We start from the raw sequence: 72,089 nt of genomic DNA, 5'->3' as shown, positions 1-72,089 counted from the left end.
CATGTAAGGCCCAATGATGGGTGCAAATCCTTGTTGATACCACCTGGAAATGAATTGGACATGCACAATGGATTGCACAAGCTTGCACATCCAGTTTTAATGTGAAATGCAAAAATGAACCTAAATAGAAAGCTCTTCGAAACTCCCATATGGAAAGTCCAAAAAAATTAATGTTAGTAATGGTTGGAAAGCCTTTGAAATAAGGAACAAAAGTCATGTTGGGCAAAAAATAATTTGGAGTTTGGAACTTAATGAAAACTAGTTGTGAAAGTTTGGGTACAAAACATGTTTAAGTCACCTTTGAAATTTTTTACCAAAAGCAAGCCTCTTCAAGCCCTTCTGTTTCAATGATGCAAGCTTCAAATGGAAAAACCTCCAACATAAAAGTTGTAGATATTTTCAAGATTATCAATTTAGACTTAAATTTTGCATCATATGGATTTTTCATGATAAAAGTTATAGGCACTTGAAGTTGGACATTTTTCAAATTCAATGACTTAGGTCCAAACTGACCTATAATGTTTTGTATTATCACATGTATTTATTTTAGGATTATGGAATTTTGTCCAACATAACATTTGAATTAGAAATTTTAAGATTTCAAATGCATTTAATCTCACCTCAAAATCACAAAAAATTAGGAAGTTAGGTCCTTAGGAAGTTGACCCAAAATTAGGGTTTCAATCAAAATGACCTATAATGTTTTGAAATGAATGATGACCTTAAAAGTTTCAAATGGATTTTTTATGAACCTGAGAGTTGTTCATATCGTTCTTAAGAACATATTTTCTCTTGTGTTCATCTTCATTTAACAAACACATCATAAGTTATATCTCAATGATCTTCAGTTTAGTCAGATGACTTGACTGGTCAACTTTTCAAGGCCAAACTTCCAATCTTGACGAATGAATGATTGAGAATCCTCAAATAGGCTCATATATGCATAAAATAATGAATGAAAGAACTCCCATTGATTAAATTTGATCATAGGTTGTGGTTGCTTCATGAGCAAGGCACAGTCAAACCACAGTTGAATTAGGGTTTCCTTGGGAAACAGTCCTCAAGCCCTTTGGGTTATATTGATCAAATTGGAAAATTGAGATACTTGGGAGACATATATGATGATTAGGAACTTTGTGGACCATTTTCATGCTTGTTCTCATCTTCATCTAGCCATTTCATTGAGCTTAGGAGCCTCAAAGGAGCATGGGAGCACATGATCACTTAAGCTTAAAAAAAAAAGAGTTAGTGACATTTTTTTGTGCTTTTGGTTAGTAATCAAAATAAGAAAAGTAATAATATATAATACAAGCATGCTTGGTGGTCTCAAAACACACACACAAGTCCCAACCCTAGGGTTAAGGAGCCAAACATGCTATGATCCTTGAGGCAATGCACTGAGCAATGATATGATGCCATGAGGGATCTTAGGGTCAAAATTAGGGTCTTACACTTGTTCCATTGTTCCTCAGCCTTCTTATCAGTTGTAACTTCTCCTTCCTTAGTAATAACTGGATGTTCCCAGCTTGTTAGAACAACCTTCCAAGCCTTATTATCCAAATATTCCAGGAAGGCTACCATTCGAGGTTTCCAGTAGTCAAAGTTACATCCATCCAGAATTGGTGGTCTGTGAACAAATCCTCCGTCTCTATCTAAAGTACCAGAAAGTAACGTCCCTAGATCTCACCCAGAACCAGAGCAGGATGCCTGCTCTGATCCCAATTGAAATTCTGGTATCAAATATGAGATGTCGAAGGTAATGTCAGGACACTAATATCTGAATAATATAAACAGGATAAAAGATAAAGAACAGTAATACAAGTGTGTAGCGGGGTATTCGTTACCATTAGATATATTGACTAAATCCAAGGTAAATCATACAAGTCGAGTCGCCACCGCACTTCTATTTATCCAAAGGAATGGTTAGAAAGCGAACAAAAACCTAATAGTTTTAACAAAAAAACTAGTAAAAGAAAATAGAGATCTGGGTAAGGGGGTTGGTTATGTAACGGGAAGGTGTTAGGCACCCAAAACATCCTAGGTACTCCTAGGGAGCCCTTTTCACACTTGTTGCAAGGTTGTTGTTTTGTGAAAATTTTGTTTGTGCAAACATGATTGAAGAGATGAAAGGAGAATGTACAAGTTTATTTACATTTTGTGTTTGGATGGATAAACCCACTACCTACGTACCATCTTAAAAAAGATTAGGATCAAAACCTCGTAGTTCGGGGTAAAAATCTCAAAATGAGTTGGTGAATTGATTGGTCCAAGAGCCTTAAGGTCTTTTGTTATCAAAGGGAGAAAACTCAACCAAACCACAAATCCACCATGTGAGGATAGCATTAACATGCTACTGAGGGGTTAACCCTATAATAAACATGGAAGACTCATTGTCCATCACTAAGGATATAGGTGAGTATTACATCTACCACAAAGATAACTCAAACCTAATAGCTAAAGGTTATGGAAAATATGATTAAGAAAGTGGCCATTGGAACCATAAAAATACATTTGAATGGATTATATTTACCAATTAGAAGTATATATAAAAATGGTCAAAGTTGACTTAAAGATTCAATTCAAAATAAGTGTTATGAAAAGAAGGTTTGAAAATCAAAAGCATAAGGCTTAGGTTTCTAATGTTTGAAAACAATGGTTGAATGTTTGCACAAAGAGTTTTGGCTTGGGTTAGAGTGGAGAGAAGAAGAAGAAGGACTAAGTCCTAAGTAAAACAAAAAGGAAAGGGGGGGAGGAAACAAAACCACAATGGAGTCCCTCTCTTGAGATCATATTGATGATCCAAGTAGCTCCCATCCTTTGGAATAAGCAATCACAAAGCATAAGCAATCAAACAAGTCTCTTAGGAGATCCCCAATGTATCTGGTGTCTTTCACTTTGGATGAACATGGAAATGGTCCTTCAATTTGAGCTCTCATAGAATTCCCTAGCACAAAAGCAAACACATCAAAAAGCTCCATGAGGTAAATCAAGAATAGACAAGAGTGATTTTAGAGATTTGGTCCTTCTAATCCATCTTCATCATTAAGATCCTTTTACTCCAAATTTGCAGAAGGAAAGTCCTAGGATCTAAGTCCATTTCTCCATTCTTTGCATAGGGAAGGTCCTAGAGACTAAGTCCATTTATTTGCATTTTGGTCCACAACAATCAAAACAAAAACACAAGCACAATAGTATATACACAATTATATGCTCAAGTGAGCAAAAGGCAAATGGCATTAACATAAACATGTGTTCAAGTGAGAAAAGAGAAAAGCAAATGGATAATATGTGCAAAAATAGTAAATTTCATAAAAGTAAAGAGCAAAAAGTAAATGTTAATTGTCAATAGTTAGTGTTAGTAGTTAGTGTGCCATACGGCTTATTTAGTGCTATGCTAAGCAATCGTAATTGGACTTATGTAGAAGTCACAACTATCTGAGGCCGGTCAATAATAATGTAGGCAACAAACACAAGTTAGGAGTCTTGATTAGTGAATCAAGTCCCAACAACTTGCCATGCCAAAAAGAAGAAGAAAATTGATCTTGTATTGGTTTAAGTCTTTTGCATGATTTAGGAAACAACCTATCCTTAATGCAAAGTCATTCACTTGATCAATTGATCAAGATGAATTAGAATTGGATCAAGGAAGATTAAGTCTCCTTAATCAATGCTAACTTATCAACCTTCAACTCATTGATCAAAACGAAAAAAGAAGAAGAAGAAGATGATGAATAAGAGAAATAAAAGAAGGCAAAAATACAAATGCATTAAATGAAATAGAATGTACCAATCATCATATGTTGACCAATGACATTGAAAGTCAAAGTCAAACAATCAAAAACAGAAGTGAGATGAAGATTGGAAGTCAAGAAATGAACAAAATATTTTTTGGCATTTTTAATATTAAAATAAACTTGAATTAAAAATAATGGAAAGGTCAAACTTCAAAATCACTTCAAATCAACCTTGAAAGGTCCAAGTAATTTATCCTAAGTTCAACAAGGTCAAACCAAGTTTGACAAAAAATTTCAGCATTTTTAAAAGTCAAAAACAATTTTTTATCAATTAAAAATGAATAAAAATAACCTAATTGAACTAAAATCTCAAATAAATCTCAAATCAATTTAAAAATTGATGAGAATATTTTTCATAGATCCATCATCATTCAAATAGGTTAAGAAAATATATTTGTATTTTTTGAATATCAAAAACTATTTAAAATGAATTAAAAAGAACCAGAAAAGAGAAAATTCACAAAAAATATCAAATGACAAAATAAAAAATTTTAAAAATCAGAAATAGAAACTAGAAATTATTTGGAGACTAATGCAATTGGTCCCATAATTTTTGGATTATAATAAAGAAGTTATGAATTTTTGAAACAAAATGGAATTAAGAAAATAAAATGGATTATATCAGAAAATAGGAAAAAAGCACGAGCGTTGGATTCATTTCATTAAATGACTTGGCAGATCCAAGGGCTCTCAGTGCGCGTGTACCATATGCCTTAGTCAACTGAGACACACGAGGCAATATAAAAAGTCATAACAATGGAAGGTCCAGATTAGATCTGGAAAAGAGATCACACGGCCAGGGATTGATCTGGAGTTGGGGCGGCCACCGGAGCCACCGTCTTCTCCGGTGAGACCTCCAGTTCCGGTGAGAATTGCAGACATGGCAAACTCAACCAAATGGAGCGATCTATACATCAATCGAAAGAGGAAGTCATGTACATCACTTCTATACCATGCACTTCCACTCTAGATCCATATAAATGGAGAAATCAGAGCTGGAAGTATGATGGTGTTCATCATGAACTTCATGTTTTTTCAAAATTAAAAGCACAAATCAAATGCCTCTATTGAGAGGACTTCAGCCAGACCAAGGAACTCAGGAAATAAGCAAAGATTAAAGAGTTTCGAAGAGAAAAAATTATGTTATCCACCTTTGAAATGCAGGTCTTGAGAGCACGATTCTTCACAACCAAAGTTTGCAATGAGATCTAGTGATGAAGAGGAAGCAAGGCTGAGGAATTATAGGTCTGAAAATCAACTAAGGTAGTTGAAATTCAGATCTGAATTTTTTAGAGAAAAGTGGAAATTCCTTTAGTGATGGCTAGGGAGAGATTCGTGCAGCATAACAGGTTGAATCAGGGTCCAGAATAGTGGAGCTGAGCACACTTATTTATAGCAAATGGCAAGACAAGCAAGGTGAATTCTCATGTGCATGGAATTTGAACCCTTCATGCATGGGCCTGTACAGGCGCGTGCAAAGCCCAAAAAGTGATGCAAATGAATGCTGAACACCAGCCAAGTTGAACTGGACGTGTAATTTGAATGGCAATTGCTTGTGTATCAAGATTTCATGTGAATTCCATAATTATGCCTAAATGTTCAACTCTTCGAAAATACCATTTTCCAAATCCAAATATGATCATGTGAGTAATGGTTGGAAAGGTCTTGATGTAAGGAACAATTGTTATGTTGGGAAAAAATCCATTTGGAGTGCGAAAATTTATGAAATTTGAGTTTGAAGTGCAAGGTGTATGACATGTCAAAGCAAGGTTTCCAAATTTGGCCAATTTTCAAGCCCCTATGTTTTAATGATGAATGCATAAAATGGAAAAACCTCCAATATCAAAGTTGTAGATATTTTCAAGAAAATAAAAATGGACTTAAATTTTGCATCATTTGGATTTTTGATGAAGACGTTATGGGCACTTGAAGTTGGACTTTTTTGCCGTTTAATGCATTTGACCCAAAAGGACCTATAATGTCTTGCATTATCACATGTATTTCCTTTGAGATTTTGAAATTTTGTTCAACATAACATTTTAAGTGGACATCTTAAGCTTTCCAATTAATTTGATCCCACCTCAAAAACATAACAAATGAATGAGTTATGTCCTTGGGAGGTTGACCTAAAATTAGGGTTTCAGTCAAAATGACCTATAATGTATTGGAATGGGAGATGACCTTCCAAGCTTCAAATAAATTTTTGATGAACATGGAAGTTGTTCACATTGTCCTTAAGAACAGTTTTTCTTTTGGAACCATCTCCATTTTACCAAAACATAAAAAGTTAGGTCTTCCCTAGATTGTATTTGATCATGGGTTGAGGTTGCTTGAGGAGCAAGGCATTGTGGTGCATAGATGAATTAGGGTTTCCTTGGGACACAAACCTCAAACCCTTTGACTTGCTTTGATCAAAATTGATGAATTGAGATACTAGGGCGGCATACTTGATGAATGAGAGCTTTGGGAACCATTACCATGCTTGCTATCATCTTCTCTTGGCCATGTCTCTACACAGATGATCTCCTTGAAGCTTTGGACCTTGTGATTGCTCAAGCTACAAGCAAAAGATGTTAGTGACATATTTTGGTGCTTTTGGTTAGTAAACAAAATAAGAAAAGCAATGATATATAATTCAAGCATGCTTGGTGATCTCAAACCACTCTCAAGAAGTCCCACCCAAAGGTCAAGGGAACCAAGATGCTTATGATCCTTGAGGCAATGAAAATGCAATGTTATGATGCCATGAGGGATCTTAGGGACAAAATTGGGGTCTTACAGATGCCCCTATTTAAGGTCATTCTAGTCGGATAAGTGACGGTAAAAATCTTCGTCTCGACGAGGTAGAATGGGCTTAAATAATAACAAAGAGATGAATTTTGGTCCCTAAGAGGCCTCATGATGCAGATGTATGCATGCAAATGGTAAAACTCTGTGGGGATATGTGTCCACAAAGGTAATGATCAGGAGGAAACTGACAACCCCTATGAATAAATCATTCTATGGGACAGAGACTTTATCGGGGAGTAAAAGGATGAAAACGCGTGAGCAGGTCACGCCTTGAGACTTGCTGAGAGACACGGAGAGAATCCATGAAATAAATCTATGGAAGAACTCGAGCTGACTCGAAGATGCATGTATTGGGGAATATGCCAATACAGCCAAAAATTATCTGCAATGGATACTTCGGATGCAAATCCGGACTCAGGTGGGGATGTCCCCTAAGGACTCAATTGAGGAAGATCCCAACAGAAACTCCTGGGGAAGCAACGGGGCGAGATATTACCGGTTATTGGGTAATAAGCTCAAGGAGACGTGTGATCTAAACACCGGTATAAGGGTGAGAGATATCAATAAACAAATCATCTAAGGAAAACCTAAAAGGTATATTTCAACTAAGGAAAATCTGACTCCACAGGGGACATAAGTCATAATAGGGAGCAGAAGGGGAGGAACACCAGGGATGCCGGTTACTGGGCATATAATAGGTGACCAACCAAAGCGTGAATTGGGGAATATTCTCAAAACACTCATCACCCGAAAAGAGGGCAAAAAGCAAACTCGATTATGGGATGGACATTCGATTCCAAAACAGGGATACGAATCTTACTCAAATGGGGAAGAACAAAAGGCTTCGACCAAAGAGTGCATGAGATACATTATCTATTACCGTCAGAACATAGATAATATACTCGCATGGAAGATTATCCACAACCGGTTACTTGGTTAATAAAGGATAAATCGACCGACAAAGAGAAAGGCATAGGGATACCGAAACTAGGTATATAATGATGACCATTCAAGGTGAGCAACCAACATTACCGACAACCGGTAAATGAAAGAGGACTTGTTGGGGATGAAATTGCCTAATCAGAGCAAATATCCAAAAGAATGAGGGAATATCACCACCGAATGTTGGATAATGATAACCGTCAAGGAGGGGATTACATCTACCGGATACTGGGTAGAAAACCACGGAAGAGTAACCGTCATCAACTAGGATGAACAAAAAAGTTAACTCTGCAAAGGGGAGAACAATAGGGTTTACAACTATCGGTATAAGGGTAGAAAACCACAGACTCCGCCGGGGATAAGATGAATGATTATTGATTACAGAGTGTAAGACCCTAATTTTGTCCCTAAGATCCCTCATGACATCATAACATTGCATTTGGCATTGCCTCAAGAATCATTAGCATCTTGGTTCCCTTTGCCTTTGGGTGGGACCTCTTGTGAGGTGGTTTGAGATCACCAAGCAAGCTTGAATTGTATATCATTTGCTTTTCTCATTTTTGTTTACTAACCAAAAGCACAAAAATATATCACTAACATCTTTTGTTTGTAGCTTGAGCAATCACAAGGTCAAAAGCTTCAAGGAGATCATTGGTACAAAGACATGGTCAAGAGGAGATGGAAGCAAGCATGGTAATGGTTCCCAAATCTCTCATTCATCAAATATGCCCCCCTAGTACCTCAATGCATCATTTTGATCAAAGCAAGTCAAAGGGTTTAAGGTCTTGTTCTTCAAGGAAACCCTAATTCATCTGTGCACCACAATGCCTTGCTCCTGAAGCAACCTCAGCCCATGATCAAATACAGTCAAGGGAAGTCCTCTAACTCTTCATTTCATGCATATTTGAACTTATTTGAGTGTCCTCAATCATCAATTCATCAAGATATGGGTTGTGGACTTGAGAAGTTGATCAGTCAATTCATCTGACTATTTTGAAATGCACTAAGACCTAACGTTTTATGTGTTGGTCAAATGGAGATGGTTCCAAAAGAAAAAATGTTCTTAAGGACAATATGAACAACTTTGATGTTCATCAAAAATTTATTTGAAGCTTGGAAGGCCATATCCCATTCCAATACATTATAGGTCATTTTGACTAAAACCCTAATTTTAGGTCAACTTCCCAAGGACATAACTCATTCATTTTTTATGTTTTTAAGGTGGGATCAAATGAATTGGAAAGCTTACGTCTACTTAAAATGTTATGTTGAACAAAATTTCAAAATCTCAAAGGAAATACATGTGATAATGCAAGACATTATAGATCCTTTTTGACCAAATGCATTAAAAGGCAAAAAAGTCCAACTTCAAGTGCCCATAACGCTTTCATCAAAAATTCAAATGATGCAAAATGTAAGTCCATTTTGATTGTATTGGAAAGATCTACAACTTTTATGTTGGAGATTTTTCCATTTGAGGCTTGCATCATGAAAAGATAGGGGCTTGAAAATTTGCCAATTTTAGAAACCTTGCCTTGACATGTCATGCACCTTGCACTTTAAACTCAAATTTCATAAATTTCCACACTTTAAATGGATTTTTGCCCAACATAACAATTGTTCCTTACATCAAGACCTTTCCAACCATTACTCACATGATCATGTTTGGATTTTTTCATTAGGACTTTCGAAGAGATGAATGTTTAGGTACAAATGAGGAATTCACTTGAAATCTTGGTACATAAGCAATTGCCTTGCAAGTCACACGTCCAATTTCATTTGGCTGATGCATAGAATTCATTTGGTAAAGCAAGCACAACATCAAGTCCAATTCTCCATAAATCAAGCTTACTCTTCAACTGGTATTTTCTTCGAATCTCTCATTTCTGTGATCTATTTGCTTGACCAAAATGTTTTCTGAAGTCCTCACTTGAGAGGCAAGCTAGTGGTAGCTTCAATTTTGCTTTTCCTTGATCTGCATTTTGCATACATGAATCTTCCACCTCAGATTTCTCCATTTATAGGAATCTTGAGTGTGATTCAAGGTTCAAGGATCGTGCATTTTCATTAAGGTTTGAAAACCTGCAAAATTGACCGGAATCTGGAGGCTCACTGGAGAAGAAGGTGGCTCCGGTGGCCGCCTGTTGCCAGTTTGAATTCTGGACATTGGATGTGTTTCCCTGATCGAATCCTGACCATTCCTTGTTATGACTTTTTATTCTTTCCCATGTGATTGCATTGACCGTGGATTACCATGAGCGAGCATCTGGATCCTTGGATCTGCCAACTCAATTAATGAGCTCAGATCCAAGGGCTCTCGTTTTTTCCCATTTCTAATTTCTGTTTTTATTTTCTTAAATTCCATTTTATTTCAAAAATCAATATCTCTTTCATTTCTAATCCAAAAATTATGGGACCAATTGCATTATTTCCCAAATAATTTCTAGTTTCTATTTCTGATTTTTAATATTTTTTATTTTGTCATTTGATATTTTTTGTGAATTTTCTCTTTTCTTGTTATTTTTAATTCATTTTAAATAGTTTTGATATTCAAAAAAATACAAATATATTTTCCTAACCTATTTGAATGATGATGGATCTATGAAAAATATTCTCATCAATTTTCAAATTGATTTGAGATTTATTTGAGATTTTAGTTCAATTAGGTTATTTTTATTCATTTTTAATTGATTAAAAATAGTTTCTGACTTTTAAAAATGCTGAAATTTCTTGTCAAACTTTGTTTGACCTTGTTGAACTTGGGATAAATTACTTGGACCTTTCAAGGTTGATTTGAAGTAATTTTGAAGTTTGACCTTTCCATTATTTTAATTTAAGTTTAATTTTAAATATTAAAAAATGCCAAAAATAGTTTATTCATTTCTTGACTCCCAATCTTCGACTCACTTCTGTTTTTGATTGTTTGACCTTGATTTTCAATGTTATTGGTTAACATATGAAGATTGGTACATTGTATTTCATTTAATGCACTTTAATTTTGCCATTTCTATTTCTCTTATCCATCTTCTCCTTCTTCTTCTTCTTTTTTCCTTTTGATCAATGAGTTGAAGGTTGATAAGTTGGCTTTGATTAGGGAGACTTAACCTTCCTTGGTTCAAATCCAATTCATCTTGATCAATTGATCAAGTGAATGGCTTTGCATTAAGGATATGTTGTTTCCTAAATTATGCAAAAAGGCTTAAACCAATACAAGATCAATTCTCATTTTCTTTTTGGCATGGCAAGTTGTTGGAACTTGGTTCTCTAATCAAGACTTCTAACTTGTGTTGTTGCCTACATTATTATTGACCGACCTCAGATAGTTGTGACTTCTAAGTCCAATTACGATTGCTTAACATAGCGCTAAATTTGCCTTATGGCACACTGTAAGACCCCAATTTTGACCCTAAGATCCCTCATGACATCATAACATTGCATTTGCATTGCCTCAAGGATCTTTAGCATCTTGGTACCCTTTGCCTTTGGGTGGGACTCCTTGTGATTGGTTTGAGATCACCAAGCATGCTTGAATTATACATCATTGTTTCTCTTACTTTTGTTTACTAACCAAAAGCACAAAAATGTGTCACTAACATCTTTTGTTTGAAGCTTGAGTATCATCCAAGACACTTTGTGGGTTCTATTTAGATGATCAGTCAACACATGGGAATGGCTTGAGATACTTCCAACAGGTTCAAATGGGGTCTGTAGCGGTGTATTCGTCGCTATATGATCTATCGATTAAATCATAAGCAAGGTATACAATGAAATTTCGAGTCGCCACCGCACTTTTATTTATCCAAAGGACTGGCTAAAAAGCGAACAAAAGCCTAAGAAGTTTTACACGTAGAAAACTAATAAAAAGATCAGAGAGTCTGGGTAAGGGGTAAATTACGCAATGGGAAGGTGTTAGGCACCCACTACGTCCTAGGTACTCCTAGGGAGCCCTTTTCACACTTGTTGTATAAAATTGTTATTTGTTATGACATAAACATTGTGCAAACATGATTGGGATGATGAGAAAAGAATATACAAGTTTTATTGGGTTTGAACGGATGAACCCGCTGCCTACGTACCTTCCATCAAAGGTAAGGATCAAAACGCCGTAGTTCGGCTAAAAGATTTCCAAAAGTTGGTGGATTCAATTTTAAACAATAGCACTGAGGCTTTTCATTATCAATGGGAGAACACTCGACCAAAACCAACATCCACCATGCGAGGATAGCTTCGACGTACTAGAGGGGTTAGCCCTGTTTTCAGTACGGAAGTCTTACTGTCGACTCACTAAAGATAAGGTGAGGTTTACATCAACCACAATGATAATTGAAACCTATGGCTAATGCATGAAAAGATTAACAATGGACAAAGCCAAAACAAGTGAATGAGTGAAGTTAATTCATTGTGATTATGAAAATGGGGTCAAAGTATGATTAAGATTGATTTGAAAGAAGTATTATGAAAATGGAGTTTGAAAAAAAAAGTCAAGGACTTGGGGTCCAGGTTTTTAATTTGAAAAACATGAAGATGTTTGCACAATATCTATGTCAAGTTTGAAATCAAAGTGTGAAAAGGTTTAGGACATAATGAGGATGAATGGATGAAGATGGATTGTAAAACTTCTTAGAAGGTTCACTTCTTGAAATCATATAGGGGATGATTCAAGTGTGTCCTTTGGAATAGCAATGGATAATAATAAACAAACAAGAAAGTCAACAAAAGCGGATATCGGATGCCAATCACTGGGCTTATACCAATCTCCTAAAATAAAACTGGATATCAGACGCCACTCAATGGTCTTACACTAATCTCCTCAAACAAAGAAATAAAAGGTGGATACCGGATACCAATAGATGGATTTACACCAGTCTCCTGAAACAGAAATGGATATAGGAGGCCACTCAATGGACTTATACTAATCTCCTAAAACAAAATGAAACTTGGATATCGGATGCCAATCTGTCTGGACTTATACCAATATCCAACATATGATCATAGGAAAGCAAATGCCAACTTGCAGGGACTTACAGTTGCATCCTCACATAAACAAAGAAAAAGCAAAACATGGATGTCAGATGCCAATCTATCTGGGCTTACTCTAACCTCCACAGTATGGTCCTAGGAATACAAATGCCAACTTACAGGGACTTACAGTTGTATCCTCACATACAAACAAAACAACAGAAGATATGAGTGACCAATAAGGTCTTACACTCTATCCTTCCATATCATAGGAACAAAGGCCAAAGAAATGGACTTACAATTGTCCTCAATGGGCAAACAGCAATGACAATATCACAAAGACAAATGAGATGATTGTGCATTAATGAGCAGTTAATGATGATGATAAATGCATGAAGCATACAAGCAAACATGTGCATATGAAGTAATCAATCAATCAATGAGAATCAAACAGCACACTCTATAACCAAACAAAGAGGGCTCATACAAGAGGGTTAGGCACTGAGGCCAACTGGAATAGGGTCAAAGATTGCTCTTAACCTTGCCATTGAGGGGGCTAAGGTGAAGCAGATGAAAGGAGATGAGGGGTGTGCCTCATTGCTCTTATCCCTGATCAGGGAGAGCATTGAATATCAGAAAGTGTGGGAGTTCAGAAAGTAGGAACTCTCTCCACATATTATTGACTCGATTGATCTTGGGCTTGGATCTCAATGCTACAACCATGTAATGGGAGCAAGGAGAAGACTCACAGAATAGTAGGGGATAGGTTGCTTATCCCTTTGATCTACCAATTGCCTTATTTGAAGGACTTTTCCTACTTGGGACAAATATAAACACACACAAGCATTGCCTCTTAAGGAGGACTTCAGACAGTTGCCTGGCCAAGTAACAGGCCAGGTCTTCCAGACTACATGAAGAAAGAGGGATTACCTCAAAGCAAATTGCTAAATAGCAAAGCAAAGCAAGTTCAAAGAACTTAAGCAACTAATGGTACCTGAAATAGTCAAACAAATCAGTACACAGTTCAACAGTTAAAGCAAAAGGAAACAGAAGTCAACAGTCAAACAGATAGACAAATGTGCAAAGCACAAGGCACAAGGCTTATGAGCCAAGCAACCTACAAAACAAAGAGGTTAGCACATGATAAACAATCAAGCTCAAACAAATTGGATTGTTCTCTTTGAAGCATTTGTAGCTCAACCTGAAACAATGAACTCAAACATAAGCCAGGAGACCACTAGGACAAGCCTAGGGTCAAAAATAAATGAGAAAGTCAAAACAGCAAATGAAAGTCAACCAAAATCAAGTTCAAACATTTAAGAATCAAGCACAATTGGTCTCAAGTTCATATCATGCATCATCATCATTTTATAGACAAAAGAAGTCAAAGCATGGCAAATGAAAGCTCATAGAAGTCAACAGCAAGACTTAGCTCAAAACCAATCATAATCAATTCCAAAAATCATCAAATAAATCATGATCAATCATAATCCATAACATGACATGCATATCAAATTTCAGCTCATTTGGATCATGGGAAGATGGTCAATTAAAATCAGGAAGTCAAAACAATTTCAATCATGCCCAAAGAAGTCAAACATACATGTATCAACTTCAAAATATCATACTAAATGAAAATAGATGAGAAATGAATGGGATCAACCCCAATGCAAAGCTTGAGATGTCTAGTATGCACATGTAAAATTTCATGATCATCCAATAAGGTATGAGAATTTCACAAAGGAAATGGCAACATGTATCACACAAGTCAACATTTTGGTCAAACAGGGGATAAAATCTCAAACAATTAGGAAATGGCATGATTAATTCCAAGAAAAATCACAAGTGAACTAGACATATGAGAGAAGGTTCATGCAAAATTTCACATCAATTAGAGGTCAGGAAGCATGTCAACAAAAATCATGAAATTGCATATCAATGGTGTGACACAAATTGTCACACCCTACTTCAAAAATTCATATCTTAACAACCACATATGATAAATTCAAGAACTCTACATCAAAACAAACATGAATGAGTGTAGATTAAGCACAAAAAATTTCAGAATCATTGGATACATCTTCATCATTTCACAAAAGAATTGGCAAAAGGTACAAAATGTGCATACATGTCAAGAAACCTAATACCATTTAAAATCCAACCAACCAAAAATTCAGCAAAAATCATGATAAAAAAGTAGACATTCATGTGAACATGATGAAAAAATTTCATGAATTTTGGAATTGAAACGAGTGAAATATGATTTTTTGGAAGTTGAGTAACAATTTGGAATAACATGAGCAAAGTAACATGGTTTAGTGAGTCAAACAAGTTGACCGATGGCACGCTGGTAAATAAGTTGTCATTAATCAAAACGGTGCGCTTAAGGGAGGCAGAACGAAATGTTCTGATTGGCCATCACCAATGAAACAGTAACAAAGCAAGCTGATACACGTGAAAACAAATTTTCTGGAAAAATGGCTAGGGTTTGCTACAGTAACACTACACACTCATCTTCTCCAACAATCGTGGAATACAATCATGCCCAGAAATCGACAGCAAGCATATCAATCGATTCAGCAAACCAAGCACAAGCATAATCCAAACATGGTTTTCATGAAATCATCATCATCAAAGCAAATCGACTGAAAACATATTTGAGCATACAAATGAAAATCCAGATTTCTCATGCATGACACAACCATTTCAAGCAATCCATAGTTCATTAGAATCAGCAAAGAGTAAACTATCATAAGCATAGCATGGATTAGAGAAAGAAGGTGGTCGAAACCTTACTTGATTTTGAAGAAAGGAGTGGAGCAGTGGTTATTTTGGCGATGCAGCTCGAAACAGATGAAGCTCTTGGTTTGAAATGATGGCTGGAGGGTGGCTTGAAGCTCAGCAACTCTTGGAAACACCAAAATCGAAGATCACCATTGTTGGATTCATGGAGAAACAGAACTTGAAATGCTATTCCAGTTGGTATTTTATGCTTAGAAACAACTCTCAATGGTGGTTAGATGATGGAACAATGAAGGATTGTTCGAGTTGTTTGGAGATTTTGAGCAGAAATTGCAAAAATGTCAAAATCGAAATTGGGAGAGAATGAGAGTTTTCTGATCTGGGGAGGCTGCAGCTAGGTTTAGAATCACAGAAAATGACTTATATATGGACTGTTTAGCATTAGTTAATGAAGTGTTAAGCTTGGTTAACTTAAATGAAGCCAATTTGCATTTTTGCTAATTTGAACCAATGTGCACATGGAGGTATATGGTCTGCACGAATTGGGCCTTGGACAAGTTGCAAATACTATCTTAAACAGATCCCAAATGGCCAAATGTGCTGAAAATTGCTAAATCAAAAAGTCAACTTTTTTCCACACTTGAATTTTAATGAAGTCAAGTCCAAAAATGGCATTTTGCATGGTAAGGTTTTGGTGAAAGATGAATGAATTTTTGGAAAGAGGGGAACGAATAAGACTTGTAGGAAAAAACCCCATCAAATTTGGCCTTGTGGTTCATGAGATATGGCTCTTTGAAGTTCATGAGTTTGTGAAAATGAATTGATCATATCTTGACAACCATACATGGGATTTGAGAGTTCTTGGACTTTTTGAAAATGGGAGAACAAGATCTTCAACTTTCATGTTGGGCAAAAATTCATTTGAAGCTTGTATCATGATGTAGGTTGAGGATCAAGAAGTTTCCATTTTTGGCAGTTGAAATTACAGGTCCACTTTCTATTTTGGGAAATTTCTGATTTTGCTCCAAATTCTTCCATGATGAGGTTTGGCATGATATATGAGGCTTATATAAGCATGAATGAACTCCTTCAAATCAATTCCATCCACCAAATCACTGATTAAATCCACAGTTGACCAAGTTTGACTTTCTGTTGACTTTTCTAGGGTTTTGCATGATTGAACCACTTCTGATGAATTCCAAACCCTAATTCCTTGAGACCTTGATTCCAAATGATGTCCCAAGATATATGAACTCTTGATTATTGATCATGGTGCCCAAATTCTGCAAGAATGGTCACCATCCACTGCAATGACTGACTTTGACTGGTTTTGACCTAATTGCTGATGATTGCTTCAACTGCAAGCAACAAGGTTAGATGACAATATTTTTGTACTTTTTGATTAGTAAACATATGAAAAGCAAAGATATACAAATGCAAAACATGCTTGGTGATCAAGAACCAACCACAAGGCAACCTACCCACTAAGAGGGAAGCTAGGGCATGCAATGATCCTTGAGGCCATGGTATGATGATATGGGCCATGAGGGATCTTAGGGCCCAAAATTGGGGTCTTACAGATGCCCCTATTTAAGGTCATTCTAGCTGGAGAAGTGAAGTTTAGAAATCTTCATCTCGACGCGGTAGAATGGGCTTAAATAACAGTAATGAGACAAATTTTGGTCCCTAAGAGACCTCATGATGCAAATGTATGCACGCAAAAGACACAAATTCTGTGGGGAATATGATTCACACAGAAGAAAAGACGATCCATCGGAGTAATACACTCACCAGGAACAGAGACTCTAACAAGACTCTAGTTGGGGATAGACAAAACTGACACAGCGTGAACGAGACACGACTCTAATTAGGGAAACAGAAAACAGACTGGAGACCTCACTGGGAATTGAAGGACTCACACTGGGGAAAAGAATTCCAAAGGAAAATAAATCCATTGGAAAGATACAAGCTGACTCCTGGGGAGAAGCAAAAAGAAACTTCACTGAGGAAGCACCAAAGAAAATGAGGTGTTACCGGGTATAAGGGTAACAAAAATCAGGAAGGAACACCAAGGATACCGGGTTGTAGGTATGTAACAGGTGACCGACCAAAGACGTGAATTGGTGTGTGTTCCAAAACACTCATCACCCTGAAGAAAGCGAAAGCAAACTTGTTTATAGGATGGATATTTGATTCTGTAAAGAATGCAAATCTTACTCAGTTGGGGAAACAAACAAAGTGTTCGACAAAAGAGTGCATGAGATATATTATCTATAGCCGTCAAAACGTAGATAATGTACTCGCATGGAAAGTTATCCTGAACCGGGTTGTAGGTTGTTTATAGGATAAAATCCGAAATCGTGAATTGGTTTGTGTTCCAAAACACTCATCACCCTGAAGAAAGCTAGAACAGCAGACTTGTTTATAGGATGGACATTCGATTCCACAAGGAATACGAATCTTACTAAAGGAAGATTATCCTGAACCGGGTTGTAGGTTGTTTATAGGATAAGATCCGAAGACGTGAATTGGTTTGTGTTCCAAGACACTCATCACCCTGAAGAAAGCTAGAACAGCAGACTTGTTTATAGGATGGATATTCGATTCTACAAAGAATACGAATCTTACTCTGAGGGGAAAGCAACAAAGGATTAACCCAAGAGTGCATGAGACATATTATTCATTACCGGCAGACCGTGAATAATATACTCGAAAGGAAAAGACACCAGAGATACCGGTTACTGGGTATATAATAGGTGACTAACCAAAGACGTGAATTGGTATATATGCCAAAACACTCATCATCCGAAAGGAGGGCTTGAAAAAAGCAAATCGACTTACAGGATGGACATTCGAATCCACAACGGGAAAACGAATCTTACTCAACTGGGGACACAAACCCAAAGAGTGCATGAGATATAATATCCATTACCGGCAGACCGTGGATAAGAAACTCGCATGAGATATATTATCTATTACCGTCAGAACGTAGATAATAAACTCGCATGGTAAGAAACACCAGAGATACCGGTTACTGGGTATATAATAGGTGATCTACCGAAACGTGAATTGGATTTCACTTCCAAAACACTCATCATCCAAAACACAAACTGGTTAAAGGATGGATATTCGATTCTACAAAGAATACGAATCTTGCTCAGCTGGGGAAAATCAACAAAGGATTCCAACCAAAGAGCGCATGAGACATATTATTCATTACCGGCAGACCGTGAATAATATACTCGAAAGGAAAATTATCCTGAACCGGTTACTGGGTTGTTTATAGGATAAGATCCGAAATCGTGAATTGGTTTGTGTTCCAAGACACTCATCACCCTGAAGAAAGCTAGAACAGCAGACTTGTTTATAGGATGGATATTCGATTCTACAAAGAGAAAACGAATCTTGCTCAGCTGGGGAAAATCAACAAAGGATTCCAACTAAAGAGCGCATGAGACATATTATTCATTACCGGCAGACCGTGAATAATATACTCGAAAGGAAAATTATCCTGAACCGGTTACTGGGTTGTTTATAGGATAAAATCCGAAAAGAAAGGCATCGGGATACCAGAATAGGTATATAATGATGACCAATCAAAAGGAGCAACAGACATTACCAACAAAAAGGGTAAATGAAAGAAGACCTGCTGAGGATTCATTGATGAAAATCAAAGATCCGGGGAACACAATCACTGACACAAGGTGAAAGGACCCGCTGGGGATAAAATTGCTAGCATACGGCAATTATCCACAAAAGATTTGCTGGGGATATAAGTGCTGATTTGAGCAACTTATCCAAGCAAAGGAAAATCGACATCAAGAACTAGATGAAGATATCCACGAGGGAAATTGTCATCGGTTGGGATGAACAACAAAGTTAACTCTGCAAGTGGAGAGAACGGGGTTTACAACTACCGGTACGAGGGTAGAAAACCAACAACTCTGGCTGGAGAATAAAAGGTGTATAACCACAAATTCTGCCAAGAAAGCCAGGAAAGATAGGACTTATAACTACCGGTTCGTAGGTAGAGGCCCAAAAAAAATATTCCGCTGGGGAATAACCCACTGGGAAACACAAGACTTTTGACAAATAGTCAATTCGGGAATAATCCGAAAAGACGGACTGAATAAAGACACGTCCTAATGAGGATGTAACTCAAATAGGAAAATCCATCCCAATATATGTGTTGGGAGGAAACGGAAGAAACCGTCATCCACGAGGATATATCTCAGTGGGGAACTGCAGAAGGAAAGACAACATTTTCTGCTTATGGGGCTGACTCTATATGGAGAGATTTTAAACACCCGACATCTGCTTGGGGAGATCCGTAAAGAGATCTATATCACCATAGCAGGAGACACGACAAACGAAGATATATGGCAAGAAATGCAACATGAATATCTGAATGTTTATGAATATGCATGAATATACGTGATTTATGTTTGATGAATGCTGACAAAACAGACAATTCAAACACAAACAGGTTCAGGAATCAAACGCCCGGTATTATACTTCCAGGGGAAAAACCAGCTGGAGAGCCAATCTGCGGAGATCCATATGCTGTAAAGCAAAGATCTACGAGTACTGCTAAAGAAGCAGAGGATCAAAGATATCAGGAAACAACCCAATCAGGGTACAGAAAGTCACAACAGGCAAAGCAGCCACCAAGACAAATCTGTAGGGGAACAAGAGAAGTCCCAAAGTATCTGCAGGGGATCCCAGTGTCAACTGAGAAACAAAAAGGTGCATAGCACGAACTGCTGTAGAAGCAACTCCACATAACTCCGCTGGGAAATAACCCACTGAGGGAGAATGATATCATCCAAATAGAATCTAACTGCATAAGCAACTCTATTGGGGAAAAACTGTCAGCCACTCTCTTGGGGAACAACCCACTGAGGGAGGACAGATCAAACAAGTAGATTCTGCAACGGACCAACCTACTTGGGGAGAATACACATAGCAATCTGATCACAACAAATAGATTCTGCAATACAAGCCACTCTACTGGGGATCACAAACAGTCAGGAAATCAATCCGTTCACTGGATGGTAGAGCCATCATCCGACCATACTGGGGATTGAAGGAGTATTCAACAGGCGAAACTGCCACAACAAATACTCTGCAGACTAAGCTGAGGAAAAGATGGTTGCAATACTGGGATGTCAACCCAAATCAACCACTGAGTAGGAAAATAAATCCTGCTCTGCTGAAGAGAACCACTCTGATGAAGAGATAGCAACAATTCCGCAGACGACTTCGCCGGGGAAAAGGTAAAGTACCGGGTATCAAACCGCTGACTTACCAGGTCTTCAAAAAGAAAGCTACCATGCTGAGGAAACAGATAACTCTACTGGCAACTGCACTGGGAAGAGTGACAACAACTCTGCTCGCGAATCCGATGGGGATATCAACAACAGCTCTACTCGTGACTGTGCTGAGGAGACAAAATAAGGTCTGGAGAAAGTGACGGGGCACCAAGATGACAAACCATCAACCGCCGAAACTTCTACAAGAAACACCCATGCTGGGGAGAACTGCTGCTGGAGAAAACGAAGTCTTCAACAACATTCTGCTTGCGACTATACTGGGGAACAACCCCAACAACAACTTTGTTTGAGGAACAACCCCAACAAAGATCTGAAGAAAGAAGATACGACCAAACCAGGAATATGAACCAATGTCTTACCTGCTGGAAATCATGCCACCCTTGGGAGAGCACTGAGATATTCTTGAGTATCCTTTCAATCTTGTGAATGTTCACTTTGTTTAGAATAATATATTTTTGAAAAATTTGATTTGTTTAAAACAATGACATTTTATCAATTAAAACATGCAAAACATTTGTTGAATTGAAACAAATAAGAATGCAAATAATTGGATAAAAAGCTCAAATTGATTTGATAGAATGGTAGTCTGCAAATGGCAAGACTCCATAGATCTGTACAAATTTGAAATCAGTGATATATATTGGAAGAGGGCTACATTGAACATAATGATCCTTTCTCTACCAATTTGAATCTCGATGTATCCGAAGCTTCGGTTGACGACGAATCGAGAATCTTCTGACGAAATGACAGCTGATGGAACAGAAAGTCTTGTCAGGATGCAGTTACTTGCCAAATCCCTAATTTTTGCCTACATTGCCCCAGAGTGAGGTACTCAATCTAGCGGGATGCAAATTTTTTTTTTTCAAGTCTCTAATTTTTGCCTGGATTACCCTTGCGGGTTCTCCACCGAGACGCTCATTTTTGCCTAAGCCGCCCTTTCGGGTTTTCAACTTAGCGAGCTATTCTGTTTTTTTTTTTTGCATATACTTTTTTTCTAGGCAAAGTATCTCTTAACTGCATCTGAATTCACAGGACGAGTGAAATCCTCCCCATCCATTGTTGTAAGCATCAAAGCTCCGCCTGAAAAGGCTCTCTTAACAACATATGGACCCTCGTAATTTGGAGTCCACTTGCCCCTGGAATCGGGCGCGAAAGACAAAACTTTCTTGAGCACGAGGTCTCCTTCTCGGAACACACGAGGCTTGACCTTCTTGTCGAATGCTTTCTTCATTCTCTGTTGATATAACTGACCATGGCACATGGCAGTCAATCTCTTCTCTTCAATCAAATTCAGTTGGTCGTAACGACTCTGAATCCATTCAGCATCAGTCAACTAGGGACTTGAGGGTATAATTTTTCTTTTTCTTTTGGAAAAATGTTGAAAAAATTTTCCTGATTTTTGATTTTTTTTCTTTTTCACCCTCTTTTTTCCTTTTTTTTTCTTTTTTTTTTTTATTGATTTTTTTTTATTGATTACATTATGCAATGCCCCAGTTTGACTGTTCTGCTGATTTTTATGATACAGCTGAATGAGCTTCTTTTGTGCTCAAGAAGGCGAGTAATCTCATCAGGAATCCCCTTCAACATCATCTTCCTCTGCTTCAAATACAAAGGATTCAAGATTGGGAGATGGCGTTGGATCAGTATGTTCAATGGGTTTAGAAATCCCTGCATAATGATTCTGGATAATGAAAAGCTTTTGAATTAAATCATTATGCAGATGAAAAAGCTGTTTTATTGTTTTTCAGGGTTTTTTGTGATCACTGATTTCATGCAAAAAAAGAAAAAAGTGAAAACAAATGGAAAAACAAATGTTTAACAATGCATTAATTGAATGAAAACATCATTGCATATATGCTTTGCCAACAATGTCATCACTTCTCCTTTTGGCATGGGAGAAGGGTTTTAAACAAAGTGAACAATTACTCTGATCTATGAATGACCGTAGGAACATCCACAGCGACCCAATTGTGGCAGACACCACCAGGAATGATGAAATTGTTCAGATCTTCTGCATCTTCTTCTAAGATAGCAGCAGCCTCTTCTTCAGGTTGATCAGCATGGATGAATCCTCCACTCGTGAACAAACCTTGCTCCTTAAGTGCCCCAGAACAGTAGCCAATGCCAGCCCGGGATCGGTTAACCAGGAATAAATCCATCAACAGGAATAAATCCATCAACAGGAATAAATCCATCAACAGGAATAAATCCATCAACAGGAATAAATCCATCAACAGCACTAAGGCTGGCAAAATCCTCTTTGAATTCACAACTCTCTAGCTCCGGATGATCCATCAATCTGGCAGAGATGGCTCTGGTATAATACCGGCAAAGTGCGTCTTCAAAATAAATGAAGATCGCAGGGTCAGACCACAGGACGGGAGACCGGAACAAAACACCTGCTTATGCAAATGATGCATGAAGTGTTTGTGCATATGCTTGTTTTTTATTTCAAAGGAACTCAAGGGTTTTATTTGCAAACTTTGAAATATTTAAGCATTTTGATCATATATGAGAATATCTCATCAGATATATCAGGTGAAAAAATTTTCCCGGTTTTTTTCATGTTTGAGAATTTTTGCAAATAAACTCCTTTGAGTTCTTTGAAAATTTTCTTTTTTCTGATGATATGGATGTAGATGAATGCATGAATGTATGAATGCAACAATCACACTCAAGGATCAAGCAAAGCACACCAGACAAAGGTCGTGGGAAAGCTCATTGTATCCCTAATATCAATCATCCATTTTGGTGGATTTAGGTTTTCACCTTATCAACACCCAAGTTCCATTGATATTAACGGTACATGAACCGGTTCTAACATCCTTAATATCAACCAGCCGCTTTGGTGGATTTTAGGTTTTACCCCGGATCCGGGATCCATTGATATTAACAATGTTTGAACGACTCAACCACGAATCATGGGTTTGTTGAGAGTCACGAGCATGGAGTCTCGGTTAAGGACCACCCAAAGGGAGTGTACTAGGGTTTAAACCTGCCAGACATGTTCTACCAGGGGTTCCCATAATCATCGTTCCATCTCTCGAATATTATCGGAGGAACGAATACTCGTATTCCAAGAATATTCTCAAGAGAAACTCTTATGAGTGTAGTATCGCGTAACAATCGTATCAGAACTGACATCTGAACGACCTCCGCACTACGGTCCTAAAAATAGGCCAAGATGGGTTTGGTAAACTAAGGTCCTTGGCTTCTGCGGCACATGATTGAAAGAATAATGCCTAACCACAAATAACTTGTGTGACATTATTAGTTCAACATGACCTCCACCAAGTGAATGGGCTCGCAAGTCAACTGGCTAAGGAATACTCCACACCAGTCGACAAGACTATGCCATTCTCCTATCCTAGAGTGCACTCGAGTTCGGGTACAGAACTCATCTCACAGATCACCAAAGCAAACAGCAATTGTATATCAAGCAATTCACACATTACAATCAATACAGTGATCCCAAATTGTACAAAAATATGTCATATAACAAATAATAATATAGCACAACAAGGGTGAAAAGTAGGCAATACCACCAAGGATTCTGGTGAGTCTTCCCCAGCAGAGTCGCCACTTTTCTGTAGCGGTGTATTCGTCGCTATATGATCTATCGATTAAATCATAAGCAAGGTATACAATGAAATTTCGAGTCGCCACCGCACTTTTATTTGTCCAAAGGACTGGCTAAAAAGCGAACAAAAGCCTAAGAAGTTTTACACGTAGAAAACTAATAAAAAGATCAGAGAGTCTGGGTAAGGGGTAAATTACGCAATGGGAAGGTGTTAGGCACCCACTACGTCCTAGGTACTCCTAGGGAGCCCTTTTCACACTTGTTGTATAAAATTGTTATTTGTTATGACATAAACATTGTGCAAACATGATTGGGATGATGAGAAAAGAATATACAAGTTTTATTGGGTTTGAACGGATGAACCCGCTGCCTACGTGCCTTCCATCAAAGGTAAGGATCAAAACGCCGTGGTTCGGCTAAAAGATTTCCAAAAGTTGGTGGATTCAATTTTAAACAATAGCACTGAGGCTTTTCATTATCAATGGGAGAACACTCGACCAAAACCAACATCCACCATGCGAGGATCGCTTCGACGTACTAGAGGGGTTAGCCCTGTTTTCAGTACGGAAGTCTTACTGTCGACTCACTAAAGATAAGGTGAGGTTTACATCAACCACAATGATAATTGAAACCTATGGCTAATGCATGAAAAGATTAACAATGGACAAAGCCAAAACAAGTGAATGAGTGAAGTTAATTGATTGTGATTATGAAAATGGGGTCAAAGTATGATTAAGATTGATTTGAAAGAAGTATTATGAAAATGGAGTTTGAAAAAAAAAGTCAAGGACTTGGGGTCCAGTTTTTAATTTGAAAAACATGAAGATGTTTGCACAATATCTATGTCAAGTTTGAAATCAAAGTGTGAAAAGGTTTAGGACATAATGAGGATGAATGGATGAAGATGGATTGTAAAACTTCTTAGAAGGTTCACTTCTTGAAATCATATAGGGGATGATTCAAGTGTGTCCTTTGGAATAGCAATGGATAATAATAAACAAACAAGAAAGTCAACAAAAGCGGATATCGGATGCCAATCACTGGGCTTATACCAATCTCCTAAAATAAAACTGGATATCAGACGCCACTCAATGGTCTTACACTAATCTCCTCAAACAAAGAAATAAAAGGTGGATACCGGATACCAATAGATGGATTTACACCAGTCTCCTGAAACAGAAATGGATATCAGAGGCCACTCAATGGACTTATACTAATCTCCTAAAACAAAATGAAACTTGGATATCGGATGCCAATCTGTCTGGACTTATACCAATATCCAACTTGCTTCTTGGATATCGGATGCCAATCTGTCTGGACTTATACTAATCTCCTAAAGCAAATGCCAACTTGCAGGGACTTACAGTTGCATCCTCACATAAACAAAGAAAAAGCAAAACATGGATGTCAGATGCCAATCTATCTGGGCTTACTCTAACCTCCACAGTATGGTCCTAGGAATACAAATGCCAACTTACAGGGACTTACAGTTGTATCCTCACATACAAACAAAACAACAGAAGATATGAGTGACCAATGAGGTCTTACACTCTATCCTTCCATATCATAGGAACAAAGGCCAAAGAAATGGACTTACAATTGTCCTCAATGGGCAAACAGCAATGACAATATCACAAAGACAAATGAGATGATTGTGCATTAATGAGCAGTTAATGATGATGATAAATGCATGAAGCATACAAGCAAACATGTGCATATGAAGTAATCAATCAATCAATGAGAATCAAACAGCACACTCTATAACCAAACAAAGAGGGCTCATACAAGAGGGTTAGGCACTGAGGCCAACTGGAATAGGGTCAAAGATTGCTCTTAACCTTGCCATTGAGGGGGCTAAGGTGAAGCAGATGAAAGGAGATGAGGGGTGTGCCTCATTGCTCTTATCCCTGATCAGGGAGAGCATTGAATATCAGAAAGTGTGGGAGTTCAGAAAGTAGGAACTCTCTCCACATATTATTGACTCGATTGATCTTGGGCTTGGATCTCAATGCTACAACCATGTAATGGGAGCAAGGAGAAGACTCACAGAATAGTAGGGGATAGGTTGCTTATCCCTTTGATCTACCAATTGCCTTATTTGAAGGACTTTTCCTGCTTGGGAAAAATATAAACACACACAAGCATTGCCTCTTAAGGAGGACTTCAGACAGTTGCCTGGCCAAGTAACAGGCCAGGTCTTCCAGACTACATGAAGAAAGAGGGATTACCTCAAAGCAAATTGCTAAATAGCAAAGCAAAGCAAGTTCAAAGAACTTAAGCAACTAATGGTACCTGACATAGTCAAACAAATCAGTACACAGTTCAACAGTTAAAGCAAAAGGAAACAGAAGTCAACAGTCAAACAGATAGACAAATGTGCAAAGCACAAGGCACAAGGCTTATGAGCCAAGCAACCTACAAAACAAAGAGGTTAGCACATGATAAACAATCAAGCTCAAACAAATTGGATTGTTCTCTTTGAAGCATTTGTAGCTCAACCTGAAACAATGAACTCAAACATAAGCCAGGAGACCACTAGGACAAGCCTAGGGTCAAAAATAAATGAGAAAGTCAAAACAGCAAATGAAAGTCAACCAAAATCAAGTTCAAACATTTAAGAATCAAGCACAATTGGTCTCAAGTTCATATCATGCATCATCATCATTTTATAGACAAAAGAAGTCAAAGCATGGCAAATGAAAGCTCATAGAAGTCAACAGCAAGACTTAGCTCAAAACCAATCATAATCAATTCCAAAAATCATCAAATAAATCATGATCAATCATAATCCCTAACATGACATCCATATCAAATTTCAGCTCATTTGGATCATGGGAAGATGGTCAATTAAAATCAGGAAGTCAAAACAATTTCAATCATGCCCAAAGAAGTCAAACATACATGTATCAACTTCAAAAAATCATACTAAATGAAAATAGATGAGAAATGAATGGGATCAACACCAATGCAAAGCTTGAGATGTCTAGTATGCACATGTAAAATTTCATGATCATCCAATAAGGTATGAGAATTTCACAAAGGAAATGGCAACATGTATCACACAAGTCAACATTTTGGTCAAACAGGGGATAAAATCTCAAACAATTAGGAAATGGCATGATTAATTCCAAGAAAAATCACAAGTGAACTAGACATATGAGAGAAGGTTCATGCAAAATTTCACATCAATTGGAGGTCAGGAAGCATGTCAACAAAAATCATGAAATTGCATATCAATGGTGTGACACAAATTGTCACACCCTACTTCAAAAATTCATATCTTAACAACCACATATGATAAATTCAAGAACTCTACATCAAAACAAACATGAATGAGTGTAGATTAAGCACAAAAAATTTCAGAATCATTGGATACATCTTCATCATTTCACAAAAGAATTGGCAAAAGGTACAAAATGTGCATACATGTCAAGAAACCTAATACCATTTAAAATCCAGCCAACCAAAAATTCAGCAAAAATCATGATAAAAAAGTAGACATTCATGTGAACATGATGAAAAAATTTCATGAATTTTGGAATTGAAACGAGTGAAATATGATTTTTTGGAAGTTGAGTAACAATTTGGAATAACATGAGCAAACTAACATGGTTTAGTGAGTCAAACAAGTTGACCGATGGCACGCTGGTAAATAAGTTGTCATTAATCAAAACGGTGCGCTTAAGGGAGGCAGAACGAAATGTTCTGATTGGCCATCACCAATGAAACAGTAACAAAGCAAGCTGATACACGTGAAAACAAATTTTCTGGAAAAATGGCTAGGGTTTGCTACAGTAACACTACACACTCATCTTCTCCAACAATCGTGGAATACAATCATGCCCAGAAATCGACAGCAAGCATATCAATCGATTCAGCAAACCAAGCACAAGCATAATCCAAACATGGTTTTCATGAAATCATCATCATCAAAGCAAATCGACTGAAAACATATTTGAGCATACAAATGAAAATCCAGATTTCTCATGCATGACACAACCATTTCAAGCAATCCATAGTTCATTAGAATCAGCAAAGAGTAAACTATCATAAGCATAGCATGGATTAGAGAAAGAAGGTGGTCGAAACCTTACTTGATTTTGAAGAAAGGAGTGGAGCAGTGGTTATTTTGGCGATGCAGCTCGAAACAGATGAAGCTCTTGGTTTAAAATGATGGCTGGAGGGTGGCTTGAAGCTCAGCAACTCTTGGAAACACCAAAACCGAAGATCACCATTGTTGGATTCATGGAGAAACAGAACTTGAAATGCTATTCCAGTTGGTATTTTATGCTTAGAAACAACTCTCAATGGTGGTTAGATGATGGAACAATGAAGGATTGTTCGAGTTGTTTGGAGATTTTGAGCAGAAATTGCAAAAATGTCAAAATCGAAATTGGGAGAGAATGAGAGTTTTCTGATCTGGGGAGGCTGCAGCTAGGTTTACAATCACAGAAAATGACTTATATATGGACTGTTTAGCATTAGTTAATGAAGTGTTAAGCTTGGTTAACTTAAATGAAGCCAATTTGCATTTTTGCTAATTTGAACCAATGTGCACATGGAGGTATATGGTCTGCACGAATTGGGCCTTGGACAAGTTGCAAATACTATCTTAAACAGATCCCAAATGGCCAAATGTGCTGAAAATTGCTAAATCAAAAAGTCAACTTTTTTCCACACTTGAATTTTAATGAAGTCAAGTCCAAAAATGGCATTTTGCATGGTAAGGTTTTGGTGAAAGATGAATGCATTTTTGGAAAGAGGGGAACAAATAAGACTTGTAGGAAAAAACCCCATCAAATTTGGCCTTGTGGTTCATGAGATATGGCTCTTTGAAGTTCATGAATTTGTGAAAATGAATTGATCATATCTTGACAACCATACATGGGATTTGAGAGTTCTTGGACTTTTTGAAAATGGGAGAACAAGATATTCAACTTTCATGTTGGGCAAAAATTCATTTGAAGCTTGTATCATGATGTAGGTTGAGGATCAAGAAGTTTCCATTTTTGGCAGTTGAAATTACAGGTCCACTTTCTATTTTGGGAAATTTCTGATTTTGCTCCAAATTCTTCCATGATGAGGTTTGGCATGATATATGAGGCTTATATAAGCATGAATGAACTCCTTCAAATCAATTCCATCCACCAAATCACTGATTAAATCCACAGTTGACCAAGTTTGACTTTCTGTTGACTTTTCTAGGGTTTTGCATGATTGAACCACTTCTGATGAATTCCAAACCCTAATTCCTTGAGACCTTGATTCCAAATGATGTCCCAAGATATATGAACTCTTGATTATTGATCATGGTGCCCAAATTCTGCAAGAATGGTCACCATCCACTGCAATGACTGACTTTGACTGGTTTTGACCTAATTGCTGATGATTGCTTCAACTGCAAGCAACAAGGTTAGATGACAATATTTTTGTACTTTTTGATTAGTAAACATATGAAAAGCAAAGATATACAAATGCAAAACATGCTTGGTGATCAAGAACCAACCACAAGGCAACCTACCCACTAAGAGGGAAGCTAGGGCATGCAATGATCCTTGAGGCCATGGTATGATGATATGGGCCATGAGGGATCTTAGGGCCCAAAATTGGGGTCTTACAGGGTCTATTCGTCAATCAAAACGTTAATCTTGAAGGAGCAAAAGTTTGTTCATAAGCTGTCATGCTCGCTAGGCGAGCAGAATGGATCGCCTAGCGAGTCCCAAGAAAAGCCACCAGAATCACCTACGCTCAGAGGAATTTCTTGAATTGTCATTCTCGCTAGGCGAAGCCCACGTGTTTTAAAAAAAAAATAACGAAAAAAAAATAACAAAACGAAAAAAAAAAGTAAATAAATAAAAAAAATATAACAGAAATATTTTGGACTTGGGCCTCTCTCATTTGAGCCCACAGGTCCACAAAAATCAGGTTATAAATTCAGAGTTTCAGTGAAACAAAAGGCAATTCTATTCCTATTACCCTAGTAGGGAAAAAGATAGTGAGAGAAGAGCTAACAGAGTTCAGAGCAACCTCCAGAGATTGAAGGGAACTCATCGGCAAAGAACAAATTCCCTCTCATATAAACCCTCAGATTGCTTTGCAAACCCAACCGGGCAATTCAATTTCATTCGATCTCTCTAGTCAGGTTTGCCTTATTCCCCTTACTTTATGCTTTTAATTTGAATGCTCTGAATGTATGAGGTATTATGGGTGAATTTGATACCCTTTTGATGCATGTGTTTGACAAAAGGTTTAGGCTTCTACCCTTGGTTGCTTTTTGTGAGCTTTTTGTGAATTTTAATGGCATGATTCATGTGGTTACATTTGGATTTAGGGGCAACTCTTGATTACCCTATCTTGTTTCTCTAACCTGTTTGTTGAGTTTTGTTTTTTGAGGGCTCATATGATTCTTGCAGAGATGGCTTGCCTGGTGTTCCACTTTATTTGTGGGATACCACCTGGAGGTTTATTCCGATTACCTGTACTGACTCACTTTCTTTGATGGTGCTAGCTTGAGAGATCTCTGGGTTTCTTATTCCTTTATTTGCTGTTACTTCGGATCTTTATCCGTACGGTAGATCTCTCGATCCCTTTACTTTTCCCGCATGTTACCGATTTCTTAGGTTTCATATAGCCTCTCGTGGCATGTCATTTAAGGTAGCGCGGTTCCTTCATATAGGACTACCTTTTTGCATGAACATCCCTAACACCCCAAACTCATTGATTTTTCTTCTCCTAAGAACACGTTTACTCCTTCTACTACAGGCGAGTAAGTCTCCAAAGGTCGAGCATCCGGTAGATTGCGTAGTAACGTCGTTCACCCCAAAACACAACCCTTACCCCGTAGTTAGTCGAACTACGTTTTGCTCTGATTTTCATCCCAGATGAGATACGTAGGCATAATACGCGATGTCTTAGCGAGCACACTCCTCTTTAACCCATAGGTAGCCGAGCTACGAAGACTCTGATTTTTAGATTCTGATGGGATACGTATGCAGTGGATGCGACATCCGTGCGAGTCATTTTCTTTTGACCCTTCTTTTAGTAAGTAGTACATTAGATAAACATACACGCTTTTCTCATCCCTTCAATCATGTTTGCACAAATAAATTTTCACAAAAAAACACCAAACTTTGCAACAAATGTGAAAAGGGCTCCCTAGGAGTACCTAGGATGCTTTAGGTGCCTAATACCTTCCCATTGCATAACCAACCCCCTTACCCAGATCTCTGACATTTTTACTAGTTTTTGATTCGATAAAACTTTTAGGTTTTTGTTCGCTTTCTAACCATTCCTTTGGATAAATAGAAGTGCGGTGGCGACTCGACTTGTATGATTTACCTTGGATTTAGTCAATATCTCTAATGGTAACGAATACCACGCTACAGAAAAGTGGCGACTCTGCTGGGGATAATAATTTGCCTAGTGGGTTTTGCCTACTTTTCATATTTATTGTATTGTATATTTTTTTTTGTGACATATTTTTGTGCAATTTGGGATTATTGTATTGTATGTAATGATTGAATTGCTTGATATTAATTCCTTGTATGCTTGGTGATCCTTGTGAGATGAGTTCTATACCCGAACTCGAGTGCACTTAGGATAGGAGAATGACATAGTCTTGTCGACTTGTGTGGAGTTATTCCTTAGCAAGTTGACTTGTAAGTCCATTCACTTGGTGGAGGTCATGTTGGGATCAATAATGTCACACAAGTAGTTGTGGTTAGACATTACTTTTTCCGATATAGACCTTAGAAGCCAAGGACCTTAGTTTACCAAATCCATCTTGGCCTATTCGTAGGATGTAGTGCGAAAGTCGTTCAAGTGGAAGATTTGATACGATTGTTACGCGATACTACACTCATAAGAGTCTCTCTTGAGAATATTTTTGGAATACGAGTAGTCGTTTCTCCGATAATATCCAAATGATGGGATGATGACTATGGGAACCTTTTGTAGAACATGTTTGGCAGGTTTAAACCTTAGTACACTCCCTTTGGGTGGTTCTTAACCTAAACTCCATGCTCGTGACTTGCAACAAACCCTTGATTCATGGTTGATCCGTTCAGGTATCCTTAATATCAATGGAACTTGGGTGTTGATAAGGTGTAAACCATAATCCACCAAAATGGATGGTTGATATTAAGGATAACATGATCCATCCCATGACCTTTGTTTGGTGTGCTTTGCTTGATCCTTGAGTGTGATTGTTGCATTCATGCATTCATGCACCCATTTGCATCCATATCATCAATAAAAAAGAAAATTTCCAAGGAACTTAAGCGGTCTATTTGCAAAATTTTCAGACATGGAAAGACAAAGAAGGAATACAAAGAAGTATAGTTTCAGACAACCAGACTTGAAAGAGTTAAGGAATTTGACATCTTATGTATTAGATCCCTTGGGTTTCAAAGGTCATTTTGGGAAGCTTCTTCCTCTTCTGACTACCCAAGTGGATGAAGGATTGATGAGTGTATTGTTGCAGTTTTACGATCCTTTGTACCGTTGCTTCACGTTTCCGGATCTTCAGCTTTTGCCTACACTTGAGGAGTATGCTTATCTTGTGGGTATACCTGTTCTGGATCAGTTGCCGTTCAGTGGCTTGGAAAGGGTTCCTATTTCTCAAGAGATAGCAGACATGTTACACATAGATGAATCTCTGGTTGATGCTCATATGACTACCAAAGGTGGAATTCAAGGTCTCCCTTCTGAGTTCCTCATTGCTCAAGGTACTATATATGGGAAGGCCATGAGTGAGGATGCCTTTATAGCCATATTTGTACTTCTCATCTATGGATTGGTATTGTTCCCCAACATCGACAAGTTTGTGGATGTGAACGCTATTAGGATTTTCTCTAGTCTTAATCCCGTTACGACTCTGTTGGGCGATACCTACTTCTATTTGCATATGAGGAATGAATAGGGTGGTGGCGCCATTGTGTGTTATTTGCCTCTGTTGTATAAGTGGTTTATTTCTCACTTACCTCAGACGGTCGCTTTCAAGGAGAAAAGGGAATGTCTACGGTGGTCCACGAGACTTATGTCTCTCACTAATGATGATATCTCTTGATATAACCATGTGTATGATGGTATGCGGATTATTGACTCTTGTGGCGAATTCTCCAATGTACCTCTTCTTGGTACATGTGGTGGGATTAACTACAATCCTGTTTTGGCACGTCGGCAGCTTGGGTTCCCCTTAAAGGATAAACCGAATAACATTCTGTTAGAGGGTGTATTCTTTCAGGATGGTAAAGATCCCCAAGGCTTGAAAGCTAGGATGGTCCGCGCTTGGCGCAAGATTCATAGAAAAGGAAGGAAAGAGTTAGGTCCTAGGAATTGCATCGCTTTGGAGCCTTACACTGTTTGGGTTAGGAAGAGGGCGTTTGAGTATCTCATGCCTTATGAGTATCCGAGACCTACACCTATGATTATGGTTGAGAGACGAAGACCGTTCACGTGCCTGGATCCGTGAACGTGAAGAGTTGCTTCAGTAGATTAAGGAGAAGGATGCATTGATTGAGTTTCTTGAGCATCAGGTTATTAATGACCCTGATGATGTATGGACTTCTCTACTTCCTCAGTCTTCTAAGTTCTGGAAGAGGAGGTATGATCGACTCGCCAAAGAGAAGGCCGATATGGAGGCATCCTACGAGAGGGAGGTGAAGAGGCTTCGCGCATCTTATCTTTCTGTGTCCCGAGCTTTGGATGATTGTTTCTAGGGATCCATAGGATGATTATTTTCCTTTTCTCTTGTATATGATTGACGATGCTGCACTTCTTTTCCCTGATATTATTTGATGAGATATTTCCATATGTGATAAAATGCTTAATATTTCCAAAATTTGCAAATAAAACTCTAAAGTTCCTTTGAAATAAAAAACAAATCATATGCACAAACATTGCATGCATCATATGCATAAGCAGGTTTTGTTTCCGGTCCCTTGCCCTGTGGTCTAACTCTGTGTCCTTCATTTATTTTGAAGACAAGTTGACTCACCGGTACTACACTAGAGCCAACATTTCAAGACTGATGGATCACTTAGAGCAAGAGAACCGCGAGCTGAAAGGGGAAGTGGCCAGATTGACTGCCCTAATGGAGTCACTCATGGCTGCCCAGAGCCAGTCTTCTCCGACACCTTCAACTCCTCCCCAGAGGACAGTTATCTCCGAGATTGTCTCCTCTACTGTGCCCGCTGCCGGTGCACACTTTGTTCTAACAGCCATGCCAACCGGGTTCCCGTGGGGGATGCCTCCCAATTTCATGCTTGAGGGTCCTGTTCCTACCTTTGCTTCTCTGTCGGCATCTAGCCCGGTCCTTGCCATTCCTCCTCCTGTCGTGCATACTTTGCCCAGGGTAGACGACACCATCTATCATTTTGAGCCGTCTGAGGGTCCAGTGTTTATGAGAAGATGGATGCTATGAACGATCAATTTCTTGAGCTTCGCAAGGAATTGAAAACTCTCAGAGGGAAGGATCTTTTCGACAAGTCTGCTGCCGAACTCTGGTTGGTTCCAAATGTGAAGATCCTTGTGAAATTCAAGGTCCCTGATTTTGAAAAGTACAAAGGAAATACTTGTCCTCTCAGCCACATGGTCATGTATGCCAGGAAGATGTCGACTCAAACCGATAATGACCAACTACTCATCCACTACTTTCAGGACAGTCTGTCCGGTGCCGCTTTGCGTTGGTACATGGGTTTAGATAGCGCGAACATCCGATCCTTCAATGATCTCGGCAAAGCCTTCGTCAAGTAGTACAAGTACGACGTGGATATGGCTCCAGATAGAGATCAATTGAGAGCCATGTCCCAGAAGGATAAAGAAACATTTAAGTAGTACGCCCAGAGGTGGCGAGAGGTGGCAGTAAAGATCGTGCCTCCGCTAAAAGAGAAAGAGATGACTAAGATCTTTTTGAAGACTTTAAGTTCTTTTTATTATGAGAGGATGATTGCTAGCGCTCCTTCTGACTTCACCGAGATGGTGAATATGGGGATGCATCTAGAAGAAGGGGTCCGTGAAGGACGGTTAACCAGAGAAGAAGGCTCTTCTGCCAAATGTTATGGGGCGTTTGCAAAGAAGAAAGATGGAGAGGCACATGCTGTGATCTCCCATGAGAAACCAAGAAGACCCTCTATGAGGAGGAAGACTGTGCGTCCCGCCAGTAACCAGCACCAGGTGGCTCATATAACACTTTTTTTCAGAGACAATCAACAGTATCAGCAACATAGTAACAATCAACAACCACATCCGCAATATCAGCAACAACAGCACCGACCGCAGCAGCAGGCCTACTAGCCTCAAAACAGTAATCAAACTAGCACGAGTTACGAGAGGAAAAGGGTCACCTTCGATCCTATTCCTATGACGTACGCAGTTATATCCCTCTTTGATAGAAACGAAGCTGATTACTCCGAGAGACCCACCGGCTATACCTGCTAACCCTCAGTGGTGGTATAAGCCTGAGTTACATTGTGTTTACCATTCTGGTGCTCCCGGCCATGATGTGGAGAATTGTTACCCTTTGAAGGCCAAGTTTCAAGACCTTGTGAGGTGTGGTATTTTATGTTTTGAGGACGTAGGCGCTAATGTGAAGAAGAACCCATTGCCCGAACATGAGAAATCTGTCAACATGGTCTAGGATTGCCCTGGAAAATACAAGGTCAAATATGTCAGTCATACTCAACAATCGCTGGTCGAGATGCACCGTTTGCTGTGTGATTACAGTCATTATGAGCATGACCATGATAGATGCCGAGTCTGCTCTATTAACCGATTGGGTTGTTGCCAGGTGCGCAAGGATGTTCAGGAAATGCTGGACGAAGGAGTCATTGAGATCCTTCAAAACAGGAATGTTGATGAAAATGAGCCTGAGGTCAATGTGATCTCCCCAGTGTTCCGGATACCCGAGCCTGTTATCATCAAGTACAATGGTAGCAAGCAGAAGGCTTCTTCCACTCTGATCATTAAGCCTGCTGGTCCTGCGCCTTATTTCTCTGAAAAGGCAGTTCCCTATCGCTACAACGCCGTAGCAGTAGAGAATGGGAAACAGGTGTCCTTGCCCTCTTCTTCTATTGTGAATATTGCCGATGTTAGCGGTTTAACCCGTAGTGGTCGTGTATTTTCAGCACCGCCGAAGCCTCAAATTATTGCTGATTTTGGTGAACGCCCGATCGGAAATGCTGTGTATTCTCTGAATCCGGTACTTGCTGTTAAGCCCTCCTCCGTACTGAAAACTCCTACTTCTGTTGGCCCGAGTGGCAATGTGAAAGAAGACTGTGATGAGATGCTGAGACTCATCAAAAGGGGAGAGTACAATGTTATAGACCAACTTCTACAAACGCCATCCATAATATCTGTGTTATGCTTACTCTTAAATTCAAAACCACACCGAGAAGCTCTGCAGAAGGTGTTGGATGTGGCATTACTGCTTGTAATAACCTGAGCTTTTGTGACTCTGATCTCCTTGAGGAGGGAAGAGACCACAACTTGGCTTTACACATATCTATGAATTGCAAAGACGACGCCATGTCCAATGTGCTGATGGACACCGGGTCATCATTGAACGTATTGCCAAAGTCCACTCTCTCAAAGCTATCATATCAAGGGCCTCCCATGAGGCAGAGTGGAGTAGTTCTGAAGGCTTTCGATGGGTCTCACAAAACTGTGATTGGGGAAGTTGATCTTCCAATCAAGATCAGACCAAGTGATTTCCAGATTACCTTCCAGGTTATGGACATTCACCCATCGTACAACTGTCTCTTAGGCAGACCATGGATTCACGAGGCAGGCGCCGTGACGGCCACCGTACACCAGAAATTGAAATTCGTGAAAAACAAGAAGCTGATGGTGGTAGGGGGAGAAAGGGCTCTCCTGGTTAGCCATTTGTCTTCCTTCTCTTATATAGATGCTGAGGTTGAAATTGGAACTCCTTTCCAAGCTTTATCTATAGCTGAGCCTATTGAGAAAAGAGCTCCTTCATTTTCTTCCTACAAAGATGCAAAGTTGGCCATTGAGCGTGGTGCAACCACTGGTTTAGGAAAAATGATTGAGTTAGAAGACAACGAGTCCCGGAATGGCATAGGTTTTTCTTCTGGTACTTTCAACAAGCAAGGGTTATTCAAGAGTGGAGGTTTTATCCACACCGGTCAGGACGAGGAGGTTGTTGTTGTCTTAGAAGAAGATGCAGAGGATTCTGGCAATTTCATCATCCATGGAGGGGTCTGCAACAATTGGGTTGCTGTGGATATTCCAACAGTTGTCCATAAGTCAACGTTGATTTCTAAACCCATTGAACATAACGACCCAACACCATCTCCCAATTTTGAATCCCCTGTATTTGAGGCAGAGGAAGATGATGTTGAAGAGATTCCTAATGAGATCACCCGGCTACTTGAGCATGAAGAGAAGATCATTCAGCCGCATCTTGAGAATCTGGAAACAGTCAACTTGGGGTCTGAAGATTGTGTGCGAGAGGTAAAGATTGGGGAACTTCTGGAAGAATCTGTTAAGAAGGGGTTGATTAAGTTACTACGAGAATATGTTGACGTCTTTGCCTGGTCATATGAAGACATGCCTGGTCTAGATACTGATATTGTGCAACATTTCCTACCTTTAAAGCCTGAGTGCGTGCCTGTGAAGCAGAAACTCAGAAGAACTCATCCTGATATGGTAGTGAAGATCAAAGAGGAAGTTCATAAGAAAATTGATGTGGGGTTTCTGGTGACTTCTACATATCCTCAATGGGTGGCCAATATTGTGCCTGTGCCTAAGAAAGATGGAAAAGTCCGGATGTGTGTGGACTACAGAGACTTGAATAAAGCTAGTCCGAAAGATGATTTCCATCTACCACATATTGATATGTTGGTAGATAATACAGCTAAATTCAAAGTCTTCTCGTTTATGGATGGATTTTCCGGATATAATCAGATTAAAATGGCACCTGAGGATTTGGAGAAGACAACATTCATCACACCTTAGAGAACATTCTGTTATCGAGTGATGCCCTTCGGTTTGAAGAACGCCGGAGCCACGTATCAACGAGCTATGACCACCTTGTTTCATGATATGATGCACAAGGAGATTGAGGTATATGTTGACGATATGATTGCTAAGTCAAGAACGGAAGTTGAACATGTAGAGCATTTGTTGAAGCTTTTCTAGCGTCTGAGGTAATATAAGCTTCGTCTGAAACCCAACAAGTGTACATTTGGAGTCCGTTCTGGCAAGTTATTGGGCTTCATTGTTAGTGAAAGACGTATTGAGGTTGATCCTGCAAAGGTCAAAGCAATACAAGAGATGCCTGCGCCCAAAACTGAGAAGCAAGTCCGAGGTTTTCTTGGCCGCTTGAATTATATCTCCAGATTCATATCCCACATGACTGCCACATGCGCGCCTATATTCAAGCTCCTCTGGAAAGATCAGTCCCCTGATCGGACCGAGGATTGCCAGAAATCTTTCGACAGTATCAAAGAATATCTGTCTGAGCCTCCGATTCTGTCTCCGCCTGTAGAGGGAAGACCTTTGATCATGTATCTGACTGTTCTTGAAGACTCGATGGGTTATGTCCTTGGTCAGCAAGACGAATCAGGGAAGAAGGAGTATGCTATTTACTACCTGAGTAAGAAGTTCACTGATTGTGAGTCTCGATACTCAATGCTTGAAAAGACATGATGTGCTTTGGCTTGGGCTACTAAGCGCTTACGCCAGTATATGATAAATCATACGACTTGGTTGATATCCAGAATGGATCCAATCAAGTACATCTTCGAGAAACCTGCTTTAACAGGGAGAATTGCCCGTTGGCAGATGTTGTTATCTGAGTATGATATTGAGTATCGAGCTCAGAAGGCTATTAAAGGTAGTATCTTGGCTGACCATTTGGCACATCAGCCTATTAAAGATTATCAGTCAATTCAGTATGACTTCCCGGATGAGGAAATTCTGTATTTGAAAGTGAAAGATTGCGATGAGCCTACACTTGATGAAGGGCCAGAGCCTGGTTCCAGATGGAGTATGGTGTTTGATGGCGCTGTAAATCAGTATGGAAATGGTATTGGGGCCGTGATTATTACTCCTCAGGGCGCGCATATTCCTTTTACAGCAAGGATAACTTTCAAATGCACGAATAATATGGCTGAGTATGAGGCCTGTATTATGGGATTGGAGGAATGCATTGATCTTAGGATCAAGCATCTTGATGTTTATGGTGATTCGGCCATCGTTGTTAATCAGATTAAGGGTGAATGGGAGACGAATCAGCCTGGCCTCATTCCATACAGAGATTATGCGAGGAGGATTTCAACATTCTTTACTGAGGTTGACTTCCATCATATTTCTCGAGAAGAGAATCGGATGGCAGATGCTCTTGCTACGCTTGCTTCAATGATTGTGGTTAAATTGTGTAATGAAGTCCCCAATATCACCGTGATGCGCTTGGACAGACCAGCTCATGTATTTGCAGTAGAAGAAGTAAAAGATGATAAGCCGTGGTATTATGATATCAAATGTTTCCTTCAGAGCTAGATTTACCCGCCTGGGGCATTTGTAAAAGATAGGAAGACTTTGAGGAGATTGTCAGGCAGTTTCTACCTCAATGGTGATGTGCTTTATAAGAGAAATTTTGACATGGTTCTGCTCAGATGCGTGGATAGACACAAAGCAGACCTGTTGATGACTGAGGTCCATGAGGGTTCATTTGGTACTCATTCCAGTGGATATGCCATGGCTAGAATGATGTTGAGAGCAGGCTACTATTGGCTGACAATGGAGTCTGACTGCTGCAAATATGTGAAGAAATGCCACAAGTTTCAGATTTATGCTGATAAGATTCATATTCCCCCGACACTTTTGAATGTGATCTCATCACCATGGCCTTTCTCCATGTGGGGAATTGACATGATTGGCATGATAGAGCCGAAAGCGTCCAATGGACACAAATTTATTCTCATAGCAATTGATTACTTCACCAAGTGGGTTGAAGCGGCGTCGTATGCAAATGTGACCAGGCAGGTGGTCGTGAAGTTTATCAAGAATCAACTCATATGCCGATATGGTGTGGCAGATAAGATCATTACTGATAATGGATCTAACTTGAATAACAAGATGATGAAAGAGCTGTGTAGCGAGTTCAGGATTGCACATCATAATTCTTCTCCTTACAGACCAAAGATGAACGGGGCTGTTGAAGCTGCTAATAAGAACATTAAGAAAATTATCCAGAAGATGGTTGTTACGTACAGAAGAGAAGAGAAGAGATTGACTGCCATGTGCCATGGTCAGTTATATCAACAGAGAATGAAGAAAGCTTTTGATAAGAAGGTCAAGCCTCGTGTGTTCCGAGAAGGTGACCTTGTGCTCAAGAAAGTCTTGTCTTTCGCGCCCGATTCCAGGGGCAAGTGGACTCCGAACTATGAGGGTCCGTATGTTGTTAAGAGAGCCTTTTCAGGCGGTGCTTTGATACTTACAACTATGGATGGCGAGGATTTCACTCGTCCTGTGAATTCAGATGCAGCCAAGAAATACTTCGCCTAAAAATAAAAATAGAATAGCTCGCTAAGTTGAAAACCCGAAAGGGCGGCTTAGGCAAAAATGAGCGTCTCGGTGGATTGAAAACCCGAAGGGGCGGTCCAGGCAAAAGTTAGAGACATGAAAAATGAATATAGGTATCCCGCTAGATTGAGTACCTCATCCTGGGGCAATCTAGGCAAAAATTAAGGATTTGGCAAGTAACTGCATCCTGACAAGACTTTGTTCTACAACCGTCGTCCGTCAGAGATCCTTGCTCATTAGCAGCCAAAGCTTCAAATACATCGGATTCAGAATTGGTGGAGAAATGGTCATTATGTTCAATGTAGCCCTTTTCCAATATATATCACCAATTTCAAATTTGTAAAGATCTATGAAGTCTTGCCATTCGCAGACTACCATTCTATCAAATAAATTTGAGCCATTTATCCAATTATTGGCACTCTTATCTGTTTCTATTCAACAAATGTTTTGCATGTTTTGATTAAGAAAATATCATTATTTTAAACGATCAAATTTTTTATTTGTTTTTAAACAAAGTGATCATTCACAATGACCAAAGGATACTTAGGAGATCCTCAGTGCTCTCCCAAGGGTGGTACGATCCCCAACAGGGTAAGATTTTTATCCATATTCCTAACATGACTGTATCTCCTCCCTCCGGAACCTCTTGTGGTTTATCCTACCAAGTGGATTTCTTGTTGAGAGTCGCCTCTCTTCCCTTCAGCAGAGTAGCAATCTTTCTTCCTCAGCAGCTTGGATCTCTTTGGGCAAGAGCGGTATTTGGTGGTTGATCCTGATAAATCCTTTATCTCCTCAGATAGATTCCCCAGTAGAGTTGTTGGTGTGGTGGACCTTGTCTATGATAACTGTCGTCCCCAGCTGGAATGATTGATGATTCATCCCTTGTCTATGATAATTGTCGTCCCCAGCTGGAATATAACATTCATATATTCATGTTGCATTCTTTGCCATATACCGTTGTTTGCTGTCTCCTGCTATTTGGTGAAATACTTCCCCGAGCAGATGTGTGTGTCTGATCTCTCCATATAGAGTCAGCTCCATAAGCAGAAAACGTCTATCCTTTCTTCCATATTCCCCACCGGGTTATATCCTCGTGGATGTTGATTGTTTTTGTTCCGTCCTAACTGTAGCGGGGTATTCGTTACCATTAGAGATATTGACTAAATCCAAGGTAAATCATACAAGTCGAGTCGCCACCGCACTTCTATTTATCCAAAGGAATGGTTAGAATGCGAACAAAAACCTAAAATTTTTATCGAATCAAAAACTAGTAAAAATGTCAGAGATCTGGGTAAGGGGGTTGGTTATGCAATGGGAAGGTATTAGGCACCCAAAGCATCCTAGGTACTCCTAGGGAGCCCTTTTCACATTTGATGTAAGGTTGATATTTTTGTGAAAATTTATTTGTGCAAACATGATTGAAGGGATGAGAAAAGCATGTATGTTTATCTAATGTACTACTTACTAAAAGAAGGGTCAAAAGAAAATGACTCGCACGAATGTCGCATCCACTGCATACGTATCTCATCTGAATCTGACAATCAAAGTCTTTGTAGCTCGGCTACCTATGGGTTAAAGAGGAGTGTGCTCGCTAAGACATCGCGTCTTATGCCTACGTATCTCATTTGGGATGAAAATCAGAGCAAAACATAGTTCGACCACCTATGGGGTAAGGGTGTGTTTTTGGGGTGAACGACGTTACTACGCAATCTACCGGATGCTGGACCTTTGGAGACTTACTCGCCTGTAGTAGGAGTAAACTTGTTCTTAGCAGAAGAAAAATCAATGAGTTTTTTGCGTTTTAGGAACGCTCATGCAAAAGGGCAGTCCTAGATGAAGGAACCGCACTACCTTAATTGACATGCCACGAGAGGCTATACGAAACCTAAGAAAGCGGTAAAATGCGGGAAAAATAAAGGTACCACGCGGATAAAGATCCGAAGTAACAGCAATTAGATAAATAAGAAACCTAGAGATTCCCAAGCTAAACACCATCAAAGAAAGTGAGTCAGTACAGGTAATCGGAATAGACCTCCAGGTGGTACCCCACAAATAAAGTGGAACAGCAAGCAAGCTATCCCTGCAAGAGTATGTGAGCCCTCACAAAAACTCAACAAACGGGTTAGAGTAACAGGATGGAACCAAGAGAAAACAATGCCATAACAAACACAAAACAGGTTAGAGCAAACAGAATAGGGTAATCAAGACTTGCCCCCAAATCAAAATGTAACCACATGAATCATGCCATTAAAATTCACAAAAAGCTCACAAAAAGCAACCAAGGGTAGGAGGCCTAAAGCTCTTGTCAAACACATGCATCAAAAGGGTATCAAATTCACCCATAATACCTCATACATTCACAACATTCAAATTAAAAGCATAAAGTAATGGGAATAAGGCAAACCTGACTGGAGAGATCGAATGAAATTGAATTGCCCGGTTGGGTTTGCAAAGCACTCTTAGGGTTTATATGAGAGGGAATTGGTTCTTTGTCGATGAGTTCCCTTCAGTCTCAGGAGGTTGCTCTGAACTCTGTTAGCTCTTCTCTCACTATCTTTTTCCCTGCCAGGGTAATAGGAATAGAATGGCCTTTTGTTTCACTAAAACTCTGAATTTATAACCTGATTTTTGTGGACCTGTGGGCTCAAATGAGAGAGGCCCAAGTCCAAAAAAAATTTGTTATATTTTATTTATTTATTTATTTATTAATATTTTTTTTTGTTTTCTTTTTTTTTTGTTTTTTGTTTTTCGTTTTTTTTTTTTTTTTTTTTTTGTTTTAAACACGTGGGCTTCGCCTAGCGAGCATGACAGTTCAAGAAATTCCTCTGAGCGTAGGTGATTCTGGTGGCTTTTCTTGGGACTCGCTAGGCGACCCATTCTGCTCGCCTAGCGAGCGTGACAGCTCATGAACAAACTTTTGCTCCTTCAAGATTAATGTTTTGACTGACGAATAGACCCCATTTGAACCTGTTGGAAGTATCTCAAGCCATTTCCTTGTGTTGACTGATCATCTAAATAGAACCCACAAAGTGTCTTGGATGATACTCAAGCTTCAAACAAAAGATGTTAGTGACACATTTTTGTGCTTTTGGTTAGTAAACAAAAGTAAGAGAAACAATGATGTATAATTCAAGCATGCTTAGTGATCTCAAACCAATCACAAGGAGTCCCACCCAAAGGCAAAGGGAACCAAGATGCTAAAGATCCTTGAGGCAATGCAAATGCAATGTTATGATGCCATGAGGGATCTTAGGGTCAAAATTGGGGTCTTACAGATGCCCCTATTTAAGGTCATTCTAGCCGGAGAAGTGAAGGTTAAAATCTTCGTCTCGCTGGGGTAGAATACGCTTAAATAATAACAAAGAGACGAATTTTGGTCCCTAAGAGACCTCATGATGCAAATGTAGGTATGAATTTGCATCATGCGGTCTCTTAGGGACCAAAATTCGTCTCTTTGTTATTATTTAAGCCCATTCTACCCCGTCGAGACGAAGATTTTAACCTTCACTTCTCCGGCTAGAATGACCTTAAATAGGGGCATCTGTAAGAACCCAATTTTGACCCTAAGATCCCTCATGGCATCATAACATTGCATAGCCTCAAGGATCTTTAGCATCTTGGTTCCCTTTGCCTTTTGGTGGGACTCCTTGTGATTGGTTTGAGATCACCAAGCATGCTTGAATTATACATCATTGTTTCTCTTACTTTTGCTTACTAACCAAAAGCACAAAAATGTGTCACTAACATCTTTTGTTTGAAGCTTGAGTATCATCCAAGACACTTTGTGGGTTCTATTTAGATGATCAGTCAACACAAGGGAATGGCTTGAGATACTTCCAACAGGTTCAAATGGGGTTTATTCGTCAGTCAAAACGTTAATCTTGAAGGAGCAAAAGTTTGTTCATGAGCTGTCATGCTCGCTAGGCGAGCAGAATGGGTCGCCTAGCGAGTCCCAAGAAAATCCACCAGAATCACCTACGCTTAGAGGAATTTCTTGAACTGTCATGCTCGCTAGGCGAAGCCCACGTGTTTAAAAAAAACAAAAAAAACAAAGAACGAAAAACGAATAAAAAAAACGAAAAACAAAAAAAAACAAAAAAAAAAGAACGAAAAACGAAAAACGAAAAAATATAAAATAAATAAATAAATAAATAAAATATAACAGAAATTTTTTGGACTTGGGCCTCTCTCATTTGAGCCCACAGGTCCACAAAAATCAGGTTATAAATTCAGAGTTTCAGTGAAACAAAAGGCAATTCTATTCCTATTACCCTGGCAGGGAAAAAGATAGTGAGAGAAGAGCTAACAGAGTTCAGAGCAACCTCCAGAGACTGAAGGGAACTCATCGGCAAAGAACCAATTGCCTCTCATATAAACCCTAAGAGTGCTTTGCAAACCCAACCGGGCAATTCAATTTCATCGGTCTCTCCAATCAGGTTTGCCTTATTCCCATTACTTTATGCTTTTAATTTGAATGCTCTGAATGTATGAGGTATTATGGGTGAATTTGATACACTTTTGATGCATGTGTTTGACAAGAAGTTTAGGCCTCCTACCCTTGGTTGCTTTTTGTGAGCTTTTTGTGAATTTTAATGGCATGATTCATGTGGTTACATTTTGATTTGGGGGCAACTCTTGATTACCCTATCCTGTTTGCTCTAACCTATTTTGTGTTTGTTATGGCATTGTTTTCTCCTAATTCCGTCATATTACTCTAACCTGTTTGTTGAATTTTGTTTTGTGAGGGCTCATATGACTCTTGCAGAGATGGCTTGCCTGGTGTTCCACTTTATTTGTGGGATACCACCTGGAGGTTAATTCTGATTACCTGTACTGACTCGCTTTCTTTGATGGTGTTTAGCTTGGAAGAGTCTTTGGGTTTCTTATTTATCTAATTGTTGTTACTTCGGATCTTTATCCGTACAGTAGATCTCTCGATCCCTTTATTTTTTCCCGCATGTTACCGATTTCTTAGGTTTCGTATAGCCTCTCGTGGCATGTCAATTAAGGTAGCGCGGTTCCTTCATCTAGGACTGCCTTTTTGCATGAGCATCCTGTAAGACCCCAATTTTGTCCCTAAGATCCCTCATGGCATCATAAGCATTGCATTGCATAGCCTTAAGGATCATTGAGCATCTTGGCTTCCTTTCCCTTTGGGTGGGACCTCCTTATGAGTGGTTTGAGATCACCGGGCATGCTTGCATTGTATATCATTACTTTTATCATTTTGTTCACCAACCAAAAGCACAAAAATATGTCATTAACCTTTTTGTTTTGTAGCATCAAGCAAGCACAGGTCAAGCGCTTTAAAAGCATCCTTTGTGCAAGAGCTTAGATATTTTCCTCGGTATAAGGACCACATGATCATCATATTGAGCTTACATGAGCTAAGGTTGCATTTTGAAGCCATTTCATCAAGGGTTTGAGGATCAAATTCAGTCAAGCATTTCATGATCATCTGAAGACCAAATGGTCAACTGTTCAGTCAACTAAGGACTTTGAGTTGAGGAGATGAATTTAAACACCTCATTCATGTTCAAACAAAGTCCATTTGTCATTTAAAACATCTATCTTGAAGATTTTGAAGTCATGGCAAAAGTTTCCAAAAATGGAAAGTGACCTGTAATTTAAAGTTTCCAAAAATGGCAAGTTTTTGGTCCATATTCCACTTGACTTTTCAACATCAAAGAAGCTTCAAATGAATTTTTGGTGACCATGAAAGTTGAAGATCTTTCTCTCCCCTTTTCAAAAAGTCCTATTTCATGTTCATATGATGATTGGTTGAGGAGTTATAGCCAAATGATCACAAGGTGTGCATGGAAGTTCAAAGTGGCATAACTTTTGATTCAAAACTCCAAATTGGTCCACTCTTTTTGTAAAATGCTCCTTGTGACCAATACTTTCCAAATCAACCTTTTCCATGCATGGAAGAAGCTCACATGATCACTTGTTCATACATGTGCAAAATGGAGGGAAATTTAATAATTCAAATTTGGTTTAAGCTACAATCAAAATACCAATTCCATGATGATTATTGAATGATTTTAAGTGAATTTGAACCTTGCATGGGTACTGTTCACGTGTAGCATGTCCATGCTAAGCTCATTTTGGCAATTTTGCAAAATACCTCACATTTCACTAATCATGATTAACCAAATCCTAATTGTGATTTCAGTTTGATTAGTGAGTCATATATAAGGAAAACCCTAACTGTTTTGCAAGGAGAAGCATTTCAGATCTCAAATTTCACATTCCCTCCAATTTTTCTCTCTCTCTTCGAATCTCTCAATTCTCTACACAAACACCAGATTTTATTGCATAATATTGATCATCATCCTTCATTGATCAAGATTCAACCATTACTTTGATCAATTTAGTCCAGATTCGTGCAGTTCAAGTGCAAACTCATGGCTATGGATTTCTGAAATTGAGCTAGATTCAAGGTGTTTTCATTGTTGATTCTTGTTCAAAGCTTCAACGCAAGAATAAAGGAGAAGATCTGGAGCTTGAGGAAGCCTGAGCACGTGAGTTCATCCACTGCCATTTCAAGTAGGTTGAAAATTGATCTTCTCTTTTTTCCAATTTCTTGCTATGATTGTGTAGATCTTGTTATGTTGAGCCTGCTGATATGTTTAGATCTTGATTTGGCTAAATATTGTGCATGATATGTTGATTTAAAGTTTGGATATCCAAAAAATTTTGCTTCGATCCGTGCATGTTAGGAGGAATTAGATGAAATGATTGTGATATTTGGAATCCTGGTGGAAAGAGCTTTCGAACCATATATAATTTGTAAGATTCTGGAAAAAAATTCATGGATCTCCGCCGCAGACGGCCGGAGAAGACGGTTGCTCCGCCGCTTGGTTTTTGCCTAGGGTTTTTGTCCAGTTGGCGTCCACGTGAGGGTTGGCATGGCTGTTCCATTGGGCTTGAATCACTTGACCGATCCACGCGAGCTTTGACTCGCTTATGTGGCTGCCAACTCATTTAGTGAAACGCAGCTTTTTACTTGAGCGCTTCTGTTGCTTTGAGCGTGTGTTCGATACTTGGCGTGTGCGTTTTGTGAATTTAATTTGAGTTCTCATTTCCTGAGCGCGCGTGTTCGATTCCTTGGTTGTGCATTTGTTGATTAATTTCAAATTGCATTTCCCCTCCTATTTTCCATGTTTATTTTATTTTATTTGTTCAACTTTAAAAAATCATAAAAAATAGTAGAATGCATCAAATTGAGTCCAATTTTTTTTCACATTTTTGTTTTGATCTCTAGTTTTTTATAGAATTTATTTCATGATTTGTTGATTGCTGGATTTGTAATGTGTGATTTTAGATTGTACCTTATGCCAAATTGATATGCTATATTCATTACTCTGTGAAATGCTCATCTTTAATCCAATTGATCTGAAATTTTGTGTGCTTGATCTTCACATGTGATATGATTTTTGAGATTTGGTTTGGAATTTTTATCTTATGCTATCACTGTCTTGGACACATGAAGATATGTTGTGACAATTTGTGTCACATTTTTTGCCTTGCATTTGTGCATTTTTGCTTACCTATCATTTAAGCTCTTCTGGATTTGATTTTTTGCACATTGTTTCTTCATGACATGATGAGTTCACATAAAAAATTTCATAGCCATTGGATGCATTTCTGTTTTGATTTGGATTTTCTAATTTGATTATTCATTTTGTGCTCATTTGCTTGCCTTTGCTTTACATTGATCATTTGATGCCTTTGCCTTGTGAATTGATGCTGGTCTTTTTGAGGACATCTTGTGACATGTTTGAACTTGCTTTGTGCAAAAGATTGAATTCTGTTTTCATCATTTGATTTGATTTTGAACTTAGTCTTTGTACTAATGTTTTGTACATAAACTAATTGTGCTTTGTGTTTCAGGTTTGGACATTTAGCATTGGTGTTTGGTTTGATCTCACTTTGTGAGATACAAATGCCTTTGAGTACTAACTCTTGCTGTTTTGTAGGATTCTAAGTGATAGGCTTGAGCTCATTGCTTCATTTGATTGCTTGACCATTGCTCATTGAATTGTGTAACAGTTGGATTGTTTGTCTGTTTGTTTTCTGTCTGAGATATTAACTGTTTAGCTTTTGTACAGGTACATTAGTTGCTAGCTTTTAGCTCTTGCTTGAGCTTTGGATTATGGTTGATACACCATTTAGGTAGCTACTCTCTTACTCCATGTAGTTTGGAACTCCTGTCACCTTTTTGGCAGGCATTTTGGCTGAAGTCCTCCTTATGAGGCTCTATTTGTGATTGTTTACATTTGTGCCAAAGACCTCTAAATGAGGCATGTTATTTGGTAAGTCCTCCTAAGTGAAGAAGCAATTGACGGATAAAAGGGATTAGCAATCAATCCCCCGTTATTCAGTGAGTCGTTCATTATGCTCGCACTACGTGCTGATGCTCTTGAACAAGTACCCAAGATCTTTGTATAGTGTATGTCAAGTGGAATAGGATCCCTCTTTCTGGATCCCCACGCTTTCTTTATTATAAGCTTACCCAGGCCAGGGTTAAGAGCATGAGGTCTCATCCTCATTTCCATTTTCATCAACTTCACCCTAACTCTCAATGTTATTGGTTAAGAGCTACAAACTACACTTGTACAGTTTGGCTTGTTTGTCGAGGTTGATATGACCCCTCTTGACTAAAGCCCACCCATTTGATTGAGCCTCTTGTTTGTATATAGTGTGTGATGCAGTGTTTTCTTGATTGCTTTGCATTGTGTCTGCTTTTGCTCATTTGTTTGTTTTGAGGAGTTAGATATAAGTCCATCTATTGGCATTATGTTTCCTGTTTGTTTTGAGGAGTTAGATATAAGTCCATCTACTGGAATTTTGTTTCCCGTTTTTTTTTAGGAGTTGGATGTAAGTCCATATATTGGCATCCTGTTTCCAGTTTTGTTGTTAGGAGTTGGATGTAAGTCCATTGATTGGCATTCTGTTTCCTCTTTCTGTGGTTCTCATATGAAACTTGATTATTGTTTATACCTTATGTTGCCTTATTCCAAAGGATGGGACTTACTTGGATCATCCATATGATCTCAAGAGAGCAACCCTACTTGTGATTGCATTCCTTTATTCCCCACCTCTTGCATGCTTAACCTTGATCCTTTTCCATCCTTAACCCAAACCAAAAACTTTTGTGCAAACATTTTCACTTGTTTTCAACATTAGAAACCTACGCCTTATGCCTTTGATTTTCAAACTTTCTTTTCATAATACTCATTTTGAATTGAATCTTTAAGTCAACTTTGACCATCTTTGTACATACTTCTAATTGGTAAATTCAACTCACTTCCAATTGCTTTTGTGGTCCATATGTCCACTTCTTAATCAAATCTTTCATGCATTAGCCAGAGGTTTGAGTTATCTCAGTGGTTGATGTAAATCTCACCGCATCCTTAGTGGTTGGACTGTAAGCCTTCCATACTTATTATAGGGTTAACCCCTCACTAGTATGTCGAAGCCTTCCTCACATGGTGGATTGTTGGTTTAGGTCGAGTTTTCTCCCTTTGATAACGAAAGACCTTAAGGCTTTTGTTTAAAATCAATCCACTCACTTGTTTTTTGAAGTTTTTTACCCGAACTACGGGGTTTTGATCCTTATCTCTCATGAGAGGGTACGTAGGCAATGGGTTTATCCATCCAAACATAAAAATGTAAATAAACTTGTATATTCTTTTCTCATCTCTTCAATCATGTTTGCACAAAATAATTTCATAAACAATAACCTTTACAACAAGCGTGAAAAGGGCTCCCTAGGAGTACCTAGGATGTTGTGGGTGCCTAACACCTTCCCATGACATAACCAACCCACTTACCCAGATCTCTGTCTTTTACTAGTTTTGTTTGTAAAACTTTTTAGGTTTTTGTTCGCTTTCTAACCATTCCTTTGGATAAATAGAAGTACGGTGGCGACTCGACTTTGTATGATTTACCTTGGATTTAGTTAATATCTCCAATGGTAACGAATACACCGCTACACATCCCTAAACACCCCAAACTCATTGATTTTTCTTCTCCTAAGAACACGTTATCTCCTTCTACTACTGGCGAGTAAGTCTCCAAAGGTCGAGCATCCGGTAGATTGCATAGTAACGTCGTTCACCCCAAAACACAACCCTTACCCCATAGGTGGTCGAACTACGTTTTGCTCTAATTTTCATCCCAGATGAGATACGTAGGCATAAGACGCGATGTCTTAGCGAGCACACTCCTCTTTAACCCATAGGTAGCCGAGCTACGAAGACTCTGATTCTCAGATTCAGATGAGATACGTATGTAGTGGATGCGACGTCCGTGCGAGTCATTTTCTTTTGACCCTTCTTTTAGTAAGTAGTACATTAGATAAACATACACGCTTTTCTCATCCCTTCAATCATGTTTTCACAAATAAATTTTCAAAAAAAAAACAACAACCTTTGCAACAAATGTGAAAAGGGCTCCCTAGGAGTACCTAGGATGCTTTGGGTGCCTAACACCTTCCCATTGCATAACCAACCCCCTTACCCAGATCTCTGACATTTTTAGTAGTTTTTGATTCGATAAAAATTTTAGGTTTTTGTTCGCTTTCTAACCATTCCTTTGGATAAATAGAAGTGCGGTGGCGACTCGACTTGTATGATTTACCTTGGATTTAGTCAATATCTTTAATGGTAACGAATACCCCGCTACACTAACTACTAACACTAACTATTGACAATTAACATTTACTTTATGCACTTTACTTTTATGCAATTTACTATTCTTGCACATATTATCCATTTGTTTTTCTCTTTGCTCACTTGAGCATATGTTTATGTTAAGGCCATTTGTCTTTTGCTCACTTGAGCACATAATTGTGTATATATTATTGTGCTTGTGTTTTGTTTTGATTGTTGTGGACCAAATACAAAGAAATGGACTTAGTTTCTAGGACTTTCCCTATGCAAAGAAATGGAGAATTGGACTTAGATTCTAGGACCTTCCTTATGCAAAATTGGAGTAAAAGGATCTTAATGGTGAAGATGGATTAGAAGGACCAAATCTCTAAACTCACTCTTCTCCATTCTTGTTTTACTTCATGGAACTTTTGATGTGTGTGCTTTTGTGCTAGGAGTTTCCATTTAAGCTTAATTGGAGGACCATTGCCATGTTCATCCAAGTGGAAGATACAAGATACATTGAGGATCTTTTAAGAGACTTGTTTGATTGCTTATACTTTGTGGTTGCTTATTCCAAAGGATGGGAGCTACTTGGATCATCAATATGATCTCAAGAGAGGGACTCCATTGTAGTTTTGATTCTTCATCCCTTCTCTTTTTGTTTTACTTAGGACTTAGCCCTTCTTCTTCTTCTCTCCACTCTAACCCAAGCCAAAACCTTTTGTGTAAACATTTAACTATTACTTTCAAACATTAGAAACCTAAGCCTTATGCTTTTGATTTTCAAACTTTCCTTTTTGCAATACTTATTTTGAATTGAATCCTTAAGTCAACTTTGACCATTTTTGTACATACTTTTAATTGGTAAATATAACCCATTTAAGTATCTTGTGGTTCCAATGACCACCTTCTTAATCAAATTTTCCATAACCTTTAGCTATTAGGTTTGAGTTATCTTTGTGGTAGATGTAATACTCACATATATCCTTAGTGATGGACAATGAGTCTTCCATGATTATTATAGGGTTAACCCCTCACTAGCATGTTGAAGCTATCCTCACATGGTGGATTTGTGGTTTGGTTGAGTTTTTTCCCTTTGATAACAAAAGACCTTAAGGCTTTTGGACCAATCAATTCACCAATCTTGTTTTGAGATTTTTACCCCGAACTACGAGGTTTTGATCCTAATCTTTTTATAAGATGGTACGTAGGCAATGGGTTTATCCATCCAAACACAAAAATGTAAATAACTTGTATATTCTCTTCTCATCTCTTCAATCATGTTTGCACAAACAAATTTTCACAAAACAAACAACCTTACAACAAGTATGAAAAGAGCTCCCTAGGAGTACCTAGGATGTTTTGGGTGCCTAACACCTTCCCATTGCATAACCAACCCCCCTTACCCAGATCTCTGTTCCTTTTACTAGTTTTTGTTCGCTTTCTAACCATTCCTTTGGATAAATAGAAGTGCGGCGGCGACTCGACTTGTATGATTTACCTTAGATTTAGTCAATATATCTAATGGTAACGAATACCCCGCTACAAGATGAAATATTTCCAAGTTTCACAATGAAATCCAAGATGTCTAATTCAACTTTGATCTTTAGAGAAAGATCTAATTTAACTTTTATGAGCATGTGATATGAGGATACATTATAGGTCATTTTGGACCAATGACATTGAACAAGTGATTTTCCTCAACTTCAAAAATGCATAACTCCTTCATATTAAATCCAAACGAGGTCAAATTTGTAACCATTTTGAATTAATTTTAGAGAGAGACAACTTTGATTAAGGAACGTTTCTCATTTGAATCTCACATAAAAAGTTAGCCAAGGTGGAATAAGTGAACATATGGCTTGACACTTAGAATTTTTTTTGATATGTTTAATTTTCCCAACTTCAACCTTAACCTTCCTCTTGATCTAACCTTTCCAAAAAGTCCAAATTCATCCATTTTGGACAAGATTTGAATGAGTTGTGGATGGCTTGAACATTGCATCATCATTTGGCAAGATTGAACTTCAAACTTCCACACACCAATGCATGGCATTCAAACATATCTCAGACTTGTTTGTATTCAATTATGGACAAAATGACATGATTTCATGGGCCTGTACATGCCCATGCACCCATGCATCACTCATTGCTATTTTTGGATCCCATGTTCAAGTGTGCAAATATCAATTGAATTGGCTATAAGACCTTTTGGCTCAGAATAAAGGACCTTGCGCTCCAACTTTAAATCCAAAACTTCAAACCCTTCCATTTCAAAGGACAACCTTGAGAATTTCCATTGGAAATTGAGTTGGAATTCACTGTGTTGAGATTCAAAACTCCAAGGATCCAAAGCCTTTTGATCATTCTAATCTACTCCTTCAAGCATTCAGAGCAAGATCAAGCAGAAGCAAGAGCAAGACCAATCAAATTCAGACCTACATTGAAGGTATTTTCCAGAAATTTTCATCTCTTCGATTCTCACTTAATTATCCATAATTCTCTTGGATCTTTGGTTGTATGAAGTCCTACCAATGTAGGAAAAAAGATTGACTTGCTTTGAGGTCAAATCGAAGCAACTCAGATCGTGAACCTCAAATTTCAACTCCTTGTATCTCTCAATATACTTGGAGTTAGGATAAATTGAGGTCAGATTCGAGCTCAGTGACATTTTTATTTTGAAATCATGTCCTTCATTTTAATTTTGGTGATGGTTGTGACTGAACCAGTCCGGTGAGGCTCACCGGAGAAGGAGACTAGAGCTTTGGCTCCGGTGGTTATCTGGCAGTCCTCAGAACCATAAGATCCATTTGATTTAATCTAATCTCACGTGTTGGTTTGAATTACCATTGTTGTGGTACGCTGACTCAGGTCCATTGTGGACTGCGCGCTAGTGGCCACTTGATCTGCCACCTCAATTAATGAGGGAGATCAAGTGGTCCACGTTTTTTTCTGATTATTTGATTTTTATTTTATTTTTTCTATTTTCATTAATTCATATTAATTTTAATATTGATCCAAAAAATATGAGAGTTTCACCAAAAAGAATTAAATAAATTCCTCTTTCATTTTCTGAATTAAAATTATTTATTGGATCATTATTAATATTTTTCATGATTTAATTGATTTGTGTATATTTTTAATTATTTAAAAATACTTTTAAGTTTCCAAAAATTATGAAAAAAAATTTCCAAGGTCCTCTGACCTTGTTTGGCCTATGCTAAATCTCTTGGTCAGTTCTTTGGTGTTTTAATGAGATTTTAGGAATTTGACAAACCATAATTTAGTTTTATTCATTATTTAATTGATTTTAATTGTTTAATTGCCAAATAAATTGTGCTGAGCTTCTAATATTGACTTGTTGAGTTTGACTTGTGTTGTTAGGCCTTGGTCAAGGTTGATTTCACTTTGTTAAGATAAAATCATTGGATTTAGGGGATTGATGAAATGTACATTTTATCTCCCAAAATGAATGAATGATTTTAATTTGATAAAAGTCCTCCTTTGACTAATTTGTGTTGATTCCATTTCCCCTCCCTCTTCATATTATTCCCCTTCTCTATTCATTCATGTCATGGACCTATGATATCTCCATATCCTAAGGCTAGTTGATTGAAAAATAAACATGAGTGTGGATGAGATTAGCTCAACCCTTTTGCATATTCTTTTTAAGTGTGGTGTGTTTAAGGAGCATGGTTCATAATACCATGTCTGTAACATGCATTAACACTAGAATTTCTATTGTCTGGCCTCAAATAGTTACGACTTCTACATAAGTCCAATTACGATTGCTTAACATAGCACTAAATTTGTGACACAAAAGGCATAACATTCTAGTAAGTGAGATTGTAAGTCTCCCCTCTTTCATGGTATTGTGTGGAAACTTGGCCTTTTTTCCTTCCTTTGGAAGATGTCTTGGTTTAAGGATCCATACTTGTGATAAGTGGGTTGAGTGTTCTCCAAAGAATGACTTAAACAAAACAAAAACAAAATCAAATGTTAACTTCTAATCAACTAACAACTAACATTTAATTTCAACCCATTTACTTTTATGCAGTTTAACTTTATGTCTTTATTCATTTGCCATTATTCATACTATTCAATTTGTTTACTTTAATGTCATTTTCACTTTTCTCACTTGAGCCATACTTTATGAATATACTGTGTTTGTATATACTTGTTTGTGTTTGTGGTCTTTTGACTTTAATGTACATAATAAGAACCAAAACTCTAAAAAACATTGGTGTGGACTGTTGGATTTGATCTGAGACATTGGACTTAGAATTAGGAAACACTCCGTATGCAAAAGGACTTGCCCAATGCCAACTTTTCTGAAGCCAAGTGCTTGTGATTTGAAACTTCATCTGAAGCGAGTATTGTGATCTAATCTGATTTCATCTGCTACATGGTCTTATTGAAGCGGTTACTTTGAACATGTGCCTAGTGCCTATCTTTGAATTCATCTGATACATGGAAAATTATGAAGAAGATCATGGAGTTGCTAAGCTTGGATGCGGCTATCTTTATTTGATGTCTTGCTCTTCATCTTGCTACTTGTGTATTGATATTGCTTGATTCTAAAGTCCAAGGGAAATTTGGGTTTCTATATGACATTCTTGTCTATTGGATTGCAGCCCATTGGTCAGATCTTTTCAACCCTGAACTTTTAAATTTGTACTTAGGATTAGTCTCTTCATCTCCTCCCCATCTCTTTAATTTAAAATATCTCCCTCCTTTTAAAATCTTCTTTGTTTGTGTTTTCTAAACTTAGACCATATTGAAAATTAGAAACTTTGGCCTGATGCCATTGCTTTTTTTTTTAACTCTTTTCCTAAACAAACTTGTAAATGAACTTAACTATACTTGACTTAAAATTTCAAAAGACAAAAAGAACTAACACTCATTCAAACCCTTTTAGGCCTTTGGTGCCTTTGTTAAACTTAAAATTTTGTTAAAAGTAACTTATTCACTTCGAAATTTATACCACGAACTACGAGGTTTTGATCGCTCATTTTATGTTGGTACGTAGGCACAAGTCCGAAGGTCTTGTCAAACACAAAAATATAATCAATGAATTCTTTTACCATCCCTCCACTCTATTTATTGTAAACATCATTTTGTATAAAAATACATATGCACACAAAAAAGGCCTCCGTAGGAGTACCTAAGACACTTTGGGTGCTAACACCTTCACTCTGTGTAACCAACCCCCTTACCTGTAATCTCTGGCATTTTATTAGTTTTGATTTGAAAACTTCTTATTTTTGGGTTTTGTTCGTACTTTTCCCTTTTCCCTTGGAAACAATAAAAGCGCGGTGGCGACTCTAGTTTAATTAACGTCTAGCTTATACATAGCTTGGTGGTCATGAATTTACCACTACACAATCGAAACCCTGAGCATTAAAGGATAATCTTGAAGGTTTTCATTTGAAAATCGAGCTTCAAATCTCAATTTTTTTAGATTGAAACTCCAAGAGTCTAGGTCATTTTCCGATCTTAATCACTTCTTACAAGCTTCTGAAACAAAGCCAAGCACAATTGGAATCAAGATCAAGCAAGGTTGAAGCTCCCTCGAAGGTAATTTTTCAGAAATTTCATCTCTCTGATTCTCCATCAATTCTTCACCATTCTTTGTGATTTTTGGTTGGCTGAAGTCTTACCAATGTAAGCAAGAAGATTAAGTTGCTTTGAGGTTAAATCGAAGCAACTCAGTTCATGATCCTCAAAATTCAAATCCATGTATATTTTTATATACTTGGAATTGGAGGAAATTTAGGACAAATTCGAGCTCCTGAGTATTTCTTCTTTAAATCCATGTCCTTGTTCTTAATTTTTGTGATGGTTGATGGTGGACCAGTCCGGTGAGGTCCACCGGAGAAGGAGATCGGAGCCCTAGCTCCGGTGGTGTGTTTTCACGCCTCTCAACCATCAAATCTGTTCAATTTGTTTTAATCTTCGCCTTTGGTTTTAAATATCATTGTTGCAGCGTGTTGACTTGGGTGTACCATGAATGACACGCGCGCAACCATCACATCTACCACCTGGAGATCTGATGGCTCTGGTTTTTTCTATTTTTATTTTAATTTCTGATTTTATATTTAATCCATTTATTTTGTTTAATTCATATTAATTTCATTTTTAATCCAAAAAATATGGGAGTTTCACAAAAAATCTATAAATATTTTCCTTTTCCATTTTCAGAATTCAAATTATTTGTCAGATTAACTTTGATATTTTTCATTAATTAATTGTTTTTGTGCGTATTTTCAATTATTTAAAAATACTTCTGACTTTTTTAAAATCGTAAAATTTTTTGTCTAAGGTCATTTGACCTTCATTGACCTAGGGTAAATCTCTTGGCCATTTATTTGGTGTTTTGAAGAGATTTTAGGTTTTTACCAAATTAAATTGAATTTAAATGCAATTTTAATTTGATTTTTAATTGATTAATTGTGTAAAAATCATGTTGATATATTTTTATTGACTTGTGATGTTTGACTATTTATTTGGGCCTTGGGAAAATGTTGATTTGACTTTTGTTAGATTAAAATCATTGGATTTAGTGGATTCATGAAATGTATATTTCACCTCCAAAAATGAATGAATGATTTTAATTTGATAAAATTCCTCCCATGACCAATTTGTGTTTCTCCCATCTCCCCTACTTCTTCATCTTCAATCCCATTCTTTCCGATCCCTTTCATTGACCAATGGAATCTCCAAATCCTAAGGCTAATTTGTTCATCAATAACCTTGTGTTAGATGAACCAATACAAGTATGGATGAGATAGATCCACCCTTTGATCTTTTTATTTTAGTGTGTGGTATGTTTTAGGGGTTTGGTTCATTATACCAAATCCCTAATATGCATTAACACCAAAAAATTTATTGCTCAGCCTCAGATAGTTGTGACTTCTACATAAGTCGAATAACGATTGCTTAACATAGAGCTAAATTTGACCCTAAAGGCATAGCATTCTAGTAAGTGAGATTGTAAGTCTCCCATATTTCATGGTATTATATGGAAACATGGCCTTTTTTCCTTCCTTTGGAAGATGTCTTGGTTCAAAGAGCCATGCTTATGAATAGATGGTTAAGTGTTCTCCAATTGAAAAGCAAAACATCACTAACATCTAACTAACTAACATTTGACTAATTTTTTTTATTAATATTGCTTTACTTTCAAGTCATTTACTTTATGCAATTTAATTTCTAGTCATTTTCCATTCGTTGTCATTTACATATCATTTAACTTGTTTATGTTTATGCCATTTTCACTTTGCTCGTTTGAGCCTTATATTGTGTTTGTATATATTTGATTGTATATTTTGTTTGTGCTTGTGGTCTTAGGACCTTAAAATACCTAATAAACAACAAAAACCCTAAAAAAGTGTTTGTGTGGACTGTTGGGTTTGATCTGAACTTTTGGACCTAGGATTAGGCAACATTCCATATGCAAAAGGACTTGGCCAATGCCAACATTTATGAGACCAAGTTATTGTGATTTGGGTTTTCATTTGATGCAAGTTTTGGATCCACTTGAGTTCATTTGCTTCATGGTCTTGATGCAACTGTTATTTTGATCTCATGCCTAATACCTTATTCTGAGCAAAATCAAGGAGTATTTCATCTGATACATGGGAAGACAAAGAAGACTGTTAGCTATGGATTTGCTTGTTTGGATGTGGCCATCTTCATTTTATGCATTGCTCCTCAGTGATCCATCCTTGATATGTTTACTCTAACCGGTAATGGATGCCTCTCTGTCAAATTATATTATCTTCCTACCCAATAACCGGTAATAGATAATATATTTCGGGTACTCCTGTGTGTAAGATTATTCTTCCCTAGTTGTTTGGTTCAGGTATTTCAGTTTTGTTTTGATCTACCTGTTTCCCCTGCAGATTCTTCTTTATCCCCGAACGAGTCCTTCCATTGATTTATCTTCATGGAATTCCCTTGTGTCTCCAGTAGTTTTTAAGTTGTAGCCTGGCATACGCACAAATTTTTATCCCCAGAGTCTCTGTCTCCCTAGTGAATTTTCCTTATGGAATGCATTATGCTCCTGTGGGCTTTCAGTCTCTATGGATTCTTTTCCTTTGTGTCAACATTTTCCCTACAGAGATTGTTTTTAACATTCATATCATATGCATCATGAGGTCTCTTAGGGACCAAAATTTGTCTCTATTGTTGTTATTTAAGTCCATTCTACTGAGTCGATAAGAAGATTTTAACCTTCACATCCTCAGTTATAATGTCCTTAAATAGGGGCAGTTGTAAGACCCCAATTTTGACCCTAAGAGCCCTCATGTTATCTCATCATATGCATTGGCATTGGGATCACCCCTTGGCATCCTCTTTACGCCTCATTCATTTGGTTTGAATTGGGAGAGATTACATAGCACACTTTTGATTGTATCATACTTTGTTTTTCATTATTTACTAACAAAAATACCAAAAAATATGTCAATTTATAGTTTGTTACTTTTGTAGGTAGTGTGTGTGTTCACCCATGCTATATCAAGCTCATATATAGGGTATGAGACCATCAATGCTTGGAGTTCAATCAAGAAATGGTTGACATTGATTCCAGACATCATATATGGGTCCCTATGATCTTCACATATCATTTTGATCAAGAATTCATTAAGAATTTGAAGATTGTTTGCCTTCGAAACCCTGATTCATTTGGGTATCTTGTGTGACTTCCACAACATGTTTCTTCAAAATTTGATTAAGTATTTCAAGGGATACTTCATATTACGTCATCCTATGAATATAGGATCCTCCATGAGTCCCAAAAATCAAGAGAACATTAAGTTAGAAAGTTGGTTCATGGTGGTTGACCAGAGAAAGTCAATTGGTCAAAACTGGGGTTCCCTAGACCCTATCTCCTACAATTTTTGTCATATGAAAATTATTCCAAGAGCAAAGTTACTCAAAATGACATTCCAAACAAATTTCATGTGCCAAGAGGAAACATTATAGTTCACCTTGGACCATTACCATTGAACAAGTGATTTTCCTTAACTTTTAAAATGCATAACTCCTTCATGCCAAACCCAAATGAGGTCAAATTTCTGACCGAATTGAAGAGGTTTGAAAGAGCTACAACTTTTATGAATGAACTTTTTTCATTTGAAGTCAATATCAAAAGTTATTCAAGGTGGAAGAAGTGAACATTTGACTTGGTACTTAGAAAATTTTCAAACATGTTTGATTTTCCAAACTTCCACCTCAAAATTCATCATGATCCAAGTTTTAAATGAAAAAGTGTTCAACATGAAAGTTGTTCCCCTTGATCTCACCTTTCCAAAAAGTCTAAGATCATCTCATTTGGCCAAAGATTTAAGGACTTTCACATGGGTTCTTTTCAAATGATCAATTGGATGATTTTCACTTTCACAATTCAAACACAAATGCATGGCCAGATGACATGATTTCAGCATGATTCTCAAGCATTTTTGGACCTGATAGCATCACTTGATGGGCCTACCACACGCCCATCCAAGCATGCAAGGTGAATTGCTAAATTTGGAAAAAATTTGAGGTGTGTGGAAATGAATCTCATGGCCTATAAATACAACCCCTCATGCTCAGAATTGAGGACCTCATGCCCAAGCTATAAACCTACAATCCAAACCCTCACCATTAAAGGATAATCTTGAAGGTTTTCATTTGAAAATCGAGCTTCAAATCTCATTCTGTTTTGAGATTAAAACTCCAAGAGTCCAGGCCATTTTTGGATCTTAATCACTTCCTACAAGTTTCTGAAACAAAGCCAAGCACAATTGGAATCAAGATTAAGCAAGGTTGAAGCTCCCTCGAAGGTAATTTTGTAGAAATTTCATCTCTTCGATTCTCCCTCTATTCTTCACCATTCTTTGTGGTTTTTGGTTGGCTGAAGTCCTACCAATGTAAGCAAGGAGATTGAGTTGCTTTGATGTCAAATCGAAGCAACTCAGTTCATGATCCTCAAAATTCAAATCCCTGTATCTTTTTATATACTTGGAATTGGAGGAAATTGAGGCCAGATTCGAGCTCCTGAGCATTTTTTCTTTAAATCCATGTCCTTGTTTTCCATATTGGTGATGGTTGATGGTGGACAAGTCCGGTGAGGTCCACCGGAGAAGAAGACCAGAGCCTTAGCTCCGGTGGTGTGTTGTCTGTAACATCCTAATTTTCCATACCTTAAATAATATATATGATTATAATTGAGATTTTAACATCGATAATTATTACAAACTAAACATTGAAACTAGCAGTTATAATAATTAATTTATCAACTAATTACTCTTTATTTTATTATTAATATTATTATTCAATTTGAATATCATCGTTTTATTTTACAAACTAAACTTTGAAATTAGTCATTTAAATACTTAATTTTAAGTTAATTAATTATCCATATTATTTTTATTATTATTAATTTTGTTGTTTTGTTATTATATTATTTGATGTTATTTGATTTGAATATCACTATTTTACTCAACAAACTAATATTAAAAAAAAATAGTAAATAAAATAACCTTAAGTTAATAAATTTATTAAATAATTATCCTTGTTGTTATTATTATTATTATTATACTTATCATTTCATTTTATAAAAGAAATATATTTTATTTTTCTATTAATATTCAACATGATCATATGTCATGAAATAGTAGAAAATCAAACTTCCATACATTTCTCACCAACTAGTTTCACAAAGTCATATTAGAACATCTATAAAACTATTCATGCAAGACTTGTAAATATTTGATAAAGACATATTTACTAGCAAAAGTTGAAATGTTAGAAAGCATGGGCAAAAGAAGATAAATTTACATTATTTTAATATATTACAACTAGTATAAATAGGGGTCTTAAAGGAGTTTGATACGTCAAAGTTCTTCTTAAATCATTTTCATGAGTAACCGGTAAACCGTTATAATTTAATTATTTTAATTATGTTATTAATATAAAGGTTATTTTAAGATTTCGATTTAAATTTTCATTCGGACGTCGAGATATTGAACTTATAAAGTCCAAGATAAATTTTACCATTTTAAGTTGTTATAATGCCCAAGTATTATTATAAAATTAAAATGTTATTAGGATTATACTCTTGATAATTTTCTAAAACAAACAAATCGAAACGGGAGTATAGTCTAATTTATACTTGAATTTGATAACAATTTAAATATAATGGAGGTTATGATTAAATATTTTAAATAAATAAATATTTTAATTTGTAACGGGATTATGTTTATTTAACCACAAATTATATTCTAATTATTTTATAAATTTCGTACAATTCAACGGTTATCGTAAATTAGGTTCTGGGCAAACATCAGAGAAAACGCTCGTGGACTTTCAACAACGATCAACAACAAAAGGTGGGGGCAAGGTCTCGTATACGTTAGGACGGTTAGCGTAAAATAGCTTAATATATATATATATGTGTGTAGTGGTGACCCAATCCCTACTAGCGATAAATAAGTAAGCAGAGCCTATCCTCGAATAATGATTTTCCCAAATCACTAAGCGAGGTTATGCCGACCTTAATTATTTATCATAAGAATGATCTATGACAATTTGAGGTTGTATTGTGCTTACATTGTTTGATTAATTGTCTAATTATTTATTTTATTTATACTTTAATGATTGTGATTGATAGACTAAGAAAATGATCTATTAAGAAGAGAAACAACAACATTGATTAGATATTAAGTGTTAGATCCCCAATGGAATAAGGGAAGTTGGATACATTGAGTAGTTGTATTCGGTTGGGTTCTGGCTAAGGAAAAGAGTTGGTCGACCATGTCCTTTACAGTCCACCTCTCTTACCTAGGAAGTCAACCCTACATTATTCATTGTATAAATTGAACTAGTTATATAGAGATAAGGATCACACCAAGGAAAAATAGACAAGACATTTAATGGATTTGGCACTCAACCGAAGTAATTAGACAACAACTATGACCTGAAAGGTTGATACGGTATTTCCCAAATATTAACGAAATACTTATGGTTGAGAGTTGCTACAAGATGGTTGAGTGATCATATAGACCTGCATTGAGGAATGTGTAAGTCCACTGCCGTGCGGTATGGGACGTACGAGGTTGATCAGTCACCTATAATCCCGACGGGGATTATTATTTATGCATGCTAGGTAAGACGAGGGTCTTGGCCTGAATCCTCAGGGACGATCGACTTATAACACCTGGACTCCATGTGAAGTTAGGTGGCGTAGCTCTTAGTAATTGGGAGTACGTTGGTGGCATATGGTCTTGTGATATCTGATCTTGTTAAATGGGATAGGTATCCTTAACAGCGTTTAGTGGCCTGAGTCAGCATATAGTTCAGGGATGCATTAGAAGAAAGATTTATAGAGTATAGGTAAATATGGGATAAAGATACGCTTGTTCGAATAATTGTGGGTGTCATATATATATATATATATATATATATATATATATATATACATATATATATATATATATATATATATATATATATATATTACTATTTTACATCCTATTCCCACTTTTAAACTTGTAGGTAAATCTTAGCCCTGTATTCTTTTTGTCTTGCATCTTTGGATTGATCTATGACGATCAGGCGACGAGCTAGACCATTTAGGAGGGAAGGCTATGGAGTGACAGATTACGATAATGTCAAGGCTGAAGGTTGCTAGTGTTTTGTCAAACGCTTATCACATTGTTACTACTACGTAATATTATTACAATTGTAGCGGGGTATTCGTTACCTTTAGATTTATTGACTAAACCAAAAGTAAATCATACAATTCGAGTTGCCACCGCACTTCTATTTATCCAAAGGAAAGGATAGAAAGAGAACAAAAACCGAGAAGTTTAATCAAGTCAAAAACTAATAAAAATGTCAGAGATCTGGGTAAGGGGGTTGGTTATGAAATGGGAAGGTTTTAAGCACCCAAAACATCCTTAGTACTCTAAGGGAGCCCTTTTTACAAATGTTGTAAGGTAGGTTGGTATTTGTGAAAAATATTTGTGCAAACATGATTGGGGAGATGAGAAAAGAATATACAAGTTATTTACAATTTTGTGTTTGAATGGATAAACTCATTGCCTACGTACCATCTTAAAAAGGTAGGATCAAAACCTCGTAGTTCAGGGTAAAAATCTCAAAAGAAGTTGGTGAATTGATTGGTCAAAAGCCTTATGGTCTTTTGTTATCAAAGGGAGAAAACTCAACCTAAAACCACAAATCCACCATGTGAGGAGAGCTTCAACATGCTAGTGAGGGGTTAACCCTATAATAAGCATGGAAGACTTATAGTCCATCACTAAGGATATCGGTGAGTATTATATCAATCTCTAGGATAACTCAAACCTAATAGCTAATGTTTATGAAAAGCTTTAACACAAATGGTCATTGGAACCACAAAAAAAACAATTGAGTGAGTTGTATTTACAAAATGAAAAGTATTTACAAACTAAGGTCAAAGTTGACTTAAGATTCAATTCAAAATAAGTGTTATGAAAAGAGTTTGAAAAATCAAAGGCATAATGCGTACGTTTCTAATTTTGAAAACAATGTTAATGTTTGCACAAAAGTTTGGCTTGGCTTAGAGTGGAGAGAAGAAGAGAATGGCTAGGTCCTAAACATGCAAGGATGAGGGAAGAGAAATAAAACCACATTGGAGTTCCCTTCTTGAGATCATAAAGATGATCCAAGTTGCTCCATTCCTTTGGATTTAGGAAGCAATAAGCAAATAACTCAAGCAATCAAGCACACAATCAATCAAGCTCCTAGGAATCTTCCAATTGGCTTTGTATCTCTTATCTTGGATGTCCATGACAATGGTTCTTCTAATTGGCTCAAGTTTGGGATCCGTAGCACACAAGAACACACAAATCAAAAAGTTCCACAATGCAATAGAAAGAATGGACAAGAGTGAGTTTAGAATTAGGATCCTTTCAATTCATCTTCAAGGTTAAGCATTCTAAAGGCATGAGGCCTAGTTTCTCTATGACAATTTTAAAGCATTCAAAAGGCATGAGGCCCAGTTGCTCTTCAAACTCCATTAGCATAGGTAAGGTCCTAAATCTAAGTCCTTTCTCCATTTGCATTGGGTTCACACAACCAAAACAAAATAAACACAATAGTATATACATAATAATATGCTCAAGTGAGAAAAGGCAAATTGCATAAACATAAACATGAGCTCAAGTGAGCAAAGGGCAAAAGCAAATGAATTAATGTGCAAGAAATTAAATTGCATTAAAGTAAATTGCAAGAATTAAATGCTTGAATTAAAAGTTAGTAATTATTAGTTAGTCTTAGTGTGCCATAAGGCAATTTAGCGCTATGTTAAGCAATCGTAAGTGGACTAATGTAGTAGTCACACCTATCTAAGGCTGATCAATAAAACTATAGGCAACAAACAAAACTTAGAGACCATGACTAGTAAGCCAAGCACCTACAACTTGCCATTCCAAAAGAAAAAGAAGAATGATCTTGTATGGATTTAGGTTTTTTGCTTGACCAAGAAGCATCCTATCTCTAATGCAAAGCAATTAACTTGATCTTTGATCAAGATGAATTTGATTTGAATCAATGAAGGTTAAGCCTCTCATATGTCAAGGCTAACCACCAATGATTAACTCATTGATCAAAAAGAAAAAAGAAGAAGAAGAAGAAGAAGAAGAAATGGAATGTACATAATTGAAATTCAAATGACATAAGCAAAATACATTGACCAAATATGAAATGAATCAACATCAATCAATGGCAAACAGAAGTGAGATGAAGCTTAGAAGTCAATAAACAATAAAAATATTTTTGGTATTTTTTTGGAATTAAAATAATGCTTGAATTAAAATAAACAAATAAAGGTCAAACTTCAAATCCAATTCAAATCAACTTGGAAAAGTCCAATTGGATCATCATAAGTTCAACAAGGTCAAACAAGGTTTGACAAAAAATTTCATCAGTTTTAGAAACCAGAAACTAATTTTAAACAATTAAAAATGAAGAAGATATAACATAATTGAACTAAAATCTCAAATAAATCTCAAATAAATTAAGAAATTGATGAGAATATTCTTCATAGACTTATCATCATTCAAAGATGTTAAGAAAATATTTTTGGCATTTTTGAATATTGGAAACTATTTTAAATGAAATAAAAATAACCAGAAAAGAGAAAATTCACAAAAAAATATTAAATGGAATCATAAAAAATATTAAAAATCATTTTCAGAAACTAGAATTAAAAAGGGAAATCATGCAATTGGTCCCATATTTTTTGGATTAAAAATGAAGAAGATATGAGTTTTTGAAATAAAATGGAATTAAAGAAAATAGAATTAAAAATCAGAAATTAGAAAAATCATGGAGCGTCTGATCTTGCCTCATTTAATGACGTGGCTAATCAGGAGGTATTAAAGCGCGCGCTCATGGTGATCCAAGGTCAGCAGCGAATCATGGAGCATTTTAAAAAGTCATAACATTGCATGGCCCAGATTAGATCAGCGCAACAAATCCAATGGTCCAGAGCTCATCCACGTGGGGACGGTGGTGTACACCACCGTCTTCTCCGGCCAGACTCACCGCTCCGGCCAAGATTTGCAGGTTTTCAAAACCTCATTAAAATGCACGATCCTTATATCATTGGAAAGCTGGGGTGATGTACATCACCCCTGTGTCATTAGTTTCCACTCAAGATCACTATAGGAAGATAAATCTGAGATGGAAATTTATGGTGTTCAAATTGAACTTGCTCAATTCATGAAATTAAATGAACAGATCAATTGCCTCTAACATGAGGGCTTCAGAGGTACCAACAAACACAAGAAATGATCAATATCCAAGCAGTTTCAAATTAAAAAAGTTTGAACAACAACCTTTGAAGTGCAACTTTACAAGACACGATCTCCTCCAATTCTTTGATGCAGTGTGTTCTTGAGATGGCAAGGAAGCAAGGTCTTGAAATTGAAGCTCAATGATCAACCAATGAAGTTGAAAATTGAACTTGAAAATTGAAAGAGAAAAGAAAAATTCCTTTTAATGGAGGTTGGGTTTTTACTTCTGCAGCAATTCAGGCGCCTTGAGGTTGGTTTTGAATGAATCCAGGCATGTGTATTTATAGCAAGAGATGATACAAGCAATGGAAAAGTCGTGTGTGCATGAGCTTGGGTCCTCCATGCATGGGCCTGTACAGGCGCATGGGAGGCCCAAACTTGATTAGTTTTGCATGCTGATGATGAAACAAATGAAATTGGACGTGTACATGGCAAGGGAATGTGGTGTGCAAGCAATTTAATCATGTTATGCATAATTGAACACAAATCTTCTCCTCTTCGAAAATGCCTTTTACCAAATTGAAACATAAGCATGTGGCTAATGGTTGGAAAGGTCTTGACATGAGGAACAAATGTTATGTTGAACAAAAATCCATTTGGAGTTGGGAAAAATATTGAAAATTGATCATGAAGTTCAAGGTGCAAAACATGTGTATGAGAATTTTGTCAAAATGGACCAACTTCAAGCCCTTTTGTTTCAATGATGCAAGCCTCAAATGACAAAATCTTAAGCATTAAAGTTGTAGAGATTTTCAAGACAATCAATTTGGACTTACATTTTGCATCATTTGGATTTTGGATGAGAAAGTTATGATCACTTGAAGTTGGACTTTTTCAAGTTTCAATGGCTTTGGTCCAAAGTGACCTATAATGTTTTGTATTATCACATGTGTTTATTTTAGGATTATGAAATTTCGTCCAACATAAAAATTGAAGTAGACATCTTAAAATTTCCAATTCATTTTATCCCACCTCAAAATCATATAAAATGAAGGAGTTAGGTCCTTGGGAAGTTGACCCAAAATTAGGGTTTTAGTCAAAATGACCTATAATGTTTTAAAATGGATGATGACCTTCCAAGTTTCAACTGGATTTTTGATGAACATGAAAGTTGTTAATATGGTTCTTAATAACATTTTTTCTCTTGCGGTCATCTTCATTTAACAAACACATCAAAAGTTAGGTCTCAGTGGATTTCAAAATAGTCAGATGAATTGACTGATCAACTTCTCAAGTCCAAACTTCAAACCTTGATGAATGGATGATTGAGGACACTCACATCAGCTCAAATATGAATTAAATGATGAATTAAAGAACTTCCCTTGATTGTATTTGATCATAGGTTGAGGTTTCTTCATGAGCAAGGCACAATCAATGCACAATTGAATTAGGGTTTCCTTGGGAAGCAATCCTCAAGCCCTTTGATTTATCTTGATCCAATTGAAAATTTGAGATACTTGGGAGGCATATATCAATGAGAATAGGCCACATCAATGAGCATAGGCCTCCTAAGAGCCTTGGATTATCTGATTGCTCAAGTTTCAAAGCAACAAAGTTAGTGAAATATTTTTGTGCTTTTGGGTAAACAAAATAATAAAAGCAATAATATATAATACAAGCATGGTTAGTGGTCTCAAACCAACTCACACAAGTCCCAACCCTAGGGTTAAGGAGCCAAGATACTATGATCCTTGAGGCAAATGCAATGTGCAATGATATGATGCCATAAGGGATCTTTGAGTCAAAAGTAGGGTCTTACAGATGCCCCTATTTAAGGTCATTCTAGCCGGAAAAGTGAAGGTTAAAATCTTCGTCTCGACAAGGTAGAATCGACTTAAATAATAACAAAGAGACGAATTTTGGTCCCTAAGAGACCTCATGATGCAAATGTATGTAGGCAAAAGGTAATAGTCTGTGGGGATATATGTCCACAAAGGAAAGAGAAACCAGGAGAAACTGAGAATCCATAGGAGTAATATACTCATAAATGGGACAGAGACTCTAGGGAGTAAAGGGGAAAAATGCGTGAGCAGGTCACGACTTGAAACTTGTTGAAAGACACGAAGGGATTCCATGAAAATAAATCAATGGAAAGACTCGAGCTGACGCAAAGATGCATGTATTGGGGAATATGCCAATAGAGCAAACCTATCCAAAAAGGATACTTCAGATAAAAATCCAGACTCAGAAGGGGAAAATCCACTAAGGGACTCAAGCTGGGAACATCCACAAAGGACTCAGCTGAGGAAGAGACAAAATGAGGTATTACCGGTTACTGGGTAATGAGCTCAAAGATACATGTGATCAAAAAAACGGTATAAGGGTGAGATAACAACACGCTCGGGGAGAAAGGATATCTAAGACCGGTATAAGGGTGAGAGATATCAATCATCCAAAACATCTGAGGAAGACCTGAAAAGTCATATTTCAACTTAGGAAAATCTGACTCCACAGGGGACAAAAGTCATAATAGGGAGCAGAAGGGAAGGAACGCCAGGGATACCGGTTACTGGGGATATAATAGGTGACCAACCAGGCGTGAATTGGGGACTATTCCCAAGACACTCATCATCCGAAAGGAGGGCTGAAAAAGCAGACTCGATTACAGGATGGACATTCGATTCTATAAGGAAATACGAATCTTACTCAATTGGGGAAGAAAAAGACTTCGACTGAAGAGCGCATGAGATATATTATCTATTATCGTCAGAACGTAGATAACATACTCGCATGGAAGATTATCCACAACCGGTTTCTGGGTTAATAAAGGAAGAATCAACCAAAAAGAAAGGACATCGGGATACCAGCTACTGGGTATAAACTGATGACCATTCAAGGGAGAAATGATCATTACCCACAAAAAGGGTAAATGGAATATGACTCGATGGGGATAAATTGCTTGACCAGAGCAATCATCCAAAAGATATATCACCGGCTACCGGGAGATATACTCAAAAATGAAGGAATATCAATACCGAATATTGGATTAAGATAACCAACAAGGAGGGGATTACATCTACCGGCTACTGGGTAGAAAACCACAGAAGAGAGTAACAGTCATTGGTTAGGATGAACAAAACAAGGTTAACTCTGCACAGGGATAAAATGGGATTTACAAATACCGGTTACTGGGTAGAAAACCACATAAATAGGACTTACAACTACCGGTTACTGGGCAGAAGGCCAAAACATCCGCTGGGGGAAGAATGAACAATTACTGTTTACTGAGCAATTGATCACTTGAACCACAGGGAAGTGCAGGGGATATAATAAGAGCAATAAATCTAGGAACAAACTAGAGAGACACAATGAAATAAGACTCAAACCTATGAGGATACAACTCAGGGGAGTAATTCCATCCCAATACATGTTTTGGGACGAAACTGAAATAATAATCATCCACGAGGACATATCTCAGTGGGGAATATGGAAGAAAGGATAGAAACATTCTGCGTATGGGGTTGACTCTATATGGAGAGATCAAACACAACTATCTACTTGGGGAAATATATATCACCAAATAGCAGGAGACAACAAACAAAGATATATGGCAAAGAATGCAACATGAATATCTGAATGTTATAATTATGCATGTATATGCGTGGTTTATGTATGATTAATGCTGACAAATAGACATATCTAACATAATCAGGTCCAAGAATCAATGGAAAGGAAATCCAGTACTATGTCTCAAAAGAGAAAACCAGGCCCACAGGAGAAATCCAATCTGGCGGGGGCAACAAAATATCAGGAAACACCGATCTCCGCAGGGGATAAAGGACCAATTCTGGGGGAGCAAACAAGATCACCAGGGATCAGAGACCGCTGTTGGGAATAAGCAAGGGATCACAATCACCAAAACTGGGGATCTTGCAACAATATGCAGAGGCGAGGATAAGATCAGTCAGAGAAGAAATCTATTGGGGATATTATCAGGGAGTGATGTGGAATTATGTGGGGAACAACCACCAAATAGAAGCATATCCAACAACATTCACTTCTAATCACGGAAGGAAATATCTCTACTATGGAGAAGGAGAACTAGTCACTCTGCTGGGGAAGAAAACAACGCATCATCCTTAGAAGTTCCAACGGCAAACTAAAATCAGGCAAAGCCTTAGCTGGGGAAGCTACTCCATCACCACTAACGAGCTTAACACAAGTCAGATCCACCGTAGAAGTGACTCTACTGGGGAAGAGCCAAGGAAAGATAAGAAACTCTTCGGGGAATAACCACCCAACAAAAGTTCCAAAAACCAATCACATTTCCTCAAAATGCTGGAGAAACAAATCTCTGCCGGGGAAAAGGGAAACACTGCTCCGCTGGGGATAGGAAAATAAACATTTTCATCACCCACTCTGCTTGGAGAAAAATTATCCGAGAAGGAGGAAGAAACAACAATGAGACTCCGATCAGGCAACTCCACCAGGGAACAACTGCTGAGGACTAAACCAGGAACAACCTGTAGATGATCAGCTGGAGCTAACCTGCTGGTGATCAAATTGGGGAAGTCTAAGATGAACAACCTGTTGGTGTAAGCCCTAGAGGCCAATACTTTTGGTACTTGTATCGAATTGTTTATTAATAATAAAAGGCTTTTTCTTTATTATGTTTGTTTAATAGTGTCCCTGGAATAGATAGTCCGTTTAATGTATCAAGTGTGACTTAATCATGAGAGCACATTAAACATAAGGACATTATTCTTAAAGTATCCGTAGTTGAGCTTTATTATGAAATGGGATAACATTAAAGTATGAACACTATTATGTTTATAGACTGATGATCACATCTCATGGATCATGGATAAGGAGTTATCAAGTCTCAAACATAGGTATGAATATTAAGAGTAATATTTATACTGGATTGACCCGCTATGAGAATACTATATAGAATGTTATGCAAAGTGTCA

Source organism: Lathyrus oleraceus, chromosome 4, assembly GCF_024323335.1.
Source record: "Lathyrus oleraceus cultivar Zhongwan6 chromosome 4, CAAS_Psat_ZW6_1.0, whole genome shotgun sequence".
Taxonomy (NCBI): domain Eukaryota; kingdom Viridiplantae; phylum Streptophyta; class Magnoliopsida; order Fabales; family Fabaceae; genus Lathyrus; species Lathyrus oleraceus.
Note: the sequence above shows the minus strand (reverse complement) of the source record.